The sequence below is a fragment of the Salminus brasiliensis genome, chromosome 21, assembly GCF_030463535.1.
Source record: "Salminus brasiliensis chromosome 21, fSalBra1.hap2, whole genome shotgun sequence".
NCBI classification, from domain to species: Eukaryota; Metazoa; Chordata; class Actinopteri; order Characiformes; family Bryconidae; genus Salminus; species Salminus brasiliensis.
The window spans coordinates 11,249,194-11,321,282 of NC_132898.1; the positions used below are offsets into that span (position 1 = coordinate 11,249,194).

General features: G+C 38.0%; 3 protein-coding genes across 4 annotated transcripts; 2 read left to right on the top strand and 1 right to left on the bottom strand.

Moving 5' to 3' along the window:
• The first annotated feature begins 1,894 nt into the window (after positions 1 to 1,894).
• Positions 1,895 to 9,735, top strand: fam83d (family with sequence similarity 83 member D). The gene is made up of 4 exons (XM_072665686.1): positions 1,895 to 2,436; positions 5,067 to 5,231; positions 5,504 to 5,628; positions 7,436 to 9,735. Exons 1-4 carry the CDS (start codon positions 1,966 to 1,968, stop codon positions 8,310 to 8,312), a joined length of 1,638 nt encoding a protein of 545 aa, XP_072521787.1. The 5' UTR covers positions 1,895 to 1,965; the 3' UTR covers positions 8,313 to 9,735.
• A 16,086-nt stretch (positions 9,736 to 25,821) lies between these two features.
• adnpa (activity-dependent neuroprotector homeobox a) lies at positions 25,822 to 32,101 on the top strand. 2 transcript variants are annotated; one of them, XM_072666295.1, is made up of 4 exons: positions 25,822 to 26,143; positions 26,759 to 26,871; positions 28,655 to 28,744; positions 28,855 to 32,101. In XM_072666295.1, the coding sequence occupies exons 2-4, from the start codon at positions 26,764 to 26,766 to the stop codon at positions 31,567 to 31,569; spliced, it is 2,913 nt and encodes a 970-aa protein (XP_072522396.1). In that variant the 5' UTR covers positions 25,822 to 26,143; positions 26,759 to 26,763; the 3' UTR covers positions 31,570 to 32,101. The 2 variants fall into 2 exon arrangements, with proteins under 2 accessions (XP_072522396.1, XP_072522397.1); XM_072666296.1 differs by having other exon boundaries at positions 25,822 to 26,027.
• Positions 32,102 to 38,198: 6,097 nt separating this feature from the next.
• Positions 38,199 to 44,401, bottom strand: gata1a (GATA binding protein 1a). The gene is made up of 6 exons (XM_072665842.1): positions 44,316 to 44,401; positions 41,722 to 41,936; positions 40,825 to 41,268; positions 40,317 to 40,462; positions 39,833 to 39,958; positions 38,199 to 39,557 (listed from the first exon to the last, which is right to left on the bottom strand). Exons 2-6 carry the CDS (start codon positions 41,924 to 41,926, stop codon positions 39,309 to 39,311), a joined length of 1,170 nt encoding a protein of 389 aa, XP_072521943.1. The 5' UTR covers positions 41,927 to 41,936; positions 44,316 to 44,401; the 3' UTR covers positions 38,199 to 39,308.
• Between the last annotated feature and the right edge of the window lie 27,688 nt (positions 44,402 to 72,089).

Consider the following 72,089-nt stretch of genomic DNA (forward strand, 5'->3'; position numbering starts at 1 on the left):
GAAGCGCCACACCAGTCTGAACTAGAAACGGCAAGCTCCGGTCATCTGATTGCTCTGACTACCTTCACCTAAAAAATATGGAATATGATTTACTTTAAAAAAAACTTATGAAAGTTTTTCCACATAGAAACTGCTAGTAAATGTATCAGACCATATTCAAGTAAAGGTTACTCACAATTCTTGCTGGATTAAATTGGAAATTCTTTAATAAACATTATTTTAACAAAATAAGCAATATATTTGAAATGCTTACTCGTCAAATATTTTTTTACATTATGGTATTCATTTTCATAAGTGTTAATACCAACGATTGCCATAAAACATACAAAAAAAAAAAATACGAACAAAGTGACAGCATTATAAATAGCTTTTTTTTAATGTATCCTCCCTCCAGTGGCAATTAACAGTTGAAAAGATAAAATGGTACAATTAGGATAAAAGAAAAAGAAGCAAGGACAAAAGCATTTATATACATTTTTAACAAACTGTCAGACAGTATTAATTTTTACAGTGCATAACTTTCATTCTTGCTTTTAACTAAGATATGAGATAATAGAGCACAAAATGTATGCCAATCTTTCAACAAGTGTTTTTTAAAGATTCACTTGCTGCACAGAAAAAAAAATCATCTTTCAATCAACTGTCAAACTTTTTTTAATGTGTTACTTGGTGCATGGAAGCTTTCCATGTTTTAAGCATTCCAGCTTAAAATGGTTTAAATGTGTAAAGGTGCATGCATTTGTCACTGTACTATGTACAGTGAAATGTGTCTTCCGCATTTGACCTGTGGTAGTGAACACACACAAGAGAACTAGGGGCAGTGAGCACACACACACAAACACCCAGAGTAGTGGGCAGCCCATTCCAGCACCCAGGGAGCAGAAAGGGGGAAAGGTCTTGCTCAAGGGACCAACCATGGCAGGTGCTGAGGCCAGGTATCAAACCCACAACCCTGTCATCAATAGCCCGGAGCTCTAACCGCTGAGTCACCACCACTGTGAGTCAAGAGAAGCATCAAATGGAACATATAAATTGTTGTCCAGCTCAAAACAAGGCACACAAATTGCAACAGTGCAACAAGTTTTGATTTTGTTTTGAGTTTACAAAGGGAGAGAGGCTGTTCAATAAATGGCGATGGTTGCACCTGCAAGAGTATGTGTGTGTATCTCCTAAGGTGAATTTCAGATAACGCAACAGTTTGTAGGTTTGTGTCTGTAGAAAGCTCACTGTTGAAAAAGTCTGCAGAAATTAATTACACATACTCAAAATATTTCTACAGCTGCTATTCTTTATTACACAACTTGAACTGAGAATGATTTCCACACATTCAGATACATGCATACAAGAATTTTTATCTGCATTACTGCAGGTTACTGCAATATTTCACAAGCTTAAAATATCATTGACCCTAATGTGACTCCATAACAACTTATCAGTGTTTTCTTTTCAGGGACTTAGGAGAATTGATTAAGCCCAAAGAAGAAAAATTGAAGAAGAAATTCTGAATGTGTGTTTGTCTTTATCTAAGATTCAATATGTTTGGGGTGCTTCTACTTAATAAATAAAAAGATCAAATAAATCAACTTGGTGCATGTTTTTCTTTAATGTGAAATTATTTTCGCATGTTAAACATTGTATTATTAACATATTTCAAAAACAGATTTGAGCCTGTTTTAGTGGTGCTCATTGTAACCCACAAAGAACGAATGTGTCAGCACGTAGTTTGTATTAACGTGTATGTAGAATTTAATGTTTTGAGTATGGAAAATGTTGCCGCCAGGTCAGATCATTAGCTGTTTGCATCCAAATTCAAACTGTTGGCCAATGAACGCGGAGCATCCTATCCAATGACGTTGTTACTCAACGGTCACGTGACGTATTGGTTTTGACGGACAGCACACCATAGTGCGTCGGTTGCCGGTTATTTCTTAAATGTTTTTGGCGCTGTAGAAAGTGGACTTTGGCATGGCACTGTCTCAGATCCTCGAAGACTCGCCGGCATGGAAGTCTCTTCGACCTCGATCAGACAACGAGCTCTCCGTAGTTTATAATGAGCAGCATCGGTTGGCGCTGGAGGTTTTGGTGTCAGGAGGCGTTGAATCCTTCTTGGACTTTTTGAGAAAGGAGCGGCTTCCTTGTTTTCTCTCCGACACGGAGCTTCTGGAGATCCTGGGATCTGCTGCTCCGTCTGCCTGCACCACGTCGTTAGACGACTCGGTCTGGGAGCAAAGCGCCACAGTGGACGGATCCTCTCTCACATACTTTCCTGAAGTGTCGGACGTGGAGCCCCCGCTGCTGGAACTCGGCTGGCCCGCCTTCACCGCAGGCTCGTTCCGCGGTGTTACCAGGGCCGTGGCGCACTTTCAGCCCGCTTACGGTGACTCCATATACTGCTGCAAGGAAGCTGCTCGGAGGATGATCCGCAGCGCCAAGGAGGTAAAATGGCAGATGACGTTGTCTTGATGAAGCAAAATGCTACAGAATGCTTCAGCTACATGTTACATTTAGATACGTTTAACTAGACGTTCAGTATTAACAATGCAGTTAAAAAAAATTCTTGACCTGGACAGTGGCAGATGATACACACACTGGTTCGGGGATGGCTAAGCATGGCGTGACCCCGGAACTTTTACCTCCATTAAAAAAAAAAGTTTAATTAGAAGTATGGAGAAATATAGAACAGGTGCTCGTGGACGGTTGGCCAATGTCCTCGATGTGTGGAGGGAAAATGCGTGGGCGTGTGTAGCCCACTGACCGTAGAAAACATGGAGGCCATGGATCCATTTGCTTCTGTTCTCTAGAAATGAAAAATGTCAAATTTGTAACCAGAGACCAGAGGTGAGGCCAGGCACGCCCTGTCCCCTTTCTCAGTTCTTTTTGCGTTGTGTGCTGCGGAGACGAACCAAATCTACTTCTATCCAGTTTAACTCCCGAGTTGCTGTTGCGAGATAAAAAAGAAAAAAATGTTTTAAACAGTATCTGGACGTGGCCTAGACCAGAAAATAATTCAGTAAGTCCTTGGTACACTACAGGACTTTTAAAGTCGTAGAAGATTATAAAACGACTAGGTATCTCATACTTCCCAACTGAGTTTTGCTAATTTTGACACAAATGTCCATCCCACACTAAATAACTAGGGATCATCCACTGCACGGCTCCAACCCTGCTGCCGAACCGAACCAAACGCGCATGCCTCAAGTTACCTAGGAGACGCAGATTCGGGCCACCGTTTGCGCTGCCCCAAAACAAAATAAACATTTTAAGGCATTTAGCTGACGCTCTTATCCAGAGCTATTAAAAAAAAACTTTTGTAAGTCGCTCTGGATAAGTCTGCTAAATGCCTTAAATGTAAATGTAAAAGTAATTATTTGAGAACGCGTTTAGGCGATGCCGTGGAAGTAGCACGGCGCGTATCGGAGGCTGCTACGTACAAGGCAGAGGTTTGTCTTATACGAATTTCTGTTCTGTTGATGAAAAATATCATCTCGTAGGCAAATCGATGTTCGCTCGGTACTCAAGCATCGACGCGGTGTGAATTGTTTAAAGAAATCTAGCTAGCTAACATGCTAAATATCTGGACCTGTCGGTGAGACTAAATCCTGTAGTGTGAAAAGTGTCACGACCACGTTATGACTGGCAGTGAGTGTAGTGACTCAAAGAGAGGAAAGCAGAGGAGGAAGCGAAAGGTCCAGTCTTATCATGCATCTACACGTGTGTGTATGTGTGTGTGCGTGGTATTATATATTTCATCAGAGCACATTGGCATACACGCAATCATGACACCTACGTTTCACTGCAAAAATTATATTAATTTACTTCCAGCTCCCTCTGTAGAACAGAACATCCCTGCTGACCTCGTATCCCGACCCACTCTTTCACCCATATTCGTTTCTCTTATTTATTTATAAGCGCTCAAACGAATTTAACCGTTTGCTTTTTATGGACACCCACATCCATGTTTTTCGGAATAAAAAAAAATCTCACGCACGGTGTTGCCCTGGCTGTTACTATATCTACATGCGTTGTGTACCTCTACTACTGCACTAATACAACAGTAGTCACACACATGCACACATCCTGAGCCATATCTAGCCTGAACAGTTTGCGTTTAGCAAAACTCTACTATGGGAGTCCTGCCCTTTTGGAGAGACTGGCAGGTAGAAACACGTGCACATCATTATGTTTAGCTAATTAGGGCCGTCTCAGTTACTTCCCATGCCCTAATTGTTAAAGGTAAACAAAATTGTTATGGGAACATCAACACCATTTGATTTGATTATTGCACGTTTTTTTTTGTTCAAGTTTATCCACACATTTTAGGCTAGTTTTTTCTTCTTGTTTAGCAAAACTCCAAATGGGCAGGACTCCCAGAATAAACAGTATGGCTGGCAAAAACACTTGCACAGAATTTATGTTTAGCCTAATTCATGTTGTGTTTTTATATAGGCTACGATCAATAGATTGAAAGCGAACACTACTTGTGAAAGACAAATACAGGAAGGGAAAATGTCCATTAGGGCTGCACATTAATTTCATTTTAGTCAGTATTTAATAAAATATATTTATTTAATTGTAGGCCTATATAGGAAGTAAAATTGTTTGTATGCTAATATAGCTGTTCAGGGAACTTATTAGTACTTTATTATTACTTTTATTTTACACTTTGCATAGTAATGAAGGTGACTTTTATTTATGGAAATTTATTTAGATTTTATTAGATTTAGTTAGATTAATCTAATCTAATTAGTTCTTATTAATCAAACAATGAATAAATTGGAATTGATACACACCCAGTTCAGATGCTAATTTAATAACAGATCATTTTATTTAAATGTATTTAATTGCTATCCAGAATCTGTCAAACATTGGGTTTAGATTCAAATTGTATATACAATCACTAGGTGATTAAAGATTCCTACCCTTAGATGGCATCCTGGTACAAGTCATAATGCACAGCTGTAAACCCAACCGAACATAACTCAGTCTGTTAATGCCAGGATTTTGTTGTTTTTGTTTGTTTGTAAAACAGTAATGGACATTGTTCTTCTTTACTACTTCTGCTGCAGGTGATTGCCATTGTAACAGACTCTTTGACAGACTTGGATATTTTCCGTGACCTGCAGGAGGCGTCCTCCCGCCGGGTGCCTGTTTACATTGTACTGGATCAGTCTTCTCTCCCAGAATTCTTGGGGATGTGCAAAACACTTCATGTGTGTCTGGATGATCTTCAGGTAAGATTTGTTGTTTTTGTGTCATTGGTTTGTTCTTTGTAGATAATCATACCTGCATAAAAGCTAAATAATAACTTGATGAAAGATTAATCTCTTCATTTCTTTATTCTTGCTGCTACATTACTTTTACATTAGTACTTGCATATTAGTTACTGAAATCTCATAATTAATGGTAGAATAAGATGTCTGCCGTTTAAGGGATGAAGACACATAGTAATATAATTGCCAAACCTGCTCTTCTCTTCTAACACTGCTTTGTTTGTGGTTTATAGTATATGAGAGTGCGAACCATTACTGGCTCAATTTACTACCTGAGATCAGGTGCTCGCATCACCGGGAAAGTTCACGAGCGCTTCATGCTGATTGATGGAAACCGAGTGGCTACAGGCTCCTACAGGTAAATACTCCTCTGCAGTTAATTAGACATCTCTTGGTGTATGTCCTCTTGCTTTAACATGAGTGCGTGGCCGTGTTGTGCAAAATGTGACTGAAGTCTGAGGCAGTACAGTTGTATCTCTAGCTAAGCAGCTTAATTCACAATGGCAAAAAATTTGATTTTAGATTTACGCTTACCAATGTGATATTGACAAAATTCTATCTTTATATTTTCTGGGATATATCTATTACATTATATTTATATTATGTTGTTTGTCACTTTCAAAGGTTTTAAGTTTTTATCATTTTACTTTATGTAGGTTTGTAAATATCCTTACATTCTCCCAACAATATCTATTTCACTTAAACTGTAAATTGACTGCACTGTTTCTTATACAAGTATACTTTTTTTGTCATCCCTCTATACTTCTAGAAGAAACAGAGCAGTCACATAATCTGATAATGTCTGTGACTGCACACAAGTAGAAACCCACTGAGGTCACAGAATTCGGCGGTCACAGATTACGGATTAAGTTTTTAATAATCTTCATATTCAGCAGGTTTGTTCGCAGGTCGTCTTCATTTGAAACTGGTTTTTGACATGGTTTGCAGAAGGCAGTCTTTTGAAAAAACCCTGTGTTTTCAAAGCAAAACCACCTCCAAGCTAGTGAGGTCTCCTAACGCAGTTTGTTCACTCTGTTTTAACTCCAGTCATTCCTATTTAGAACATTAGCTTGTGTTGCGGTGAACTTGTAGGCTATGCTAGCGTGCTGCATGCACTCTGTGCACATGCACAGTAGGCTATCCTATCAGGCTAACGGGCGCAGTGAATATGTGAACTTCTAAGACATGTGTTTGAATGGTTTTTACAAAGTGAGTGACATACTTATGTCTGCTCACACATCGTTAAAACAACAATTAAGATATTATCATAGACGATACGATACATATCGCACACCACTAATGCTTACTGTTTGTTTAAAGCAAGTTACATAGTGGTTTTACTTGGGGATGACCCGATGAAGTTATTTTGCTTCCTGATCCAATCAGTCTCTTAATACATGGAGCTGGGTACCCAGTGCTTTCCTCTAAATGTGTCTGCTGCCCAGCAATGCCGCATCAGGGGTAGTTCGAAAAAAGGTGGTGGCTGGCAACGAATGTGTCGGAGGAGATATGTATTAAGTCCTTATCCTCCTAGTGCAGGGGGAGTTATGAATGTGTGGGTTAATTGGCAGTACCAAAATGGGAAAATTTACTCCAAGAAAACACACCACTTTGTCACACTTTGGACTGATGTCTGGTGGTGTTGGTCAACTGCTGATATAAAGTAATTGTTTTATAGTGTATTAAATGTGCTATTTAAATGTGGCACTATTTTAAAATGAAAATTAACTGGCTTTCCAATGGTATACAATTTATTGTCAAGAAGCATTGTTGCAACAAAGAAATAATCTACCAAACACAAATATCCTTACTTGGGATATTTATAATAAGTTTAGTTTCTCTAGTCAGATGGTTTTCTGGTTGTAGTGTTTACATACGACCCACCACAGCTTTGCCTTTTAACAACAATCCTGCATCTAGATTTAGGAATTTATTACTTTAAAAAGTAATAGTACTGTAATGCTATATTCCAGACTATTGCGGTTAAACTGGCAATTAATTTACGGTTCACATGCAGAAGGAGATCCATATGGATCACAGATTGAGTATGGTCCGTTGCACCAATACTTCTCATTGATATTTGCACATCACAATTGCTAAGAAAGTTCATCCTTGAGGAGATATGCTGCTCTTTTGACAAGATGTTTGTTTTCTCTATTCCCCAGATTTAACTGGACTGATGGTAAACTTAACAGCAGTAATCTGATTGAGCTTTCTGGCCAGATTACAGAGAAATTTGATGAAGAATTTAGAATCCTGTATGCTCAGTCCTTCCCAGTCAATACCAGTGTACTCTCTAGTGTAAGGAACAGTGGAATGTATGACCTGCTTAAAACCCCACAACCCCAATTGGGCAGGGCAGCCAATTCAGAGCCAGCATGTCTGACCAGCACACCAAACACAGCTTACAATCTGCAAAAACAACAGATCAGAAAAAAAAAGGAGGAAGAGGAAAGAAAAGGCTCTCCAGTGTCAGACAGCTCTACTCTTGGAGAGGACTGGATGGAGAAAGAACTCCAACGGGACATTACCGCTGAAGAACCTCCATGTTTATCAGCTTTAAAGGCAGAACATCCTAAAAGCCCTAGCTTTCACTCAGTTGGCGTTATGACTGTTTCTGCTTCCCAAATCAGACACATCTCCACACAAACCAGCCCACCAGTGCACAGTGTGGTCCAGACAAAAATATTTTCAAATCCTTCGCCTCATAGCTACTCCACCAACCCCAGCTCTTCCTCTACCACAAGCTCTTCCCCATCTCTGGAGGACCCAGCCCCCCAGATGCTGGAGCTCCCCTCATTGATCCACCGCAGTAACTTAAGAGAATGCTTTTGTAGATTAGCGAAAGAGCGGCAGCTCCACTACACGACCATCCGCTCCAAACTGGACCACATGATGCTGCTGCTGACCCACAGGTGCGAGCAAGCAGACATTAGTTTGTCCCTAGGTGCTGGGCTGCAAAGAGCTCACAGAGACCCCACCCAAGCGGCAAGGGAGGCAGTGTTCATGGGGACGTGGCCAAGAAGACGAGATCTCCAGTAAAAGACAGCAAGAAAAGTAGAAGTCTTGGTAAAAAAAACAAACATGTTTTAATAGATTTATACAGGCAAGAGGGAACTTACGGTAATTGGGCTGCAATAATTATGTCAAAGCCAATAGGTACTGTCAGCGAATTCCGTGTGATGTGAAATATTGAATTATAGGTTAAGTTTATGCATCTGATCAATCTTTTGTCCTTTTTGTAATAAAGCAATTTCAAACACTGCTATTAAGAATGTAATTGTCACTATTGCAAACTATGGTGTTGCATAGTAGTGACGTAGATATCTTTAGTTTGTGGTGGAAAGTGAGCGCTTTTCCCAGCTGCTGTTACTGGAACAGGTTTTATGTTACTCCAACAGCACTGGAAGGGAAGTACTCACAAAATGGATGGAAACGTGTAGGGCTTTATACATCAAGAGAAGAATTTTATAATTAATATGAAATTTAATTAGAAGCTAGTGCAGTGCTGCTAGAACTGGGCTGATCAAAGTTTCTAGTTTTAGTACAGACCCATTGCAGTAGTCTAGCCTTGAGGTAATAAAAGTATGTACTCAAATTTTTTTTATGCAAGGTCATGTTTTGGTGCTGTCAGAGAATAGGACAGATACGGAAGCAGACGCCCCTGCTCCTTCCTCCACATCTCTCCCGTGTCATGCTGCACATAGCAGGTGCAGCAAGGGACAAGAACACACTCCCCTCTTCAACTGGCTGCATGTGGCCGTTTCCTGCCTCAGTCCACTTTTAATGAATAAATGCATTGATGTTGGAATAATTCAAAACACTACTATGTAAAAATTATATTTAAAATATAATAATAGTAATTTAGGTAGGTGCTTCCATTATGGCTTTTTAAAATGTATTTGGTCTGTTTTGTATGTCACTGTTTCTTACTAATCTTTTGAAATAGAGCTGTTGAGCTTAACGTTTTCTTTGTAATATATTATGTATGTATTTGATGCTTATTAAAGGAAGTTGCGACATGGTTTAACTTGCGCTAAACCAGGTCTTCTGCAGTTTTTTAAGCTGTTGTCAAATTAGATTACCTATACTGAGATAGGAGACTGCAGCTGAATGAGCCAAAGCACATTTTCAACACACTGTAAAAATAAATGTATAGGTATGTTTGCTTTGCCTTTTCATATACATTGCATTTTTCAGGTAAAGAGATTTTTGTTTCCCTAGTCATACCTTAATATTTTATGTACATTTCATATTTGTCTTGATACAATGTATATAATAATTTCTAATCATTATGTCACAGAAGATTATACACAATTACAGAAAATTAGTAATTGATTCAGGTATTTAGTATTTCATAAAAGAATCCTTTGATATTTTTACTGCTATGCAACCATTTTCACTGGAAAGCAAAGAATTTATGTTGATTGTAAGATTACTGGGTTCTAATAAAGTGCCTTTTTGAGCAAGGTAAACATGTTTGTTAACTACATTTATTAAATATATGTTAGATTCTACATTGTATTGTACAATGGTACATTTATTTTTGAGTAGGATATTTCCTACTGATCATGAACCTGTAAGGAATAATGGAGTTAAATCAGACCAAAACTTGAACCAGAAACCTGAAATTTGAGCAAACAAGTGCAGATGTAATTAAAATTGCACCTGGCCAATAACAAAACACCTCTAAGGGCATCTTCACTGTGTGTGTTTGTGTGTGTATATATATATATATATATATATATACACACACACATACAGGTGCTGGTCATGAAATTTGAATATCATGGAAAAGTTGATTTTATGTCAGTAATTCGATTCAAAAAGTGAAACTTGTATTTTATATTCATTCATTACACACAGACTGGTATAGTTCAAGTGTTTATTTCTTTTAATTTTGATGGTTATAAATGACAACTAATGAAGACTTCAAATTCAGTATTTCAGAAAATTTGAGTATTACTTAAGACCAATACAAAAAAAAAGATTTTTAGAAGTGTTAGCCAAATGAAAAGTATGAACATGAAAAGCATGAGCATGTACAGCACTCAATACTTAGTTGCAGCAATGCGGCGTGGCATGGAGTCGATCCGTCTGTGGCAGTGCTCAGGTGAGAGCCCAGGTTGCTCTGATTGTGGCCCTCAGCTCTTCTGCATTGTTGGGTCTGGTGTATCGCATCTTCCTCTTCACAATGCCCCATAGTTTTTTCTCTGGGGTTAAGGTCAGGCGAGTTTGCTGGCCAATTAAGAACAGGGATATCATGGTCCTTAAACCAGGTACTGGTAGCTTTGGCACTGTGTGCAGGTGCCAAGTCCTGTTGGAAAATGAATTCTGCATCTCCATAAAGTTGGTCAGCAACAGGAAGCATGAAGTGCTCTAAAACTTCCTTGTAGATGGCTGTGTTGACCTTGGACCTCAGCAAACACAGTGGACCAACACCAGCAGATGACATGGCGCCCCAAACCATCACTGACCGTGGAAATTTTACACTGGACCTTAAGCAATGTGGATTCTGTGCATCTCCTCTCTTCCTCCAGACTCTGGGACCTTGATTTTTAAAGGAAATGCAAAATTTACTTTCATCGGAGAACATAACTTTGGACTACTTAGCAGCAGTCCAGTCCTTTTTTAAGTATTTGACCCCCCACTGACTTTAAAAGTTTTAATACAAAAAAATAAATGAAACATCTCATAATTTTATGCCAGCTATTATTTTTAACAGTGACAAATAAAAAACTGAGAAAATTACATGAAATGAGAAATAAAAATTAACTTGAATTTCATTTAAGGAATTAAGTATTTGACCTCCTAGTAAAACATCATTTAATACTTGGTGGCAAAACCCATGTTGGCAAGCACAGCAGTCAGACGTTTCTTGCAGTTTTTTATAAGGTTACTTCAGGAGTAATTTGTTTAATTTTGTCCCACTCCTCTCTGCAGATCATCTCTAAATCCTTAAGGTTTTTAGGCATGCATTTGGAAATGCGAAGCTTCAGCTCTCCATAGATTTTCTATGGGATTCCATGACCTTGATATGCTTCTTATGGAGCCACTCCTTTGTTTCCTTGGCTGCATGTTTTGGGTCGTTGTCGTGCTGGAACAACCCATTTTCAGTGCCCTGGCAGAGGCAAGGAGGTTGTCACCCAGGATTTTGCGATACATGGCCCCGTTCATTTTCCCGTCAATGTGGTGAAGTTGGCCTGAGCCCTTAAAAGAAAAACACCCCTAAAACATAATAGTTCCACCACCATGCTTGATGGTGGGTGTGGTGTTCTTAGGGTCATATTCTGTATTTTTCTTCCTCCAAACATGTCGAGTTGAGTCAAGGCCAAAGAGCTCAATTTTCGTCTCATCTGACCACAGCACCTTCTCCTAGTCTCTCTCGGAGTCATTAATATGTTCATTGGCGAACTTGAGGCGGGCCTGGACATGAGCCTTCTTGAGCAGAGGAACCTTGCGTGCACTGCAGGGTTTTAAACCATTACGTCTCAGTGTATTACCAATGTTTTTCCAGCTCCAGGCCTAGGTCGATTGACAGTAATGTACTTCTTCCACTTCCGAATAATTGCACCAACATTGCACCTTCTCATCCAGCTTCTAACTTATGGCTTTGTAGCCCATTCCAGCCTTGTGTAGGTCAACAATTTTGTCCCTGACATCTTAAGACAGCTCTTTAGTCTTGCCCATGGTGGCGATGTTGGAGTCTCTTGGCAGGTGGCCTTTTACACAGGTGACAATTTGGGACAGGTGTCTCTCATGCAGGTAACGACTTCACTGAGATTAGGGTGTGTCAGTGGTCTGTGGGAGCCAACATTAGTCATTAGGTTTTTAGGGGATCAAATACTTAGTTCCCTCAATGAAATGCAAATTCTTTTTTATTTAAATATTATTTCATTTTCTAGATTTATTTTTGATATTCCATCTCTCACTGTTAAAGTGAAGCTACCATAAAAATCAGACTGTTTAATTATTTGTCAGAGTACAAACTTTCAAAATCAGTGGGGGATCAAATACTTATTTCCTCCACTGTAATTACACCCTTTGTAATTAAACATGCAATTGAGTGTTTTTTTTTATATACTGACTATATTCATATATACATATTGTGTCTATATTCATTATAGGATTTTGACATTACATATCGTCCAACAATATTAACAATGCAATGCAATTCCTGCAATTCAAGTAAAAAGAGAAAATAAAATGAATAAATAATAAAAAGAAAAATCAACAAAAATGATAAATCAGTAAAGCACTTAAAATAAATCAAACAAGAAAAAATATAAAAAATAAAACAATACAAACTACAAAAGACAGAACCAGATATTTTCAGATTTTAGACATACCTCCTTTTCCTCCCATACCTCACTATCTATCTCAAAAAGCAGTTCTCTCTCACATGCACTCAACAGGTGTTCTGTAAAATTCAATTGGTTTGAAATAACACAAACAAGGTCGGAGACAAATTTTCTTGCTTCTGTGGGTTCTACCAAAATCTGTCAAACCAGATCCTCAGATGGAAGAGGTAGATTCTGACTGATATAACTTCTTATTTTTAAAAACCTAAGTTTGGGAAAGAGAACTTTGCTTATAATTGTTGAAATGAGGCCAAACTAGCATTGCTATATAAATCTTTTAGCATCACATCACCTTTTTTTAAGAATATCTTTTCAGTGGACAACACTGACAAAATTACATTTTGACACAATGAAAAGTAGTCTGTGTGCAGCTTATATAACAGTGTAAATTTATTCTTCCCTCAAAATAACTCAATAAACAGCCATTAATGTCTAAACCACCGGAAACGAAAGTGAGTACACCCCTAACATGTGACTCATTAGTGTTACTAGGTCTCAGGTGTGCATAGGGAGCAGGTGTGTTTAATTTTGTAGTACAGCTCTCATACTGGTCACTGAAAGTTCCAACATGGCACCTCATGGCAAAGAACTCTCTGAGGATCTTAAAAGACGAATTGTTGTGCTACATGAAGATGGCCAAGGCTACAAGAAGATTGCCAACACCCTGAAACTGAGCTGCAGCACAGTGGCCAAGATCATCCAGCGCACGTGCTCAGCGTCACATCTAAATGCTGTCTTTGAAAGGTAGGCGCAGAAGTGCGGTCAGCATTGCTGCAGAGATTGAAGAGGTGGGGGGTCAGCATGTCAGTGCTCAGACCATACGCCGCACACTACATCAAATCAGGTCTGCATGGCTGTCACCCCAGAAGGAAGCCTTTTCTGAAGTCTGTACACAAGAAAGCCTGTTTGGTTTAGATGGTCTCAAGCATGTGTGTTGGCAATTAGGTGAGGAGTACAAAGTCAACAGTCAAGCATGGTGGTGGCAATGCCATGTTCTGGAGCAGGTTTTGGGGAGTTACATTTCACTGAGGGACACAAACTCCAATATGTACTGTGAAATACTGAAGCAGAGCATGATCCCCTCCCTCCGGAAACTGGGTCGCAGGGCAGTGTTCTAGCATGATAATGACCCCAAACACACCTCTAAGATGACCACTGATTTATTATAGAGGCTGAGGGTAAAAGTGATGGACTGGCCACGCATGTCTCCAGACCTAAATCCAATTTCTCGAATATCCGCCAGCTTCGTGATTTCGTCATGGAGGAGTGGAAAAGCATTCCAGTGGCAACCTGTGAAGCTCTGGTAAACTCCATGCCCAGGAGAGTTAAGGCAGTTCTGGAAAATAATGGTGGCCACACAAAATATTGACACTTCAGGAACTTTCACTAAAGGGTGTACTCACTTTGTTGCCGGTGGTTTAGGCATTAATGGCTGTATATTGAGTTATTTTGAGGGAAGAATAAATTTACATTGTTATATAAGCTGCACACAGACTACTTTTCATTGTGTCAAAGTGTCATTTTGTCAGTGTTGTCCCATGAAAAGATATACTTAAATATCTGCAGAAATATGAGGGGTGTACTCACTTTTGTGATACACTGTAAGTGAAGCCCATTCAATGCCTCCTTCGCTTTTTCTGGTAAGAAGTTAGAACCAGCTGCACTTATAAAGACTTTCTTGACTGACAACATAAAGCGTATAGTCAAAATCAAGAATGTTACTTGAAAGAGCATACAGAGTCTTGTGATGCAGTCCTGCCTAAACACTTAATGTAACATGAGACATTGACACCATTTTTTTTTTACAATGAAGGAGGATGCACACAATCAAATAGACTGGCTAAACCTATATATTCTACACACCCACATATGAGCTAATGTTAATCTACTGTTTAGTCCTTTGCCCTGGTGACCCACAGCAGGCTATGTTTCAGTAACGGATATGTCACATTTAATGCTAAAATGTTTCATAAGAAGCCTTATTTTTACCTAGTACAGTAATGCTCCTTTATACCATTATTGTTATGAGATGCTTGTCCAACTTTGGCTAGTCCAAAGTAGACTAGCTAGTCCAGCTTACTTGTAATATCATGCTCTACTTATTTACATATATTTAACAAGGCATTTTAACAAAGCAGGTTATGAAACAAGCTGGAACAAAAATAATGGCATACTTGGAAATGACCATAAAAAAACTGTGAAAAAATGATTTGCACTTAATATGAACTGCACTAAACACAATGAAAAAGGTTAATTACACGCTGTGTAATCAACCATGCAATGCAATACCAAATTGGAATTAAGGATCTGTGTAAAAAATATTTCGATAGTTGTTTTATTTTTTAAAGTATTTTTTCATGCCAATTGTTTTGTGTTTCATCTCATTTGTATTTAGACTGTGGAGCAGATTCTCAGACGGCAGGTGTGACTGTCCTCAAAGAATATGAAGAAAGATTCCAGCAGGCATTTAATGGTGAACATCATCGTGGCACACATTGGTGAAAAGGAAAGGTAAGAGGCTTGATGCTATTAATCACATGGAATTCATATTTGAAAATGAAGCAAAAAATATAATTACAAACAATACTTTTACAGAAGAGTAAGTAAAGCAACAAAGGAGTTTAATGCCACTGGAATTGTATCACTCTTCCCATCTTTGAAGCACCCATACTCGAAAAAGGGATATGTGAGTTTGCATTGTAGCCATTGTGTAAAATTGTGTTTTGTGAATTGTGAAAGTTTTGTTTGTCTTTTGTGTATAAGCAGCATATTAGATCCATTAAAAACCTGATACTGTCTGCACTCCTTTTGTTTTTTTAGGAACATTTCTACGACATTGAGAGCAACAAAGGCTTTCTTGAGTGCATGTCAAGACGATGCAACAGCAATCCAAAACAACATCTCCATCCCACAACAGAGTGGAGCTAAAAGGAGGTCCCACATAATCAAAGACATTTAGTTTCATAGATGGGCAGCAAACATGAGATGAGTGTATGGAGGCTGTGTCTCTTCTACACCACACTACTGACTGTGACTCCTATGAGTCTATCAGAAGATGAAAGAAACTATCCCCTGTCGTCAAAAGATATATATATAGTACAGTATTTAGTCAGTTACCAATTGTGCAAGTTCTCTCACTTAAAAAGATGAGAGAGGCCTGTAATTGACATCATAGGTAGACCTCAACTATGAGAGACAAAATGAGAAAACCTTGTCTGATTTTTAAAGAATTTATTTGCAAATAATGGTGGAAAATAAGTATTTGGTCAATGACAAAAGTTAATCTCAATACTTTGTTATATATCCTTTGTTGGCAATGACAGAGGTCAAACGTTTTCTGTAAGTCTTCACAAGGTTGGCACACACCGTTGCTGGTATGTTGGCCCATTCCTCCATGCAAATCTCCTCTAGAGCAGTGATGTTTTGGGACTGTCAGCGGGCAACACAGACTTTCAACTCCCTCCAAAAGTTTTCTATGGGGTTGACATCTGGAGACTGGCTAGGCCACTCCAGGACCTTGAAATGCTTCTTACGAAGTCACTCCTTTGTTGCCCTGGCAGTGTGCTTGGGATCATTGTCATGCTGAAAGATCCAGCCACATTTCATCTTCAATGCCCTTGATGATGGAAGGAGGTTTGCACTCAAAATCTCACAATACATGGCCCCATTCATTCTTTCATGTACACGGACCAGTCGTCCTAGTCCCTTTGCAGAGAAACAGCCCCAAAGCATGATGTTGCCACCCCCATGCTTCACAGTTGGTATGGTGTTCTTTGGATGCAACTCAGCATTCACTCTCCTCCAAACACAACTCATACCAAACAGTTCTACTTTGGTTTCATCTGACCATAAGACATTCTCCCAATACTCTTCCAGAACATCCAAATGCTCTCTAGCAAACTTCAGACGTGCCCGGATATGTACTGGCTTAAGCAGGGGAACACGTCTGGCACTGCAAGATCTGAGTCCCTGGCGGCGTAGTGTGTTACTGACGGTAGCCTTTGTAACGTTGGTCCCAGCTTTCTGCATTCACTAGGTCCCCCCGTGTGGTTCTGGGATTTTTGCTCACCGTTCTTGTGATCATTTTGACCCCACAGGCTGAGATCTTGCGTGGAGCCCCTGATCGAGGGAGATTAGCAGTGGTCTTGTAGGTCTCCCATTTTCTGATTATTGCTCCCACAGTAGATTTCTTCACACCAAGCTGCTTGCCTATTGCAGATTTAGTCTTCCCAGCCTGGTGCAGGTCTACAATTTTGTTTCTGGTGTCCTTCGACAGCTCTTTGGTCTTCACAATAGTGGAGTTTGGAGTGTGACTGTTTGAACTCGTTAACAGTATAAAAAACACCTGCCCACAACCTCAAACAGGTGCCATTAATAAAGGTAATGAGTGGAGGACAGAGAAGCCTCTTAAAGAAGAAGTTAGTTTTTTTATGTAGGCATGTCGTCCAACCCATGCAGGAGGGTGCTGCCCTACTTTAGTCGGCTGAAAATTGTAAAAGGCTGCTGACAATCCAGAGCCAGGACCAGGCCCCAGACAGACAGGCTAAACTGACCGTCTGCGAGCTGCTTTGAGGCGTCACACAGGTATTACCGTATTGAGACTGTCTGTGCCCCAAATTAAACCCAAACATAGAATATCTAAATCAGCTTGTTAATATAATGAAATAAATTTAATAATTGTTAAATTCTCGTATTCAAATGATAACAGCACCACCTCAGACCTAAAGCTCAGCCTACTTAATATTAGGTCATTAACCTCGAAAGCCGTCTGTAAATGAAATTATATGTAATCCGAAACTAAATGTTTTCTGCCTCACTGAAATCTGGATTAGACCTGACCAGTATTTAGCACTAAATGAAGCCACCCCCGCAGATTATAAATATTTACATAGCCCTAGATTATCATGCAGAGGAGGTGGAGCTATGCATAATCTACCAGAATACACTTTTTCTATTATTCAAAAACACAACAACACAAAAGAATCATTAATATATCAAATCTTGCCACAAATAAAAATGTATTCACATAAATTAATATCTATAGGCCTCCAGGGCCTCCAGAGCCTTAATTTTTTAAAAGAATTTAGTGATTTTGCTGCAGACTTGTAGCTTACATTCCGTCAGACTAAACAGAGCTAGTTAAATTAACAAACGTTCTAGAAAATACCCTTCGATCAACTTTAGACAAAGTGGCACCTCTTAAAAGTAAAATGACAAGGCAAAAAAGACTCGCACCATGGAACAGTGATCAAACTCGGACCTTAAAACAGAGTGTTCCACTCTGCCTGGAAGGACAGCCTTAGTCAATATTGAAAGGCACTCATTACAGCTCGCTCAGCGTATTTAGCCTTGGTGATCGAGAAAAACAAAAACAATCCTTTTACAAGTACTTTTTACACTTCCACAGCCAAAACTAGAAAAAAAAATCCTCAGACAATTGTACAACACAAATAATAAAAGAAATACTCCCAATTATAATAAGACCTCTTTTAACAATAAGTAAACTCATCCCTTAGCTAAGGACATGTACCCTAAACCCTTAAATTAGCAATCATAAAACCTTTAATCAAGAAACCAAACCAAAACCAAACCTGGTATATTGTTTAATTACAGACCATCTCTAACTTAATATTTATATCCAAGATATTAGAAAAAGCTGTGGCCCAACAACTCTGCTTATACCTGAGTAAAAATGGATTCAGACCCAATCATAGCACATAAGACAGCCCTAGTGAAGATTACAAATGATCTCCTTCTTGCCTCTGATCAAGGCCATGTATCTTTATTAGCCCTACTCGACCTCAGTGCAGCCTTTGATACTATAGATCATGCTATTCTACTAGAAAAATTTGAGAAAATGGTTGGAATCACAGGAACAGCCTTATCGTGGTTCAAATCATATCTAACTGAACGCTATCTGTTTGTAAAGATAAAGGATTTATCTTCAAATTACACAAACGTAAGATATGGAGTTCCGCAAGGCTCTTTTTTAGGACCGCTATTATTTACATTAAACATGTTACCACTGGGCTCAATTAAAGGCAAACATGACATTAATTTCCATTGTTATGCAGATGACACACAGCTCTACATATCAGCCAAACCTGCCGATAAGTTTAAAGTAAAGAAAATGGAGGACTGTGTAAAGGATATAAACCTCTGGATGCCACATAACTTCCTTCTTCTTAACAGTAACAAAACTGAGGTTCTCCTTTTAGGTTCAAAAGACACTAGAAATCAGACTAAATGTTACACTTGGCTGATGCTTCCATTATTCCTGGTCTAGCAGCTAAAAATCTTGGTGTCATATTTGATTCAGATCTATCATTTGAGCAACATATAGCTAATATTAGCAGGACAGCCTTTATGCATCATAGGAACATTGCCAAACTAAAACTCCTTATCTCTACAGATTGCAGAAAGGTAGTATTTAGATTATTAGACTAGATTATACAATCTAATACTGGAACAACCTGACAAAAGTGCAATACAATAATCTAGTCTTGAGGTTTTATTACCTCAAGACTAGATTATTGTATTGCACTTTTGTCAGGTTGTTCCAGCAGGAATCTCAATAAACTTTGTGCCGCTGGAATCTCAATAAACTTTAATTAGTTCAAAATGCTGCAGCCATGGTCCTTACTAAAACTAGAAAATTTGACCATATCAGTCCAGTTCTATCAGCACTTCATTGGCACCCAGTTAAATTCTGTATTGACTACAAAATTCTTCTATTAACATAGTCCAACATGGCCTCGCTCCTGAGTACATGCAAGATTTTATTACATATTATGAACCATCAAGAATACTTAGATCTCAGGGTGCTGGCTTCTTGGTAGTTCCCAAAATTCAGAAAACTTCAGCAGAGCCTTTTCTTATAAAGCCCCTCAACTCTGGAATAATCTTCCAGATAATGTTCGGGACTCAGACACAGTCTAAATCTTTTAAATCTAGGCTGAAAACTCATCTGTTCAGTTTAGCTTTTGGTAATTAATGTTTCCCCTTAGATAAAGGTTGTAGGTCCAGAGTTTCACGGATACTGGGAATTGTAGTATACCGAGATGCTGGAGCCGTCGTCTTGCTGCTTGCACGCAATTACTCAGGTTCGTGGACGGTGGAGCAGATGGACGCTAGCGTTTCATGGTGCCCCCATGTCTGTTACCTTCTGGCTCTCTCCTTTTAATTACGATGTTATACCTACCTGCCGGAGTCGTCAGACACACTGTTATTGCTCAACATTCTCTGATCTCCATAAATCCTTTCAGAACTAACTCTGTCTCTTTACCTTCTCAGAGTAAATGGTCACCCAGTCAGACCTGCTGGAAGACTGCCCGCTAAGGTCCCCTCTATCTGCACAGACCAGCTGCCACTTATCAGTGAGACCAGCAGGCCCCCCCCACCACCACCTATGCCAGACCAGCGGCACACCCTCCTGCCACTGCTACCTGTCTAATAACAATGTTTAAACCTAAATGGACTCCTAACTGCCACTATTAATATTACCACTATTAACTCACTCATCATTACTCTTACCAGCACTGCCATGACTATATGAATTTATACTACACCATGATTTTTATATTATGATCAGAGCAGTTCAACAGTATAGAGGGTTTGGTAACTTTATCAATGATGTTTAAATAGTTCTGACCAGAGAAGGATGGGTCCCCCTTGTGAGTCTTGGTTCCTCCTAAGGTTTCTTCCTCCAGGAGTTTTTCCTTGCCACTCTCGCAGTTGGCTTGCTCACTGGGGGTCTTGGATCCTTCATGTCTTATGTTATTTCTTTTTTTCTGTCTTTTACTACTTACTGATTATGTGAAGCTGCTTAGTGACAACAACAGTTGTAAAAAGCGCTTTTCAAATAAATTTGACTTGAGCAGTTTGCATTAGCTTATCATTGGGAGTGCATGATTTCAAAAGCAGTGGAGTCTGGTCTAGTCAAAATAAATTACTTGAAACACTTAAATGTAAGGAAGAAATATCTTCACATTGATTCACAGGTCACCATCAACCTCACAAATTGGGTTAAGTGTGGAGTTGAATATCATGTTCGCCTCTTTGTTTGCACAGGCACTGATGAAAACATTCCAGTGTTCAGCAAAATAATCGCTATCATTTTGCATAATGATACATTTGTTTTTGTTTTGGTTAAGCACAAACCTTGTTTTAGCAGAAACCTTGTTTTTTTGGGTTTGTTTTTTTTGTAAAACTGAATTTTTGATAAAGGTACACAAATGTCTGTACATGAACATATAACAAAAACCTAACAATTGTGTGCCATGTTGAGGAAATGTTAATCAACAAGATATTTATTTCAAGCAGGACTGTCAACATTTGCACAAGACTATAGAGATGTGGTATTGATAGTTACAGTACAGTTGAAACTTTTATTAAAAAATGTATTTTAATGCCATTTACATTTGGCCACAAAATTAATTTTAAATGCACATCTCTGCAGGTACAGTAGATTTGTTGGGTATACAATTGTTAAATAAAAAAAATAGTAAAATTCAGTAACGGTGTAATTTTCTCCTAAATGTTTCAGTGATTTGAGATTAATTTTTTTCATTTCAGTTCCATTTTTCCTCCTGAACAGATTAACTCCCAGAAGGGAATTACTTTAACTCTGCCATAGAGTGTATTCAATGGTCAACGCATGTACACTCAAAATAAGTTGATTTGAACTCACAGGAAGTTTATTCCAAAAAACAGAATTTACTGTGTAGACTAACAGTAAAGATATAAGCTAAAAAAACTACATTTAGCTTACAATCATACATGGTTAATGGACCAAGTCATTCCGAATTTCAAAATAAACTTGAACTTGCTAATTGTGAAAACATAATAAAATGCACCTGCATCCTAAGTAAAAGTAATGACATACGATTAAAAAACAAAGTATATTTTTTTGATGTACTGAAATAAAAAGTGTAAATACCAATATCTTCTAACCTGCTTCACTTCGCTAGAAGTGATGTTTAGTTTCAACATGTCTAGCTATAATCATGTCTAGTGTGGTTTGTGAAATTGAACTAAATTGACATTAGAATTTGGTTAACTGGTGGAATTGGTTGCAATATTTTTCCTTCAATAAATGAAATGATCATTTAAAATTTACTCATTGTCTTATCTTAATCAATTTGATGATTGGATACATTACCAGTTTGACAAGCATGCAAAATTTATTTAAATAGAGTTTGTGTATGTACATTGTTTCTTTGCCAAGTTTAATTACTTTTGTCTTCTTTAATTTGTAATCTCGATGATTTATCGATGCATTAACTGAGATTTAAAATTCCTGCCCCTTGGAAAAACCCCAGAGAGCCAGAAGGAGAAGAAAAAAAAACTGAACAAGATAAAGGCAAACTGGTACAAAGGCAGAGGAAGTCAAAAATCTACTGAAGATGGCTACTACATACAGCGTAAACCAGTTAACCAGGGTGAAAATATAGAGCATATCTATTGGAATAATTAGGTTGGAAGGTAATTTTGGTTTGAAGAACTTGGCATGGCAGTCCATTTCAAGGAACTCACAGGAATTGGGCTTAAAGAAGCTTTTACACTGAATGTTGATGTGAAGGGGAAACAGACCTATTATTTTGTCCAAAATAATTTTTTAAAATAAATTTTTACATTTATTCACTAAAAAATAACTACACAATTATCCTTAATACATTTAAGCTGAACACTTTGCCCATCTTGGGGAGTAAACTAGGTGCTGGGCAGACAAAGGACAGGGTGCCAATCCATCGCTGGGTAAACAAACACACACACACACACACACACACACACACACACACACACACTTGAACCCAAGACCTAGGAGCTAAGCTGAACTGTGCAGCCATAGTCACATGTTCTATTCTGTACTTCTGTAAAGTACAGATCATGTATGTATGTTGTGGAATAACAAATGTTTATGATCAATGCTTTGAGGTTAATACATTCTTGGAAAGGCAAGTTATTATTGGATTTGTTTTAGATTTCTTTACAGCAACTCTTAATGTATATCTAGCTTTGCTTGTCCATTTGAAAATGGTTCATTTGTGTACACTGGGTTACAATTTCTGGCAAAGACTGTGCATTAAATGCAATCTAACATAGAAGTGTACAATCTGCCCAAACTCCATTTCCAGTTTCTTTTACATTTGTTGGACAGCATTGTTTTTTTTTTTACATTGTGACGTGTTTTTTAATAAATTAACAAAACAATATACTCAGAAATACATATTCCATGGCCATTTATTTACATTGCCCTGCATTCTTTTTTTATTTTAAGTATTGTAGTTGAAATAAACATGATTGCATTTTTACCATCTTTTTGTGATATGTCAGGTCTTCATACAGTGGGGCCAAAAAGTATTTCATCAGCCACTGACGTGCAAGTTCTCCTACTTAGAAAGATGAGAGGTCTGTTATTTTCATCATAGGTACACTTCAACTATGAGAGCCCCCAAAAAAAAAAAATCTTGGAAATCACATTGTAGGATTTTTAAAGAATGCATTTGTAAATTATGGTGGAAAATAAGTATTTGGTCAATAACAAAAGTTCAACTCAATACTTTGTAACATAACCTTTGTTGGCAATGACACCTTCACCAGGTTTGCACACACTGTAGCTGGTATTTTGGTGATGTTTTGGGGCTGTCGCTGGGCAACACGGACTTTCATCTCCCTCCACAAATTTTCTATGGGGTTGAGGTCTGGAGGCTAAGCCACTCCAGGACCTTGAAATGCTTTTTACAGTGCCACTCCTTCGTTGCCCGAGCGGTGTGTTTGGATCATTTTCATGCTGGAAGACCCAGCCATGTTCCATCTTCTCACTGATTGAAGGAGGTTTTGGCTTAAAATCTCACAATACATGGCCTTGTTCATTCTTCCCTCAACACGGATCAGTTGTCCTGTCCCCTTTGCGGAAAAAAAAGCCCCAAAGCATGATGTTTCCACCCCCATGCTTCACAGTAAGTATGGTGTTCCTGGGATGCAATGTAGCATTCTTCTTCCTCCAAACACAACAAGTTGAGGTTTTTACCAAAAAGTTATGTTTTGGTTTCATCTTACCACACGATATTTTCCCAGTCCTCTTCTGGATCATCCATATGCTCTCTGGCCAACTTCAGACAGGCCTGGACACGCCTGGCACTGCATCCATCTCGGCATAGTGTTACTGATGGTAGCCTTTGTTACTTTGGTACCAACTCTTTGGTCCCTCTGTGTAGTTCTTGGATTTTGGTTTACCATTCTCATGATCATTTTGAACCCACTGGATGAGATCTTGCGAGGGGGCCCAGATCTAGGGAGATTATCAATGGTATTATAGGTCTTCCATTTTCTTATTATTGCTCCCACAGTTGATTTATTCACACTAACCTGCTTGTCTTTTGTAGATTCACTCTTCCCAGCCTGGAGCAGGGCCACAATTTTCTTTCTTATGTCCTTCAACAGCTCTTTGGTCTTAGCCATATTAAGTTTGGAGTCTGACTGTTTGAGGCTGTGGACAGGTGTCTTTTATACAGATAACGAGGTCAAACAGGTGCCATTAATACAGGTAACGAGTGGAGGATGGAAGAGCTTCTCAAAGAAGTTACAAGTCTGTGAGAGACAGAAATCTTGCTTGTTTGTGGGTCACCAAATGCTTATTTTCCACCATAATTTACAATGAAATTCTTTTAAAATCTTACAATGTGATTTCCTGGATTTTTTTCCTCATTTTGTCTCTCATAGTTGAAGTGTACCTATGATGAAAATGACAGACTTCTCTCATCTTTCTAAGTAGGAGAACTTGCACAATCATTGGCTGACTCAATACTTTTTTGCCCCACTGTATATATACTTTTTGTGCTCATTTGACAGCTTAGCTTTTATTTTTATACTTTATGTATTCTTTCAAAGCATGTATATGACACTAAGTGGCACTGAGTAATTGCAAAAAAAGTACATGCTGTTTTTCAGATTTGCTAATACTGATTTTAATACCATGAATGTGCAACATTGCAGAATTGAATGTGCAAATTGGTCATTAAAAAAGCACTGCGTTCCAATTTGAGTGTGTGGGTGTGCCTAGTCAGTGCTCCCCCCACCCCATTATCACAGAACCGCAAGGCTTCTTCATACATGCAGTATGAACTTGGTTAAGTAAGCTTTTAAACTTGTTTGTAGCTAGCTGATCTCAGCAATTCAACCAAATCTGATCATGCCTTTGTTTCTTGTAAAGTTTCTTAATTGACGTTTCATGTTTTGCAAGCTGTGTGTTTGACACAATTCGTTTTATTTTATTTAGTTAGCTAGGTAAATCTTCCATCGTGGCTAGGTGGCTCATTAAAAACACATGCCCCTTTAAACCCCAGTGCATGATGTCTTTACTGTTAAGCATAGCTGACCTACCAACACCAAGCAGAGCGTTTTTTGCTTGGTGTCAGGGAGCAAACGTCCGTCCTCCACACATTCCGTACACGCCATCCTCCAGCACTGCCGTGTCCATTACTGACTTAACTCTCCTATTATCTTTGGGGTCAATTTGACCCCGTTCAATGTTTAACGTATTAAAACTGGGTAAACACCTAATAAACATGATACTATTTGTTCTATGTCTATGTTCTTTCAGGCTGTTTTAGCTTTATAAAACACTAAAAAATATCAGCATATATCAAACACTTTATATGTTTTTGATGATATTGAGGTCACAATGACATACAATTTATAATCTTCGAAAAACGTTTGGGTCCTAACCAAACATAACCATAAATGTAGCTAGTAGTGCGAGAACCACTGATAGTTTATATGACTGGAACACATAATTATCGCGAGAACTTTGTAGGAGCCATATCTTCCCTCACAGCAAGGGAATATCAAAGATATTGATAGTTCACACAACACAGGGTTTGCACGGAAGCCATACGTAAATTGACGTGACATAAATCTTTTAACGAATGAATGAGTGATTAGTATGTGCCAGAAGCTGAAAATTGCGTACCAAACAATCAATTAATGAATAAGCACACATTCACACATGTCGTCTGACCTCCACGTCTTTGGACCTATGGTTTTGTTTTTCTTTTCTTTCTTTCTTTCTTTCTTTCTTTTTTCTTTAGGTGTTTTTCGTGTTATAAATTACTGTTTACTACCAAAGTGCGCGATTCTTTTTCAACTTCACATAAATATGTCACTTCCGCCTGGAGCCTAGCGCCATTTTGAGCTCGTCTGGATGTGGAAGGGTCTAGAAGCTAAGAAAGCTGCAAATTCCACAGAAAACTCAACAGAACGACACAGAAAGCTCGCTCCAGCATTGTCTCTCCTTTTGTATCAGGGTCCGAAAAGCCGGTTGTTTTTTTATTAGCCCTTGCTAGGAGCCCGTTAACCCGCGGGGAAGCGGCGTGATGAGAAGCGCATAGAGCTGGTACAGCAAACGCACACATACACACTCATATTATTCATACACACTCTCATCAGGCAGACCGCCGGGAAATCCTCCAGTCGGAGTTCCATGCAACTCGGATCCCGCCAGGCGGCTCGGTGGGTGTGTAATTGTAGCTGAAGCTAAGGCTAAGGCTAAGGCTAAAGCTAAAACGCAGTAATTCTGTAACTTGGTCTTGTAGCATATGCAGGCTAACGCACCAGAGCTCCCAAAGAAGAGCAGCGGCGAACAAATCATTTCCCCCCGCAGTTTTTAGCATTTCCCAAGTTCAACATTCAACGTAGACGATTTGTGATCGTTTAATGAGAAAATATAGTGTATGTGTTTTCGTATCGCGTCTTTGCGCGGCTGCTGTTGTCGGCCTGCATTGTCTAGCTTTAGCTTTATCGTCGGAGTTGACGTTAGCCTTAGCTACACTCATTGATGAGCGATATGGCCTGTAGCACTGCGGGGAAGTTCGCTACCGAGAAATTAATATATGCTTTGTAATATGTTGCGGTGTGTTGACTTATCTTAAACGTTCGTTTTAAAACTAAAATAGCTCTGTTGAAGTCTTCTCTGCTGAATCGTCTTCATTTCTGTTCTGTGTGAATTTAACGAGACCTACAAGTTTGCATTAACGTTGATTAAGAATTTTTATTTCGTTTGTTTTTGTTGAATAATCTTTATTTGACATTTGGAAAAAAACAATTATTTTTCTCCCTGTAAAATAGGAGAGATGTTTCAGCTTCCTGTAAACAACCTTACTCGGCTGAGAAAAGCCAGGAAAAAGGTCAAGAGGCTGTTAAGTGACATAGGTCTGGACTACTGCAAGGAACATATAGAGGTAAAAAAAAAGTGTGTGTGTGTGTGTATATAACTAATGTCAAAACATTGGAACGTTTAGGAGAAAATGACCTACAAAAGACACAATTAGTGTTATTTACTATTTTTATTCAACAATTTTATAAAAGTTAGCCTTCCTAGCTGCATTATCCAACTCAGCTGTTTGCTTGTTAGCTAAAGTAACGTTAGCTTTAGTAACTGCGACGACGTATCTCCACCATTTATTTGAAAAGTAATTCTATCCACCATGAGAGAGAGAAGTCGCGTTACTTATTCTGTAGGTTGTTACCAAGACTGGAGATAAATTCTACCTTATCGACATTAATTCAGTGCACAAATCATGTCTTGCCTGTCCCTGCCTAAACGTGCAACCGCTTACTCCAAAGGACCCAATGCATGTTTAATACGTGTTCATATGGCACTAACTAGAAATTTGTTAATAAACCCAAAAGCGTAAAAGTAATGTGGATAATGTATTAATTGAATGCATGAAGTGCAAAAAGGTAGTGGAGTGACTGGGTGTGGCACCAAGCAGTAAAGGTGAAACAACTCCAAGACAGTTCAGTAACTTGCTCAACACCCTTGTGAATAAACTCAGAAATAGCTCCCCTGAAGTCACGTTGTAAACTCAAACAATCTAACACCTTCACACATTTTTGTCTGACTCCAAATTTTCAAACTCCAGAAATGTGCTGTGTATATACATACATGCATGTATATATGTGTGTATGTATAGATTTATTTGTGAATGTGTGTAATTAAATACATATATAAAACGTGGCAGTGGCATATACCGATTGGAAGGTAATTTTTCACCTGGAAATTTAAGACTTACAAATTGTACTAGGCTACTAGGCTTTCAATACAACATATTTTTTGTAAGCTCTGCTGATGTGCTTATTTTTGCAGCACAGATTAAGTTTGCTTTTCAAGATCAAAATTTCTGACACTTGGTAATATCTGGAGCAGTTATGCCTGTAGTGCTTAGATGTTTGTGAGCCTTATCGAGTTTTCTATATTTTTGCATTAATTTAAAACTAAAACAGTCACATTTCACATGTGTAGATAATGATCTGTGACTGACTTGTATGTGAACCCTTGCTTTTGGTAACTCTAGTAACTTATGCAGCAATATCTGCAACTAGACATTTGAATGAACTACTTGCTTCAGGTCCTTCCACAACATTTCCATTAGATTAGGACTTTGACTTGGCCATTCCAGAACATTACCCTTTGCTTCTTTAACCATTTTTTGGTAGGATGATTTGTGTGCTTAGGGTCATTGCCACGCTGAATATGTAATAATGGGTAAATTATTTTGGCATGTTTTTGTTTCATTTCTCTTTTATTGAAACATGGCAGTTTGCTAAACTTGCAGCTAATGTGGGGTTATTTCCTGCAGCACTACATCAGGTGGTTTACCATATTACCGTAATACTGCCTCCACTAAGTCCTCCACTACATGCTGGTTTATTTGAAGCAGTTGTTTTCTCAAGCATGTCTTAATGTCTAAGTCCTTGATTGGTTTGAAGTGTTGATTTACACACTTTAACTATACTGTAAGAAACAAACGTAGTTGTATTTTATGGTTAACTGACACTATTTAATAATAATAATAATAACTTCTCTCATAAGTTACTCACATGTTGTGGTTTACCAGGTCACACTAATATTCTAGTGGATTTTCCTTGCGCCAGCGTTTTTCAAAGGGAAGCTAGTGTTGGCCATTTACTGGGTTCTGGAAATTCAGTGCTATTTTTTTAATTTATTTTTTATTTTTATAGGATTACAAAGAGTGTGGCTCTGATGATTTCTATTCAAAGCATTATTACCTCGACCTCTGTTTGTGGGATCCATCCTGGACAAAGTCACAGGTAATACATTTTCTGCAACCATATATTAAGAAAAATGTTTAGTCATATTCATGTCATTCCACAAAGATCACTTTTAATCAAATTAATTTTTGATCCCCAATGTTTTCCAGGACTATAGAACAAAGCAGTTTTGCTGCTCTGATTGTCCCTTTGCCTCCAAGTACTTCTCTGCATACAAGAACCACTTTCGCAATGTTCACAGAGATGACTTTGAGAACCGCATTTTGCTCAACTGCTCTTATTGTATGTACAGTGGAAACAAGAGGACACTGGAGACGCATGTCAGGCTTTTCCACATGCCCCAGAACGTAACGCGACAGGGTTTCCCCAGTCCACAGGGGTCTTTAGTGGGTGTTAGGGATGGTATACGAATAGACAAGCCTATGTTGACTGACCGAAAGGAGCTGCCAGTGTACTACTGCAAAAAGTGCACATATCGGGACAGACTGTACAATGTAGTGCGCAGGCACATTTACAGGGAACACTTCCAGCATGTTGCTACACCTTATGTTGCTAAAAACTCAGAGAAGCAGGAGCACAGTGAAGCAGCAACTGGAAATAGTCATGGTATTCATTGTAAAAGTTGTCTCTTTGTCCCTCGATCTTATGAGGCACTGGTGCAGCATGTCATTGAGTTCCATGAACGCATTGGCCATCAAGTGACTGCTATGATTGGCCACACCAATGTTATGGTGGCTCGGCCACAGGCCAACGTGATCCAGAGGGGTGCTACAATAACCCCTGGTTTACCTCCACACATGGCATCATCAGTAAACCATTTTAATATGCCCAAAGTGATGGGGATACCTGTGAGTAACCATTTCAAGCAGGGTGTCATAGGAAATTCTGTATCTGCTCCACCAGTGCGTATTACGCTATCTGACAAAGCTCTAATTTCCAGCACAGTCTCACAGCCACATGCCGGAAAACATCTGGGTGGCTTTGGGGTCACCCCCTCCCATGGTAATTCCTCATTCTCACCCTCAATGAAGTCCCTACCTCTCTCTTCAGCGCATGCTGCTACTGCCACTTTGACTTCATTACAGGCCAAGAAGGTTTCAGCTAATGCACTGAACACCTCTCAAACACAAAAGTGGAAGATTTGCACAATATGCAACGAACTCTTCCCTGAGAGTGCATACAGTGCTCACTTTGAAAAGGAACATCAGGCTGAAAAGGTGCGGGCAATGGCCAAGTACATAATGAAGATCCACAACTTCACAAGCAAGTGTCTGTATTGCAACCGGTACCTGCCAAGTGACTCCCTGTTGAACCACATGTTAGTACATGGACTGACATGTCCACAATGCCATTCTACGTTTTATGAGGTTGAAAACATAGTAGCACACAAGCGGCAGGCTCACCCAAATGAGCCAGGTGACTCTCCTGCTGGCTCTCCACTGACATTTGACCTCACGCTTCAGCAAGGCAGTCCTAAGAATGTGCAGCTCATCATTACCACCTACAATATGAAGGAAGCACCAGAGTCATCATCTATGTCTGGGCAACCACCAAACAGTGCTGTCACCAGGTCAACTATGATTGTAAAGGGGCCAGAAAAACACAATGAAACACTGATGAGGAATGCATCCCAGAATGCAGCATCCCAAAAGAAAGAAGTTGGCAAGACACTCTGTCCACTGTGTTTCACCATCCTTAAAGGCCCCATATCTGACGCCCTAGCGCACCACCTCAGAGATCGACACCAGGTGCTTCAAACGCTGCACCCTGTGGAGAAAAAGCTTACTTACAAGTGTATCCACTGTCTGGGTGTGTACACAAGTAACATGACTGCTTCCACCATCACGCTTCACCTGGTGCATTGCCGGGGGGTTGGACAAAGTCCTAAAGGTCACTGCAGCAGGTCCATCTCTACACTGCGCTCAGCTGGGGCAGGTTCTCTTAAGCGAGAACTGATTGCTTCAGATGCTGTTGATCCTAAGAGAAGGAAGATGGTGGACCAAAGCAGGTACTATCCCACAGTATTTGTGGAGAAGCCAGAAGAACCCGTTGTCCTTGCCTTGGATCCCAAAGCCCATGCAGATGAATCCTATGAGGCGCGCAAGGCTTTCCTCACTGCCTATTTTAACCGCCGTCCCTATCCATCGCAACGTGAGGTAGAGAAGCTAGCTGCTAGCCTCTGGCTTTGGAAGTCTGATGTCTCAAGTCATTTTGCCAACCGCAGACGCTCATGTGAACGGGACTTTGTTACTCGTAAACCAGTAGTATTACTAGGGTTTAACATGCAAGCAGTGAACCGGTTTGAGCATAACATGAATTTTGACCCTGAATGGCTGTTCACAGTCAACAATGAAGAGAAAAGTGGAATGTCAAGAACCTCAAAAATGAGACTGAAGGTTCCTATTGGTTTTTCTGCTGCAGAGGGCGCCAAAGTGCTCCAGTTTAGGGGCACGAGACAGGCTCTTAACACTGGACTAAGTAGTCGGAGAAATTGTGCCTTCAACCCTAGCCCTGGAACATCTTCAGAACCAATTTCCATTGATTCTGATAGTGAATCAGAGCCAGAGGAAATGGCTGTGGAGATCGTGAATCTCAAACCTCAGCAAGCAACTACATTTAGGCCTTCAGCAATGCAGAACCAGACAAGGGGGGTTGTGCTGAGGGAAAGTTTCCTTTGTGAAAGAGATGGCAGGGTGAGTAGAAATCCTGGCAGAGGAGAAGGAAAGATGCTGGATGGTTCTGTGTCCAGTTCCAGGTCAGAAGAAGTGATCTGGACGGGGAGTGTCTCCCCGAATCAGAGTCACTATAGACCAGCTGGACGGTTTGAAGAGAAAGGAAAGGAGGTGGAGTTGCTGGGTAGATGATGTCCTCTCCCCCAGCCCTAGTGTCAAACTCCTTCAGGCTTTTACCTCAGTTTGACCTCAAACTGCATGAATAAAACTGAAAACATTCAAAGTGGAACAGTGGTACAAGCTCACTACAAGGTTTACCTGCCATAAACAAGTGCAAAATAAAATAAGACACAAAGAAACAAACAAAAAAAAATACTGTAATATTCTTCTCCATACATAGTCTCATTGTTGTGTTTTTGTGTTATGTTTTTTGTTTTCCGGGGGGGGGGGGGGGGGTTTGTTTGTTTTTTTTAATATGTATAAACATTACACAGCCCTCTGTATTTAATCACATAGTTGATGGAATTGTAAGGATAGGTCTGTTTCTCTTTGAACAAATAAAATTGACATTGTATCTTACTAAAAATGTGCTTGGATATGATTTGAGATTCATTAAGCAGTGGTTTATATTTTTATTAAGGGGTATTGTTGTACTGAGACAGATGCTCAAGTATAGGGTGTAGCTTTAGTTTTTGTTTAAACATATTATTACAGTGTCACCTGACAGTTATGTCTTTTTATATTTTAATTTAATGTAAAATGTGTGGGTTTTATTTGTTTCAGAATCACAGTGCAGAATGCAGAACCCATGTCTTCTTTTCTGGACCTGAATAAAGGTTCCTCGGTTTATTAAGTGTTAATTTAGTTTTTCACTTAGTTCATGGTGTTTTAGAAACCACATCCATGGTTTCTAAAACTATATTGTAGGGTGAATTGGTAATAAACCATTTTTAACCTTTTTAATTCCCACTACTGAACATGTACATGAACATGTACATTCTGTTTACACTCATACTGTGACTTTAAGGTGAAATTTGCAACTTTAACATACCACATGATTTCTTTGATGTTTTTAGTGCACATGAAGCATGCATGATTTGTGACTAGTTGTCATAATAAGGGCAAAGAAAAAATACTAATTTGGTTACATTCCAAGGTTAATGAAAATAACGGTCAGCTTCTAAAAGATGACTGGGCTGATCCTGTGGTTGCTAATCTTTTGGTGTCATTTGGTGCAATTTCCCCAGTGTGGAGCCAGCTATGCTAGTTTGAAAAAAAAGAGAGAAAGGAAAAGAGGGGGGGGAGGGGAGAGAAGTTTTTTTTTAACCTTAAACATTAAAGTTTTAAGACACATGGGATGTAAACCTGGGGTACTTACTACTGGGGTTCTTAATGTGCATTGATAGATACTGTAGTAGTTATGTTCATAGCTAGATTTAAACTATTGATCACAAGCTTACACTATTTCTTACTTAACTGATTATAACATTCATTCCACACGTTTCTCGTGTATTTAATGGTTCATGGATCTGGATAGAAAAACTGAGTCACCGTATGTGATAGAGTTCTATTTTCTAAAAGGAAGTGAGGGAAAAGTTGCCCACTCATGCTTGAGGGTGATTTCATTATGAAAGCATTTTGATATGAGGGTTAGCTGTGAGTAATGTGTGTCTGCATGGTGTGTTCCCAGATGTTGTATATCTTAGTCTGTTAAGGTTCAGTGAATAAAACATGGTCTTTACTAAGCTGTCATCTCCAATCAAGTGAGGAGAGAATGGCTGGGCCTACACAACTATGCAAATGATCGTTTATTTCTGGATTTGGTCCATAATGTGTATAAGCTCATGCATGTGCTTCATGGCTAATTTAAGGTTGTGTTGCAGGTGTCTGATGAGGTCAAGTTTATTTTGGTGGGGCTATTTTAAAGGGTTAAAATCAGTCATCCTGAAAGACTGCCCTTATGGGCAATGCGGTTTAAACCCTTCATGGTAGGATAGTCTAGTCAAAACCATGACTACTTTATGTTGTTAGCATTAATCAGCAATTTACAAACATAAGGAGGTGGTCAAAATGAAGGAGGACTGTTGTAAAATGTGAACATAGTTGCTCAGGTTTTATTTCAACATATTACATTGGCTTTGTCCTTATATACATTAAATGCACTACCATTTAGTAAAAATTCTTGAACAGGCAAAAAATGAATTATTCTTTGTGGGCTTTGTACATTTCTGTGTTTGAAAAATATTGAAGCTACTTTGCATACAATTGTGGTTCTCATGGGGTTAAGTTTCATCAGGGATCAGCTGGTAACAAAGAGCTAATATGTTGAAGCATTTTTAAAATCACACTTTTATACATTCTTAAAAGTAAAGGTGGTTCAAATTTTCTTCAAACAAAGCCATTAAAGAACCACTTGTGGTTCCATATACAGTGCATCCGGAAAGTATTCACAGCGCTTCACTTTTTCCACATTTTGTTAGGTTACAGCCTTATTCCAAATTGTATTAAATTAATCTCTTTCCTCAAAATTCTACACAAAATACCCCATTATGACCATGTGAAAAAAGTTTTCTTGAGAGTTCTGAAAATTCATTAAAATTAAAAAACAAAGAAATCATATTTACATAAGTATTCACAGCCTTTGCTTAATACTTTGTAGAACCACCCTTGGCAGCAACTACAGCCTCAAGTCTTTTTGAATATGATGCCACAAGCTTGGCACACCTCTCTTTAGGCAGTTTTGCCCATTCTTCTTTGCAGTACCTCTGAAGCTCCATCAGGTTGGATGGGAGACGTCTGTGCACAGCCATTTTCAGATCTCTCCAGAGATGTTCAATCGGATTCAAGTCTGGGCTCTGGCTGGGCCACTCCAGGACATTCACAGAGTGGTCCTGAAGCCACTCCTTTGAGATCTTGGCTGTGTGCTTCGGATCGTTGTCCTGCTGAAAAATGAACCGTCGCCCCAGTCTGAGGTCAAGAGCGCTATGGAGTAGGTTTTCATCCAGGATGTCTCTGTACATTGCTGCATTCATCTTTCCCTCTATCCTGACTAGTCTGGCAGTTCCTGCTGCTGAAAAACATCCCCATAGCATGATGCTGCCACCACCATGCTTGACTGTAGGGATGGTATTGGCCTCGTGATGAGCAGTGCCTGGTTTCCTCCAAACATGACGCCTGGCATTCACACCAAAGAGTTCAATCTTTGTCTCATCAGACCAGAGAATTTTGTTTCTCATGGTCTGAGAGTCCTTCAGGTGCCTTTTGGCAAATTCCAGACGGGCTGCCTTGTGCCTTTTACTAAGGAGTGGCTTTCGCCTGGCCACTCTGCCATACAGGCCTGATTGGTGGATTGCTGCAGAGATGGTTGTCCTTCTGCAAGGTTCTCCTCTCTCCACGGAGGAACGCTGGAGCTCTGACAGAGTGACCATCGGGTTCTTGGTCACCTCCCTGACCAAGGCCCTTCTCCCCCGATCGCTCAATTTAGATGGCCGGCCAGCTCTAGGAAGAGTCCTGGTGGTTCCAAACTTCTTCCATTTACGGATGATGGAGGCCACTGTGCTCATTGGGACCTTCAAAGCAGCAGAAATTTTTCTGTATCCTTCCCCAGATTTGTGCCTCGAGACGTGTCTCGGAGGTCTACAGACAATTCCTTTGATTTCATGCTTGGTGTTTGCGCTCTGACATGCAGTCAACTGTGGGACCTTATATAGACAGGTGTGTGCCTTTCCAAATCATGTCCAATCAACTGGATTTACCACAGGGGGACTCCATTTAAGCTGTAGAAACATCTCAAGGATGATCAGTGGAAACAGGATGCACCTGAGCTCAATTTTGAGCTTCATGGCGAAGGCTGTGAATACTTACGTAAATGTGATTTCTTAGTTTTTTATTTTTAATAAATTTTCAGAACTCTCAAGAAAACTTTTTTCACATGGTCATAATGGGGTATTTTGTGTAGAATTTTGAGGAAAGAGATTAATTTAATACAATTTGGAATAAGGCTGTAACCTAACAAAATGTGGAAAAAGTGAAGCGCTGTGAATACTTTCCGGATGCACTGTATCTGTAATGAAGATGTGTCAGTGTAAAGAGCCTTTACAGACTTTACAGACTTGGGAGCACTGATTCATAATATTTATCTGATATCTTAGTATCACAGTCTCTTATATCCTGTTGTGCAAAGATATCCAATTGTTATTATAAACTGAAATAGAGAGTGCCTGAGTGCAAGTGTGTTCTGTACTAGGAAAAAAAAGTCATCTTGCACAGTGTGTAAACCAATGCTAAATGATAAAAATGTATAGTAATCTATTTATGGCCTTAACAGTGATTTATGTATGTTTGGTAATTCGAGGGAGATATTACTAACTAGAAGTGCACACAAAATAAATATGTAGAAGTCTGCTCTAGTTTGTTTGTTAAAGTTTTAAGGTTCAATGACTAGTAGATATTTGACTAGTAGATACCCTAAATGAACCTCATGTTCAGGTTCATCTATGTTATTCTTATTTTTAATCCAGACCTATATTTTGCACCTGCACCCTGGCTGTTGTGTGGGAATCTTATACATACAGACGAAACTATCATGGTTTATATTTAGGTCTTGGCACAAGTGGGTGTCCAGTGAAATGCTTTGTCACTGGCAGCTTTATGGAAAGTGGTTAGTTTGCATGTGGGACAGGACTAAATGGACAATGGTGGTATTATAACTCGACAGGTGACTAAACCACAAGAGCTAAAACAGTTCTGAACATTGTTAATTAATTGCAGTTGCATTTTTTATGCTTTGTCAAATTGCAAAAATCAGTAGGCACAGTTCACAAAAGATGTGGAAGTTCAAACTTTATTTATGCTTTACAAGTATACATGTATACAAGTATACAAAATAAAAATACTTTTTTTTTTTTTAATCATTTAGTAACGTTTCCTCTTCCAGAGTTAACTCAAATAAAACAAATTAGCATTAACAATGTTAAATGTAATGGTCTTAGAATTGCATTACACTGTTCTGTAATGTAGTTCAGTAATTAGATTAAAGTTTACTGTTCATTGTTTAGTAATGTAGACTAAGAATAAGCCTGTACAAAAAGGATGTCACTATTAATATTTCTAAACACCTAAACTACATACAATGGCATGCAAAGGTTTAAGCACCCCAGTTAGAATTTCTGTTACTGTGAATAGTTAAGTGAGGATAAGAGAACAGATCTCCAAAAGGCATGAAATTAGAGGCAAAAGAGGCAACATTTGTTTCAACATAAGAAGATTAGGGTACTCCTTTTGTTTTGTACAGTTTTAAAGTGGAAAAAAAATGCAAAAGTTTGGGCACATAAAGAGATTTATTCTCTCTGATGACTTACAAACCGGATTCCTAAAAAGTTGGGACACTAAACAAATTGTGAATAAAAACTGAATGCAATGATGTGGAGATGGCAAATGTCAATATTGTATTCGTAATAGAACATAGATGACAGATCAAAAGTTTAATCTGAGTAAATGTAACATTTTAAAGGAGAAATATGTTGATTCAAAATTTCATGGCGTCAACAAATCCCAAAAAAGTTGGGACAAGTAGCAATAAGTGGCTGGAAAAAGGAAATTGAGCATATAACGAACAGCTGGAAGACCAATTAACACTAATTAGGTCAATTGACAACATGATTGGGTATAAAAAGAGCTTCTCAGAGTGTCAGTGTCTCTCTAAAGCCAAGATGGTAAGAGGATCACCAATTCCACCATTGTTGCGCAGAAAGATAGTGCAGCAATACCAGAATGGTGTTACCCAGCGTAAAATAGCAAAGACTTTTAAGTTATCCTCATCAACCGTGCTTAACATCATCAAAAGATTCAGAGAATCTGGAACAATCGCTGTGCGTAAGGGTCAAGGCCGTAAAACTCTACTGGATGCTCGTGATCTCTGGGCCCTTAAACGTCACTGCACCTCAAACAGGAATGCCAGTGTCAAGGAAATAACAGAATGGGCTCAGGAATACTTCAAGAAATCATTGTCAGTGAACACAATCCACCGTGCCATCCGCCGTTGCCAGCTGAAACTCTACAGTGCAAAGAGGAAGCCATTTCTAAGCAAGCTCCACAAGCTCAGGCGCACTGGGCCAGGGGTCTTTTAAAATGGAGTGTGGCAAAATGGAAGACTGTTCTGTGGTCAGATGAGTCACGATTTGTGGAACGACACAAACAACTTTATGGAACACTGGGGCGCCATGTCATCCGGACCAGAGAGGACCCAAGTTGTTATCAACGCTCTGTTCAGAAGCCTGCATCACTGATGATATGGGGTTGCATGAGTGCTTGTGGCATGGGCAGCTTGCATGGCTGGAAAGGCACCATTAATGCAGAGAACTATGTTCAGGTTCTAGAACAACATATGCTCCCATCTAGACGTCATCTCTTTCAGGGAAGACCCTGCATTTTTCAACAAGATAATGCCAGACCACATTCTGCGACAAAGAAGGCCCAAGACGATTGAACAGTTAGAGACCTGTATTAGACATGAATGGGAGAGCATTCCTATTTCTAAACTTAAGAAACTGGTCTCCTCTGTACCCAGACGTCTGTTGAGTGTTGTAAGAAGAAGGGGGGATGCCACACAGTGGTAAAAATGGCCTTGTCCCAACTTTTTTGGGATTTGTTGACGCCATGAAATTTTGAATTAACATATTTCTCCTTTAAAATGTTACATTTACTCAGATTAAACTTTTAAACTTTTAGACATAGACTGTCATCTATGTTCTATTACGAATGAAATATTGACATTTGTCATCTCCACATCATTGCATTCAGTTTTTATTCACAATTTGTTTAGTGTCCCAACTTTTTTGGAATCCGGTTTGTACCTATGCCTTAGCTGGTTTTTAAAGGCCAGTTGATGCAAAGTTTAAAGCATTATAAATACTCTTACTCCTCAAATCTTGTCCCAATATTAAGAATTTACGCTAAGTAGCTTCCTAGCACTCTTAAAATCAAATACAGTAATTGATGCTCACAAAACAGGAGAAGGCTATAAGAAGATAGCAAGTGTTTTCAGGTAGCTGTTACCTCAGTTTGTAGTGTAATACAGAAATGGAAGCTAACAGGAATGGTGGACCTCAAGTTGAGATCTAGAAGACCAAGAAAACTTAATGACAGAACTGCAAAATAGGATTTCTAGAAAGGCAAATCAAAACATTTTGACTGCAAAAGAGCTCCAGGAAGATTCCACAGGTTCTGGAGTAGTGGTGCAATGAACAAATGGGCAAAGTTGTTTGCAGAAAAATGGTACAGAGTTTCATGAAAAGGACAATTCTCTAACTGTAAAGCATAGGGATGGATCGATCATGCTTTGGACTTGTGTGCCAGCCAGTTGCATAGAGAAAAAATCACTGACCTAAACATGATTAAAAATCTGTGGCTAGACCTCAAAAGAGCAGTGTATGAAAAACATGCTGGCTACTAAGAGCACTTACAAACAGTGGCACTTGCCAGTGTGGTGTTACTAAGTACTGACCATGCAGAGTACCATAAAAGATGGAAATAAAACAGTATCTTGTATCTTGTTTAAAATGCTGAAGAACTTTGCCATCTTTACGTATATTATAAATTAGGTAATCTTTTACTTGTTTATCTGTTCACAGTAACAGACTTTTTGACCAGGGGTGCCCATGCATGCCACTGTAGTGCCATAATGCATAGCAAATGACTAATAGTAGTTACTGAATAAAATGCATAATTTATGTGGTTCATCAACTTTTTCATAATATTTATATATCATTATACATTATACATAATATTTATATATCATTGAACATACAATTAAGAATATATATATATATATATATTCTTAATTGTATGTGTGTATATATATATATATATATATATATACACACACACACACACACACACACAAACACATTAAGTCCATTAAGCAGCTGTTTTTACACCAGTGTTGGCACTATGCTGCTGTTTGGGTGGTGTGTGTATGGTAGGTGTGTGTTGGTGTTAAATGATAGTAGGGGCCCTGGTGGTAGCGAAAAGGTCCCCACACACTCATCTTGTGTTACAGGAAGGCCCAGCTCGGGGTAAAGCTCTGTTCCCCCGCTTTTCTTCCCCTTTTTATTCCTGCTGGACACTTTGCGGTTTCGTGTCTGTATCCCATCCTTCTTCATGGTTAATGGCCTATTCACCTGTGGTTTCATTATAAGCATTTACAATAAATATCAACCTCCACATGATGTTTATGCCTCATTATATTGTGTTTACTTATTTCACCAATAACTCTTAAAAATATTTTAGTCCAGACCACATTATTTTTAACAATAACATTCTTTACATACTTACTATATTTGTCTTTTTTGCCTTTGCAACAAACTGGAAATTCATGTAATAATACAATGTGAAATGCAAAAATGAGAAAATCAGAAAAATGACAGTAATAACTTGATTTGTAAGACATACTTACATTGTGCAGTTTGAAGTAAAGTCCGCAAGCGTTACACACTGGCTCCCCATTAACATTACGTCTCCACAGTGTGGTGGTGCTGGTCTGGCAGTTGGCACACTGTGTCCCAGCGCGCTTACTCACAATCTAACACAACACACAGGCAGTCAGTTACTACTTCTGTTATTAATATTGGCCATAGTGTAATACATTTTACATGTTAATGTAATACATTTATGCTTCAAATGGCTGCTACATTTTTCTGTTATGCTATATACTTTTATCCATTTAACTCATGGCAGTATAACAAAAACATGAAAGCTGATTTATTTGAGGTTACATATTTCTATGCAGTTTTAAGCAACTGTGTTTCAGACACCAATCACATATATGCTAATATACTACATTTTGAATAAAAGGAAAATTGTTGTAACTTTTTTGCAACTGTTCGTTTTAGCTAAAACATATTAACTAATTTACTTAAATCTTAGAAACCTGAACACACCAGTCTTTTCTTGGGTCTGATAAGCGGTCTGTTTTGGCCATTCATTTTATGGTACAGGCCACAAGCATTACAGAGATAGTGTCCTGTCCCATCCCGCCTCCACAGAGGAGTGGCTGTAGCTCCACAGTTCACACACTCACGAGCATCTGTGGCACAAATATACAAAGTTATTCACGCAGAACCTCTGCATTTACCTGGTCTGTTTGCAGTATCCGTAGAGAAGATAAACTGTATTGTATTTGTAATGTATTTGAAATATTCAGAACTATCACGCAGAACAAAAGACAACTGGTGGAATGCTTTAGCTGAGGGTAATCTCAAAATTACACCTGTGGTTTCTGGCTTTTTACCCACTGGTACAACTCAGTTTGCATTTCTTTTCCTGAATTTACTGAATACTAATCCTTAAGATATAATAAAAGCCACAGATAAAATATTAAAACCACCAACTTAAAACCAGTGCATATTTTTTACAGTGTCTTTACTCAAATCAACTGTTCTGACTCACCTGGAGGAGAGAGTCTAATTTTATTCCTTAGTTTTGGTGAAAATGATGGAGGGTTGATCCAGGCCCCTGCGGTGGAGTAAAGCGCTGTGGGGCCATAATCTTGTGAAGGGGGCATATATGAGCTATAGGTGCCCAGCATGTGTGTATGAGGAGGAGAGTACACACCCCCATTGGAACCCAAATTCAGAAAGGTTCCTCCAGCTCCTCCCACTGGACTTAGACGCTCTGCCTTCAGGGAATCCTTGCCATCTTGTCCAGGGGAAGGGAAGGAAGAGGGGCTGGTGGGGTAAAGTGGTGGAGGGGTGTGAGGGTGTAGGGGTGGTTTCGTAAAGCAGCTGGATGCCCAGGCTGTGGAAGGACTGCTGTAGGTCAGAGAATGGCCTCCTGAACTGTCCAGCCATGGAAGATTACCAAGAAATGAGGGAGATGTGTAAACCTGTCGCACTGCAAAAAAACATACAAATCTTTTTATAGCTGTTGTTTCATTAACTTGTATCTCTAAAATGCAATTTAGAAAATAGGAAAAGGAAAAAGGTTGACTTGAATAAAAAATTCAGTTGATCCATTAAATGGACGATCCGTTAAATGATCCGTAAACAGCTGTAAGCACCTGTTTTTTAAATAGTATTTTTAAAAGCATTAGATTGATTAGATCATTGATAACAACATGGTGATGTTAGTGATATTCTGAAACAAAGGTAAATATTGATGTAAATAGGTGTTAATATGTTGTATTGGTTCAGATTAATTCCTGTTTTTTTAGTTAGAATATTATTTCAAATGAATTAACTAATGTAGCAATATTAATATTTTAGATTAAAATGGGAGTCTTATCAATCAGTTTCATCTTCAGATTGATGCTTGACTCCTGGCTTGACCTGGAGATTTTTACTTTACCTGGGCTTTGTCTAAATGCAGAGGGAGTCCTGTTCTGTCCACTGTTGAAGTATGATTGCAGACTGTAGTCTGTTTCTGAGGAGTAAAAAGTCTCCTCTTCCTGTCTGGGTGGCAGGAGTCCTGAATCACCTGAAAAACTGGCCAGCGAATCAGAACTGACCAAATTGGGGGAAACCCATTGTGATTCTGAGGGATTCTCCATCATCCTTCAGCTTCTGAAATACAATCATCCATGCTCATTACTGCTTTAGAATTCTTTAATTGCTATGCATTTCTTAAATATGTGTATTTCAGAAATCACATTTAACAACCTATTATGTGAGGGTTCTCAAGAACAATCAAAAACACTCCCCTAGATATTGTTGTCCAGTTATATGCTTTGGAATTGTAACTAGGGCTTAAGCCACTTACAGCCATGAGATATAGCAAAAGTAACCAGTAAGAGTTTAACAAGTTTTATATTGAATAGATCCTTTTAAGTTGGAAATGGTTAAATGATAAAAAAAAAAAATTAAAAGGATCATGAAAACATGTTTCATTCACAGCTCTTTACTTTGAAAGGGCATTATGTCTATTATTCATTTATTTACCTGTTTAAAAAGAGAGATCATGGATCAGTAGCGCAAAGTGCCACTTCCATTGCCAAATTGTAAATGAATCTTTCTGGTCATATGACTTCACCAATTACCACAAACTATTTCTATACCAGTATTGTGTATAATGAAATGCAATATGTTTTCAAATATATGCACAGAGCTGGATTTAAAGTGTATGTAAAACTGTCATGTTTAGATAGTCAAATAGTTTGATGGTACAGCTGAAGTGCTCCCTGCTGCAGTTGCTTTCAACTGTATTTCTTTAACTTTGGGGCACAACGAAATTTAATCAAGGCCACTACATGGAAACTTCCCTTTAAAAGATCCTCATTTGCTTGTGGCTGAAAGTGAACACTAAAAATACACAAGTCTATTACAGGCTTTAACGACAAGCACTATTAGAAACAACACTTGTTCTTTCAAGGGATTCACATACATTAATGAAAAGACTGATGCGCTGTACAATGTACAGCACATGTTGTTACATATTGTACAACAAAACAAGGCAGTTGTATTCAATTATAATGTAAAGTAGCCTGAATACTTTATACTATAATACTGCATTTTTATTTCTATATTTTTTAACTGTTCAATAAAAAGTCTTATGTAATGTAACTGATAGCTTTTCTTTATTATTGGGGACTGTACTAATATATTTATAAAGCCTTCATGTGCTAATCAGATATATTGGGTAATTAAATACATTTTTTACTTTTTAAGAATATTTAAACGTGTACATTAAGCTGAAACAAGCTGAAACATTAATATCACAGCATTCATAAATGCTTAAATATGGGTTTGCATTTAATGTTGAATGTAAATTACCATATGTATGTACAGGTCTCATACCGACTCATTATTTTTTCCCCATGTCTGTAAACTAAAAAGTTCAGGGAGCTTTCCAATAAAATAAAGTTTAATTATTTGTTACTCAAACATATTTAATATGTTAATATGTTCTACCTATATGTTATACCTACCTAACCTATTTAAATAAAATTATGTTAATAAAACAATGTATGGGAATAAAAGCAAAACAACATTGCCATAATTTAATCATTGTTTGAATAGCAATACTGTATGTGTTTTTTTTTTATCTATGAATAAGTATTATTGTAAAATCATGAACCAGGCCAAAGTAGGTAGGAATTGTTGCTAATTTGATGTGTATAGTTTTGGCTGATCTGTCAGAAAGAGTATCCTGGTTTTGTTTAATTATGATTATTTTCTGTATATAGAATGAATCATATGGAATCTCATTGTGGAGAATAAACTGTATGCTCCAAAAACCACAGAATCATTATGAAACATGCAACATATAACATGAAGTAATAAAATCACTGGAATTCAAAAGCACTGTTCAATTCATTTCATCTAAGTGTGTAGTTTTTTTTGTTTTTGTTTTTTTTCAGTTGAGCCTAATACATTTGTCTCTATGTGAAGTATAACAAATTTAATAAGTAAAAAATCTCCCTCTGGTCCAACTTCCACAGTTTCTTCACTGTGTTGGACATTTTTTCAATGGTCATCATCATTTACCACAAAAGTATCAGATTATACAGAATTACGTCTTCAGACATTGGTCTGTTGTCTAATTCATAAAATAACAGAACAGACATAGGCACAAAAGAAACATGTAAATGCTGCAACATGTTAAGTTTATGCCATTATCCTTACTATTAACATTTTACTATTTTGTTTCTTCTTTGTAGCGAGTTTGTTTCACCCCTGTGACAAATTAGACTGGAACACAATCCTTATACTTCAAGTGGCATACCCTGTTAATATTCAATTAGTTATTCAATATAGTATTACGTTTTCCAAAAATAAGAACTGATTTTGTATTTAAGAATTGTTTTTTCTTCTCTGTTTACATGGTTGACTTTATAAACATTTAAATGATATATTATTAAAATTGTTATCATTCTTTAAATTATCTATATATACATGCATTTGGAATAATAGTGTGTTCTATGGAGGTGTGTGTTTTGGTCTTACCTTCACAGGTGATGTCCTGAATCAGGTAAACTCTTAGGTGTCTCTGCAACAGAAAGGCACACACAGCTGAAGTCAGTTGACTGATCTGCTCTCGGTCTTATCTCTGTGTGGAGCAGTAGTAGCTGTGTGAATTTGGAGGGCCAGTGGGTGCGGCTGGGACAGTTTACAGTCTTCAGGATACGCCTACTCAGAAATTTGAATATCAAACGGTGAGCAGCTCTAGACCAGTAAGGAGTCCAACCACAGGACAGGGAACATTTTAAAGTGATACTTTGGACTTATTTGATGTCCGAAGTTTGTATCTTTACTTTTGCATTGAAGTTTAAAAAGCTAACAATCTTATGCCTCTGTAATTTACATTGTGCAAAATGTGCTGATTTTGTAAAGCTGCTTTGTGACAACACCAGTTGTAAAAGTGCTATATAAATACATTCGATTTGATTTTTAAGTATTTTAAGTATTTAAGTATTTTTAAATGCTTCCTATTACCACAATTGTTAAAAATTTTGATATAGTAAGTTTTTGCCAAATGATACATTTCATATCAAATCAAATTTACCCAAGTATGGAGTGCTTCATTGTACTGCACAGAAAGGTAAAAGTTACAAAGAGATTGAGAACATAACCATGGAGCTAATGCTGCACGCTTTAGACTGGCCTAGTCATTTGGTAGTCAAAGTGCTTCTTACTTTTATTGTTCATTGTTCAGTTTTCAGGAATATTTTTCTCAAACCAAAATGAATTTTTAATCATACACATAATGGTAATAGTATTGTTTTATTATGCTAAAGCCTTAACACTGCTTCAATAGTGTGTGTACTTTATGTGATGAAAGCACAACTAACCTTAAAAAGAGAAAGAGTGAATGTGTGTGTGTGTGTGTGTGTGTGTGTGTGTGTTTGTGTGAGTGTGTGTGTAGGGATGTGGCTCAGTCTGTACGAGCTGCTGTATTGTGATAAGAGAATATCAAGATCAATGTGGTAGTAGCGGCACATGGTCAACACATACACACACGCAAACATTGTGACTGTCCTTAGTCAGTTGCAGACCACTGTAAACATATGAACACTCAAAATTATTCAACCTCCACTGCAAACGAGGTTTAATATCAGCAAAATGTATAAATGTATATATGTTTGTAATAAGGTCATGACATCCAAGAGAGCATGATGTTTTCTTACATGTTTTCTAGTGCCAAAGGAAGCAAAGCAGCACCAGAACACAGAGCCACCACAATGCCTTACTGTGTATGTTTGATGGGTTTTGCTGCACACTACTATAAAAAGCCAATGTATAATGTATAGCAATTAACTTTATCTAACTTAAACCCTCCATTTTGATGCACTACTGAACAATATTGATGTCAGTTGATTTATCTCTAAACATTTCCTTATCATGTGTAGGTAAAAAAGACAAAACCCCTTAAAACAAATCTGCTGTCATGTTAATCTAAATGTTGGTGGTGTTGTTTTTATTTAATTCCTAAAATGTAAATGTTTTATATTAAAGTACAACATTTGCAAGGCCACACACAGCTCAGTGTCAAAACTATTAACAAGCAGCAAATCAATGCACATTTTATTGTGATGTCTAACAATAAATAACACTACAGAGCTATGATAAGACAAGTTAGCATTTTTACTTAGCTTGTCAATGCATGTAGCTTGATAAATTAATCTGATTAAATGGTACAGTGCTTATGGTTTTTTCACCCATATGCAAACATTTTGTAATTCAACCTATTATTTAAATTACTTTGAAGTTACACTTCATATTCAAGACCTAAGCATGGACCTAATCCATCATTTGAGAATGCAATATGCAATATTCATTGATTTAAAGTTGGCCATGAGATCATGTGCCAAACTCAAACATAAACTAAATATTAACTATTTTAAAGTGTTACCTGATTTCCATATTATGTTTTGGTGTTAAAATAACTAGTAATCATTGTAGAAATTAGCAATGTTAGCAAATGAAAACAAACTATATAACTGAGATGCAAAATGTAACTGCTTTTGTAATAAAAAAAGATGATTATCCACTAACTCTAACTGTCTATGAATTGATTGTGGATGATTGTGTATCAATTTGTGTGTCTGTGTGTGTGCTTGGGGGTGTGTATGTGTGTTATTGACAGGCAAAGCGCTAGTGGTGGCGGGGGAGGGGATTGGGTTTGGAGGGTGCAGTGGGCCTGCAGTTCCAGAGAAAGAGGTTTCTATGAACACTCAGCCTTATCTTTGAGCACACAGACAGCTGACACACTCACTCTCAGGAACCTCTACTCCTCACACACACTTCTCACATACTTCATTTAGCTCTTATTTAGTGTTTGACTGTCAAGTAAGATGTTAACCTATTTAGATTTATTTAGATATGATTAGAGTTGCAAATTATCTAAGTTTGTTCTACGTAATGCTCAGGCTAATGTAATATATAAGACATTTTTCTTTGACAATTTTGTTCCATAGAAAAGTAGATAATAGTGAATATTCAATGCACGATAAAAACTCAGCAGCATATATTTACCAAACAAAATGGGTCATTTTTTTTCAGTATGTCCTTTACACAATAGTTTGTAAAAGAAACCACCTATACTCTTTGTACCATGAAAAACACATTAATAAAAATAGAACAAAGTTTATGTAAGAACAAAAAACTTTGCAGAGATTAAGAGCAAAAAAAATACTTTCTTGAACTTTTATACTTTGTACACTGATATTAAACTGAACTTTAACACCACAGGTCCTTTGGGTAGGACTAAAAATCACCAGTTGAGGTTTAGAGCACTTTACAGTTCAGACTTCCACACCTTTTAACTGCCACAAAGCATGCATGCGTGCACATACACACACACACACACACACACACACACACACAACACACAAACACACAGGACAAAACAAATGCATTACTATATCCTGAGGAGAATTAAAGAAAGTATTGGGAATACAATACTTAACTGTAAAAAGCATACAAGTTTACAATTAATATAAATGTAGGATTGAAATTAAGTAGGAATTTGTTTCACTGAAAATGAGTTGACCTTTTGACTAAACTAACAGGTAATAAATGTTCTACTGTACTTCCACATTTATATTTTAAGCCGCATAGAATGCTTGATTATAAGATTACTGATGATGCAGTTGCTTAATCTACAAAACAGCAAAATCACTGGCTAAAGTAAGATACATCTTTTTTTATGTGCTTTTTATGTGCTACTGAAGAACAAAACAAAGAATTGTAGTCTATATGCAGAGCCTTGTTTTAGCCACACTTCTTTATTTTAGACCAGGAACTAAGACTATATCCCTCTCTCTCATGGGTATATAGTGTGTAGTTAGATCTGATTGTTTTGAAGTTAATTGTGTGTAAAATTAAATAAACCATGTTTTATAGAACAATTATGTAATTTAAAGTGTGTACTGGATAGCTTTTTTGAGTTACGTTCAAAATTGTTTCTCACTACTGAAACAGGGTATTCATATAAATCTTCATAATAAATTATGAAGAGAATAAATGTGCTAAAGATAAAGATATGCAGCTGTTAACAGTAGTAGAATATTATTATGCAGGTAAGGAAAAAACTAAACAATAACATTGCTATGCTATGCTGCTTGCTATGCTATTACAAACAGTACATTTAATATAATATTCTGAATTAGCTCAAATAACACTGGATATAAATGCAGCATAATCAGTGGGCAGAAAGATGTAGGTTTTGCTTATCAAGCGTGCTGCTTAAACGGCACTTAATAACTGGGGTTACACATCGGGCCCAGCCCATTTCCTTTACCCATACTCTATACTCTACCCATAATCACCCACTATATCTCAAGCTCTATCTTGTAGGCATGTCCATTCTGATGTTGTTGTGGTTGTTTGTGATCCAATAGCACTATTTTCTGTTGTTGAACATTTAGCTTCTTGAAGTGAAATATTACATTAAAATGACAAGATCCTAAACCTAACATAATACAAGGTTGCTGTGGCTCTGTATGTTCCAATCAGCAACACTTCCACTGACATAAAATCAAATCATGAAATCAAATTTATTTGTATAGCGACATTGTCACAATGCAGCTTCACAGGAATCAATAATAGGACAAGAGATCAACAAAACATAAAAACATAAAAACCCCCGCATACCAAAGGAGACAGTAACAAGGAAAAACTCCCTGGAGCTGGAAGAAGTAACCTCAGGAGGAACTAAGACTCACAATGGGGACCCATCCTCCTCTAGTTGAAAATTCTTTATAAATTATTGACAAAAAGTCACTGTACCACCACATAACACTCAAGTGTGCTGATATAATCATAATATAATACAACTTATATTATAGTAGAGATTGAAAGATGAAATTCATGAAAGTAATGACAGTGAATAGTGGTGGTAATAATAATGATAGTAGAAAATAGTTCAATATGGTAGATAGCAGTGGCAGGAGGGAGGGCAGCTGGTCTGACGTGGGTGGCAGGGAACCCTGCGGATTGTCTTACATCAGACCAGGATAAATGAGCAGTCAATAGCTTTAATTTCATTTTAACAAACCTGCTGTCTAATGAACTGATGTGCCATCCCATTTTGTTTCCCATTTCTTTAAATTTCACCCCATATGAGCACTTGATGCACCCCTTTGGTAAGTCCTAATTAAAACACACTTTTGTGAAAGCAATTAGCCATGTTCCACTGCAATCCAGTGACGTTCCTCGCATAAAACAATTTAATGGATAAATAAAAAGTGCAGATGGAACCAAGATAGAAATGGTTTTGTTTGTCATGTATGTGAAAATTCTAAAGTTAGAAGCACTGTTTAACATTTTTGCTGGTGATCCCTTAATTTTAGCAGCAGCACAGCGAAAATAGCAGCAACTGTTAAATCCAGCGTTGTGGCAACTGCGGTATTTAGCAATTAAGCAACAGTGTCATATACAGGTGAAGGGATGTAAGGCAAAACGTGTCCTGATTCTGCTCTCAGATGCCTTACATTCCTTTTACCTGCTTTTCTTCATAAAAGTTTCAGGAGTGGGCTGGGGCGATAATTGTGACAGGGCCATGGAGTGTTGTGTAACTAAAGCAGAGCAATGTTTGAACCCTTTATCCCCCTACAACAGGCACACTTATTTATATCATTATCTGTACTCCATAAATTCAAATACTAGAAGTAACTCTTTACCTTTTTTGTGTTAATGACTGCTCATCATTATTCTTACCGTACCATTAATTAAATAATATTATGATTCAGCACACCTAAGCAGAAGCTCAGTCTTATGTGGTGGGACTTTTTATCAATAATTTAGAAGGAGTTTTGACTAGAGGAGGATGGATCCCCCTTGTGAATCTTGGCTCCCCCCAAGGCTTCTTCCGCAAGTTTTTCCTTGGCACTGTTGCCTTTGGCTTGCTCACCAGGGTTTATTATGTTTATGTTTTGGTGATTTGTTGATCTCCTGTCCTATTACTGGATTCCTGTAAAGCTGCTTTGTGACAGTAGCAGGTGTTCAAAAGTGCAATACAAGTAAAATGTAACTGTCATCACTATGGGTTTACATACACAGCTATGCAGACAGCTATACACTATTTCGAAAACATAGGTGCCTTTAAGCACTGTAATGTATTGCATGTTTTGTAATGCCTTAACAAGATGAAAGATAAAACAGATGGAGAGCATTGGTTGCATTCCCCAAGGTCCTTGTTGGGAAGCTGCTTTGCTGCAGACAGGAAAGGTCTGCAGAGGGTGGTGAAGCCTTTCCACCACCAAGGACATCTATACCTCCAGATGCAGGAAGAGGGCCACCTGCATCATGAAGGACCCCACGTACCCAGCACATTCACTTTTTGTCCCACTCCCCTCAGACAAAACGTAAAACGAACACAATGAGAAACAGCTTAATTTCAGAAGCTGTAAGACTCCTAAACTCCATCTAGCCAAACACACTACACTGACACTTTTAAGGACTCTAAGACACTTTACCCACACTCTGCTACTTTTTTTCTCTGCTTTTCCCACGTTTTCTATTTCTATTTTCTACACTTCTTATATTCTAGAATTTTATTATTATTACTTTATTTATTCATAATTGCTCTTTGGGTGTAACTGGGACCATGTACCACATGTGATGCGAATGGCAATAAAGTCTCCTTGAATCCTTGAATCATTGTTCAAACAGTGGCTCTGCAGTGAAAAGAAGTGCACCACTAGGGGTCGCCAAAGGTAATTATAAGCATGGGCCAGAATATTCCCCACCTGCATCTGTTAAGATGTTAAACTATCATAATAAATAAATGTGGTATACTTGTAATTTGTCTGTGTCTTCATACAGAAGAATGATAACTTTAAGAAAGGTTTGTGTGTGCCACCTCTCTCTGCCACAGGGACAAACAGTGCAGCAGGCATACTTTGATGCTGTAATCAAATCAAATATTTTTTTTTTTGTATAGCGCATTTTTACAACTGGCGTTGTCAGAAAGCACAATGTTAAAGGAACCAGTAAGAGACCAAGAGATCAACAACTCATAAAAACCTAAAACCTCCAGCGAGCAAAAGGTGACAGTGGCAAGGAAAACCCTCAGACCACCCTCAGAACTGGAGGAAAAAAACTCAGTCCTCCTCTGGTCAGAACTATTTAAAAATGATTGATAAAAGTCACCATATCTTCACATAAGACTGTTCTACTGCTCAGGTGTGTTGAAACAATCATGATTTAATATAACTAATATAATCATAGTACAGGTGGTAAGAATAATGAAAGTAATGGTGGTTAATGGTGGCAGTTATAATTATTGCAGATCATTATTATAATTATTGCAGTTCATATAAATTTTAACAGTCATTATAGGAGGATAAAAGTGGCAGAAGGCAGCCTGGTGGTCAGTCTGGTGGGTGGTCTCATGCAGGTGCAGAGGACCCCAGTGGTCAGTCTTCCAATAGGTCAGGCCGGATAAGTGGGCAGTCATTAAGGTAAAGAGATTTCTTCTGATTGGATTAATGGAGTACAGTGTGGTAAACGACTCTGGCAGGTATGACTATAACAGCTTAATTAAAGGAACGGAGCCAGAAAGTGACACAGACATGTAGGAAACACTGGCATCCACCCACTCTGCCATATTCATATGAGTAACATTTAGTAAGATAGAACTTTTGAGTAAGTAATCAAAACTATTTAAGAACAGTATGTGTTCACTTGTTGGCACTTACAAAAATCAACAAGATACGACATTTTAACAGGGGCGCTCAAACGTTTACATAAGACTTTATATACAGCACCAGTAGTACAGTTTTTCCCCCAAAAGGTTCCTGCCTTGTCATTGTCTGGTGAAAAGCATTTTGTGGATAGTTTGACATTGCTTCTGTTCTATTAATTAGAACCAAATTATGTTAGAAAATAACAATATAGCAGATAGCTAATTATGTGTAATCTGCAGAAAATAAAGCAAATAAGGAAATGTATTGTGTATATATAAAGTAGTGCATAATTAGGGATGTCACAATACTAGAAATGTGCTAGTCAGTACCAGTACCACTACAAAGTTCTTTTATTCTCAATACCAATTGTGATACCACAACAAAAATAACACCAGTGAAACAAATCTTTCAATGTTCTCTTCAACTTCTCTTCAAATAAAAGTACCTGTTACTGGTAAAATGGCCAATGAGTTTAGAAACAAAAAAAACACCTAATTTTTTACACTTAGTCCATTATATCTATATATAATTACAGGCTGGTTTCCCTCTGTTTCTCTACATATATTGTTAGCCTCCTTTCACCCTGTTTCTCGCAAAGTATGGACAGGACCACCACAGAGCAGGTATTATTGGGTTAGTAGGTCATTCTCAGCACTGCAATAATACTGACATGTTGCACTGGTTAGAGTGGATTTGAGTGCTGCTGGAGTGCTGCTAGCGTTTCTAAACACTGTGTCCACTCACTGTCCACTCTATTAGTGCTTTTACATAGTTGGTCCAACTTGTAGATGTAAAATAAGAGACAGAGGATCTGTTGCTGCACAGCTTGTGTTGTTCATCCTTTAGTTCTTTATCAGCGTTCACAGGGTGCTGCCCACAGGATGCTGCCCACAGGACTGTTGGCTGGATATTTGTGGTTCCTTTAAGCATCACACAATCTTATTCTAGATTCTAATTTACTAAGTCCCATCTCTAGTTTGTTTGTTTTATTTACAGAAGAATTGGCAATGAATAGTAATTGCAGCCCCATATTGTGACAGTGTCGATTGCAAAATGATTAGCCTGCTTTTCTTGCCCTGTATGGCTTTAGCATACAAAAAGATTTGGCTTACATAGGTTTTTTGAGCATCTCTAAATACACTATAACTGATTTAAGCTTGTGATATGAGCTCATAATGAAAACCAAAACTGAATAGTCATTTACGTTTCAAGATCACAAAGTCACTGCAAACTTAATATCAAATTCAATTTAGTGCTTTTAATAAATTAAAAGGCATAATAAATAAAAATGTATGATGCATAAAAAAATTAAATTAAGACTTTTTTGTTAAAATAAAATAAATGTACAATATTATAATATTACTTTACTCTTTCCCAGAGCCTTGTCAATAGTGACAACATGAGACTGATGATCTAGAAAAGAAATATGGTTAATCATGGTTGTAACCAGAAATATACACCCCCTGGTTGTTGGTAGACCAACTACAGTGGGGAAAAAAAGTATTTAGTCAGTCAGCAATTGTGCAAGTTCTCCCACTTAAAAGAATTGACATCATAGGTAGACCTCAACTATGAGAGACAAAATGAGAATTTTTTTTTTTTTAAAAATCACATTGTCTGATTTTTAAAGAATTTATTTGCAAATAATGGTGGTCACCTACAAACAAGCAAGATTTCTGGCTGTCACAGACCTGTAACTTCTTCTTTAAGAGGCTTCTCTGTCCTCCACTCATTACCTGTATTAATGGCACCTGTTTGAACTCGTTAACAGTATAAAAGACACCTGCCCACAACCTCAAACAGTCACACTCCAAACTCCACTATGGTGAAGACCAAAGAGCTGTCGAAGGACACCAGAAACAAAATTGTAGACCTGCACCAGGCTGGGAAGACTGAATCTGCAATAGGCAAGCAGCTTGGTGTGAAGAAATCTACTGTGGGAGCAATAATCAGAAAATGGGAGACCTACAAGACCACTGCTAATCTCCATCGATCAGGGGCTCCACGCAAGATCTCAGCCCGTGGGGTCAAAATGATCACAAGAACGGTGAGCAAAAATCCCAGAACCACATGGGGGGACCTAGTGAATGACCTGCAGAAAGCTGGGACCAACGTTACAAAGGCTACCGTCAGTAACCCACTACACCGCCAGGGACTCAGATCTTGCAGTGCCAGACGTGTTCCCCTGCTTAAGCCAGTACATATCCGGGCGTGTCTGAAGTTTGCTAGAGAGCATTTGGATGTTCAGGAAGAGTATTGGGGAGAATGTCTTATGGTCAGATGAAACCAAAGTAGAACTGTTTAGTACAAACACAATTCGTTGTGTTTGGAGGAGAGTGAATGCTGAGTTGCATCCAAAGAACACCATGCCAACTGTGAAGCATGGGGGTGGCAAAATCATGCTTTGGGGCTGTTTCTCTGCAAAGCGACTGGTCCGTGTACATGAAAGAATGAATGGGGCCATGTATTGTGAGATTTTGAGTGCAAACCTCCTTCCATCAGCAAGGGCATTGAAGATAAAACGTGGCTGGGTCTTTCAGCATAACAGTGATCCCAAGCACACTGCCAGGGCAACAAAGGAGTGGCTTCGTAAGAAGCATTTCAAGGTCCTGGAGTGGCCTAGCCAGTCTCCAGATCTCAACCCCATAGAAAACCTTTGGAGGCAGTTGAAAGTCTGTGTTGCCCGCTGACAGCCCCAAAACATCACTGCTCTAGAGGAGATCTGCATGGAGGAATGGGCCAACATGCCAGCAACGGTGTGTGCCAACCTTGTGAAAATGTTTGACCTCTGTCATTGCCAACAAAGGATATATAACAAAGTATTGAGATTAACTTTTGCTATTGACAAAATACTTATTTTCCACCATTATTTGCAAATAAATTCTTTAAAAATCAGACAATGTGATTTTCTGATTTTTTTTTTCTCATTTTGTCTCTCATAGTTGAGGTCTACCTATGATGTCAATTACAGGCCTCTCTAATTTTTTTAAGTGGGAGAACTTGCACAATTGGTGACTGACTAAATACTTTTTTTCCCCACTGTAGGTGTATAATAAAGTGGACACAGTGTTTTAACATTTCAGTAGCATTGCTGTGTCCAAACCACTCATACCAGTGCAACACACACTAACACACGCCACCACATGTCCGTGTCACTGCAGTGTTGCGAATAATCCAAATACTACCTGCTCCGAGGTTGTCCTGTGGGGTCCTGACCACTGCAGAACAGGGTGAAAGGCAGGCTAACAAAGTATGCAGAGAAACAGTCTGGAACTATACTACTACTGTAACTACAAAGTGCTCCTATATGGGAAGTGGAGCTGATAAAATGCACAGTAAGTGTAGAAACAAGAAGCTTGTTTTAATGAAGTGAACTGTTAGTGTATATTTAAGGTTACAGAAAAGTTGCAAAATTAATAAAAAAAAAGACCATCATTTATTTTAGATTTAGTATGTTTTGTTATTTTGTATTATGGTATTAATGTTTTATTTGTTAATTTCATAATTTTGTGATATTTAAATTTTTTACACAAAAGGTGGTACATGTTTTAAAAAGACATCACAATAAATGCCATGGTATATAGAGAATATTCCTGTCTTTATTTGTTGTATAAACTATATTAAACATTGAATGTAGCAAACCAATTTTAGTTTCATCTAAAGTCTAAATTCATTGCATGTCAAAGCAAATGTAGCTTTTGTTTGTGGAAAACATTAAGTTGTAAAAAATAATTTTGTATTTAAGTTGTATGCTTGTTAACTGAAGAAAAGAAAGAAGAAGACTTATGGGATAAATAATTAAATTACCTATAACAAATTTAGTGTTTTAATTTTAAAAACTCGGATGTAATAGTAAATATTATTTTTTTCCAAACTAAAAAAATAAACAAGCTACAGTATATGGTTGACTTTGGTTAAATATGTTTGTTTTTTTTGTCTATGGCTAAAGTGAACATTTTATTAATTGTAAATCAAGATTCAACTTAATCATAAATACGCTTTGAGAAAAACAAATAAATTTAGGTGTAACAAATTAGAGTAATTTTAGTTTTGTCCAAAGTGTCATTTTTTTCATTGTAGGTAAAGTGAAGACACTATAGAAGACATACCAGATGTAAAAATCAATTTGAATATTTAAGGTTTACTACATCTAGGCCCATATTCATAAAACTTCAGTATATGTGATGATCTAAAATCAGATTTGTCTCATTTGCAGCGATCTTAGTGACTAACAGCTCCTAATTGGAGAAGCTTTATGAATAGAGTCTGATGAAAATATTTTAAATTATATTAAAATGATGATGATAAAAAAGACAAACGTAAAAAATTGGGCAATATGAGGCCCTGCAAAATATCTAGCATTCAACCGGCAAGGTATAATTTATTGATCGAATTCACTCCAGCATGCTCTAGACACTCTAGACACATTGCTTATACTTTGTTAAGACATTGTATGACAAAAAGAAAGTCATATAGGATTACATTCAATGGTATTTCATTTACTGCAACCATTTCTCCATTCAGGGGTATTGTGTCATGCCTGGTCAGGCATGGCAGTGAAAACAGGGAAACCCTTGCAGGTATGGACAATGGAAGACTTTAATGAAAACAGGGTAACGTAATTAGAAATAACTGAACTGAATACAAACAGGGGTGGATCAATCTAAGGGATGCAACTAGAAAGAAACTGTGTAATGTGGCAACACAAACTGGGCAAAACAACACTGAGCGAGAGTGTGGGTGTGGTAAGAAACAAAAACAAGAAGTGGCAAAAACAATGAACATAAACTCGAAACAGGGCTTTGGCAGGAACAAAACAGAACAGAGTACCAGGGCAGACAAGATAACAAGGATAGTAGATCAGACAGGCAATGACAAGATCAGAATACTTTCCCTTTGTGCAGACTGTAGAACGCAGTGGTACAGCGGTTGCAACAGAGTTAATTCACAGCAACGTGAGAAAGTAGCGAGGGCTTAAGAAGCCCTATTCGTGGTCCGACCATACAATACTAAAATAGTCTGAGTACTGTGTAAGAACCTATATAATCCCACCTTCCTTACTTGTAATCAATTGAAAGCTCAGATAGTGATAGTAATGTGCAGGTACCAGCTGAGTATATAGATTTAAATAAGTTTTGCAGACTTAAGTAAATGGCCACCCTGCCCGACCTGCTAGAAGATTGCCCGCTGAGGTCCCCTCTACCTGGAGGTACCCTCCTACCACTGCTACCTGTCTAATGACCATGTTAAAACCTAATTGAACTCCTAACTATCTGCCACTATTAATATCACTACTATTAACTATCCACACCATGATTAATATATTATGATTATGATCACCTTTGATCACTGGTTCCTCCCAAGGTTTCTTCCTTGGAGTTTTTCCTTGCCACTGTTGCCGTTGGCTTGCTCACTGGGGGGCTTGGATCCTTCATGTCTTCTTAAGTTATTTCTTTTTTGTCTCTGTCTTTTACTAATTACTAATTATGTAAAACTGCTTTGTGACGACAACAGTTGTAAAAAGCGTTATACAAATAAATCTGACTTGACTTGACTTCATAATGCTGACATCATTAACTTCTGATGATCAGCAGTTTATACAGTAAGCCATACAGTAAAAAATAATGAAAATAGTAATAAAATAAAATAATAACTGAAAAAATAATTTAGACACTGAAACAGTTGATTTGATGTGGTCAGTAATTAATGAGTTAATATGACAGAGACATAATAAGTAAGTAGTTCTCTAGGAGATGTGTAAGATTTATAAGTAATTCTTATTAGTTAATAGTGAACTACCATAGTTAATGGTTCACTACTGAGTAATTAATCAGTACTCCATGGTAGTTAATAGAAGTGATTCTGGTGTTAATGCAGCACTATTCATTAGTTCCTGCCTCCTAACTCTGAAACGTATTGTTATGTATTGTTAAGTGTTCCCTGCAACTGTAATGGAATAAAAGTGGGTTAATGCTATAGCAGTAATTATAAAATGAATGTACTAGAAATTTAATGTAAATTACTTTCCTGCTATTTTCCTGCTATCTGCCATTACATTGGCAATAGGGTTGAAGGTGATTTATCTAAACTTTAGATAAATTCATTCCTTTTAGTATTTTTCTTAACTGCAGCTTAAGAAATATATTTTATGACATTATAGTAAATTAACGAAAAAAAAAAAAAAATTTAAATACCATGCTGCAAAACAGAAGCATCGACCATCATGCCTTTTATGCTGGTCTATGTTGGTTTCTGCTAGTCTGGTGCTTTTTTAATTGGTCACCCCCAGGGTTCCAATGCCGGTTGTCCATTATAACAGCATCAAAAACATAATATTTGATGATTTTGCAGATGACCAGACAATTTTTTAAAATTTATCCAGCAGGGCAATTAATTTTTAAATCGTTTTATAAACCAATGTTGTGTTTGTTTTTGTTTGTTAATTGTTTTTTTTGTAATAAATAAACACACAGGGCATCATATTTTAGTGAGTGTCATGTATATGAGCCATCTTAACTCAATGATGGGTTTACATGAAAGCAGTCAAGCAAAACAAATTTATTTCATGCAGCCAAACAAAGTGTTTTCTGAAGTAGTGGTCAAATGCAGAACGTTTTTGCTTTACACAAGGAACACCTGCAAGGCCCTAGGTGAGTTTTGTCATGCATGTCCCTTTGTTTGGTCTCTCAAGCACATGGCTCTGTTTGTTTGTAATTCCTAGCCCCATCTGTTCATCAGTGTTCCCACCTGTGTCTCCTCTATAGCCACGCCCCCTTGTTAGTCCCAGGTGTTCCTCGTCTGTCTGTGTAAGTACCCCATTGTTTTAGCCTTCCCTTGTCTCGTGTTGTGCATGTTCATGTGTCTATGTCAGTTTGTGGTTTGTTAGCTTGGCCTGTTTGCTTGTTTCTTTAGTTAGTTGTACAGTGTTTGTTTCTTTAGTTAAGTTTCAGTGTTTGTTTTCTTTGTAACCTGTTCGCTCTGTTTGTTTTTGTACTTAATAAATCCTGCACGTACAAGCTCCATAACATGACAGAATCCACCCCCCTCAAATGCGCAACTCCCGGGGCGCAGAAAGTTAACCCTCCTGGAGCCAGCAAAAGAGGAAGGTCAGAAGTCCAGACAGGGGGCAAGACAAGAGACAAAACAGGAGACTGCACACAAGACTGGACAGGAGGCTGGATACGGACATTGGACAAAAGCAGATACCGGACATGAGGCTAAACATTGGACAGGAACGGTGTTCTATCACAGTATGGAGCTTCGAGGCAGAGGCACATGCAGGATTCATTAAACACAAAACCAAACAAAGTGAACAGGATACAAAGAAAACAAACACTGAAACTTAACTAAAGAAACAAACACTATACAACTAACTAAAGAAACAAGTAAACAGGCCAAGCTAACAAACCGCAAACTGACATGAACACACAAACACATGAACATGCACAACACCAGACAGAAAGATGAGGAACTTACAAGGGGTGTGGCTAAATAGGAGACACAGGTGGGAACACTGATGAACAGGTGGGGCAAGGAATGACAAACAAACAGAGCCATGTGCTTGTGAGTGCTATAAGCCATATGCTATGAGAATTTTTAACAGATTTTAGTTCTCTTGTTTAAAAAAAATGTATTGAGGGTTTGATGCTGCTCTGGTAATTGTGTGGATCCTTAGCAAGAACAAATGGTTATAGTGACATATGCTAACCCTGCCCCCAACCTCTGGCCAGGAGTACCTTGTTCCCTGCACATTTTTGTGTTTTCCTGCTATAACATGCACACAACTCAAGAATGTCTTGTTATTTGTCCTGGGGTAAATTTGAAAAAAAAAATCTGAAAGCTTAAATGTGTTGTTTGTAGTTGGCAGTCTTTCAGTCAAAGGCAATGTAAAAATCGTTTGACTGTAGACCATGACACCAGCAGCTTCTAGTTCATGACAGGACGGATTTGGGTTGTTCCTGACCTCTTAGATGAAACGTGGAGATGTTTGGCCATGATGCACAGTGCCACTTTTGGTGAAAAAAACAGCATATCAGCTCTGTCAAGCACAGTCGTGGAGGGGCTTTGATATTAGGCTTGTTTTGCAGCCTAGGGACCTAGGCATCTGGCAGTCATTGAATCAACTATGAACTCTGTATACTAATTTATTCTAGATGCAAATGTGAGACCTTTTATCCCACAGTTAAAGCTTGACCGAAATTGTGTCATGCATCAGGACAATTATCCCAAGCATACCAACAAATCTACAGAATGGCTGAAAAAAAAAAGAATCAAGGTGTTGCGGTGTCCAGACCTCAACCTGATAAAAATGCTGTTGCAGGACCTTAGAAGAAGGGTGCATAAACAAATGTCCACAAACATTAATGAACTAGAGCAACATTGTAAAGAAGAGTGGCCAAAATCTGTCCAGAACGATGTGAGAGACTGATAGTCATACAGAAATTAATAACTTCAAGTTGTTGCTTCTAAAGTGTGTGTACTTAATTTTTTCCAATTTGGCCTTGTTTGGTTAAATAATGACGTGTGTTTAGCGGAGGTTGCATTTACCTAATTTTAAGACTTTAAGTTGAGGTGTTATTTTATTACACCCCACCGTTTAGAACTTACGGTTTGGTTCAACTTGGGTAAAACAGAAATAAGCAACAAAAAATCCAAAAACATAAGACTAGTGTTCTTTTCTTTTCTTTTATATTATGTAATATTATATTGTTTTTCATTTCACACACCAGTCAGCATGCGCCAAGCTTTGCATGGATTGCTGCTAAGTTGATAACAGCTAATTTTTTAGTTTTAGGTAAATGTTCCCAAACTTTAGGGCTGCGTTTTGTTTTCAGCACAAATTAAAGATTGTTTTTAAATGCTAGGGCGAGCATCACATGAAACACACATGAATTTAATTCACGTGAATTAAAGCTCAAAGTCTACACGTCAGTCACAGCTTGATGACTTTATTTTAAATTTCATTGAGGTACTGCATATTTATATATTTTTATGTGCATATTATGTTATGTTGCAGGACTTTTGCTAAAATAAAAATGCAAGCTTTTTCCCTTCAATCTGCACTCAGTGTCTTGTAACGAGAAAGTGAAAATTTCAGATTTTTTTGCAAAGGAAAAACTAAAATATTGCATACCTTGTACTCAATACTTACTCAATAAAAAAGAATCTATGGCAGCGATTACAGCCTCCAGTCTTCTTGAGTATGATGCCACAAGGTTTGCACGCATGGATTTGGGAATTTTCTGCCATTCTTCTCTGCAGGTCTTCTCAAGCTCTGTCGGTGGGTTGGTGGGAAGTCATTTGTTGTTTGTGAAAAGTCAGCAGAGGTTGATTTAATATCCTGAATGTAGTAACTCTGTACTCATGGCAAAATCCATATTTTACATATTTCCCATTCCTGTCTATGGTTTCCCTGTTGCTCAAAAGTTATATTTTGGAAACAAAAATATGGTTAAAATAACCGTTTTGGTTCCTAAATTCTGCCACTGTTTGGCATTTGGATTTGTTCTGTTTGATCAGCAGCTCACTTGATTTCCTTGAATAAAGAATTAAGTAGATACTAGATACTAGATATCAGGAGAAATCACAATTATTGATAATTTTATTTATTCTATTGTTAGTGGTTTTGGATATGATCACTCACTGTCAATAGAGCATATTAGCACCCACTGCCTTGAAAGATACACAGTATTTCCATTGAATTTGTTGTTTTAACATTGACCAACATCAGACAATGAAACAGCCGGGTGCTCTGAGTAAGTCTGAATGATCTAACCTCATGAGTATTGAGGTCAGTCTTATTTCTCACCATTATAAATGGAAAGGTCCTGAGGTCAGCAGGGTTGCTTTGTAGTAGGAACTCTGTATGTCAGCCACCAGAAGGCAGCAGTAAGCTCCATGGTACAGAGAAGAGGCCAAGGAGTGAAATCGTTCTATACCAGCTGTGTCCCACAGCTTGAGAAAAAGACAAACACACAATATGTAGCACACATCAGATAAACACATAAAAATAGCAGTTCAATCCAGATTTGTTACAACTCATTTGTTTCAGATCGTTAACCAAAATCTAATGAGAGAGACATGTTTTCATTTAATACCAACTTTCGCATAAAAAAGTAACTAACTAACTAACTAACAAAATTACCTAATGTATTCACAAGGCAGAACAGACAACTGCCTAGCCTACAACTGAGTAATAATCTTGATGCAGGCTTCTTTAATTGGCTGTTAATTGAGCAACATTCTAATGTTTGTATTATGTCACTAGTCTAAGAAATGAATCCTTGAGAAATCATTTTTATTGAATCCTTATAGGGTAATTGACAGTAGTGTGCGTAGTGTTTTTTATGTGTATTTTTAACTACATTAAAACATGCTAACTAAACAAATAAGGAATAAGAATTAGGAGACTAATAGCCTAATATTACTGTGCGTGCTTTGGAAGTGTCAGCAGCAACATCTCATCTTATGATGTCGGGCTAATGTGTGCAATGGAAAAACACCAACAAGGTCTACAAAGTCTGGAGTCAGCTTTTGCTTAAACAAAATTTCATAGGACAAATTCAACATAATACAGAAGTTATTGCTCCTGTTTATTTTAACAATCAGCTGAAGAACATAAAATCTGCTAAAAATTGGCTATTTTTCTCTCAGTACAGTCTAATTTTACACATTTTAATGTGTGCAAATAAATGGATAAAAGAGAGAAATGCAAGTCTGATACAAGTATGATATGGCCTTTAGACCAATGTAATATATTGCCTGCTACTGCCATGTAAGCTGCTTAAACTGAACAAAAATAGGTCTACACCAAACAAACTAAAAATCAATAAGCTATATGCCTAAACAATTCCATCTGAATAATCTCAAGTTTACTTTTTTTCTGTCAATAGACATAGGCTGAGCAAGTGCAAATAAAGTAATAAAAAGAAGAAATACAATTTAGGCAAGTACGCAAGTAGGCAACATCAAACAAACTAACATAGCTTATCAGAAGACATGTCACCAAGCAAGCTAGACCTTAATTTATACAGGAACTTGGCCCAAAGATCTTTCATGTGTGCAAATTTCTCAATAACAAGTCTGTTGAAATCAGGTATGTGTCAGTCGCTTTTCGATGGACAGCATTGCTAATGCGTTCAGTCTGTCCTGGGCCATAGTATTTCTGAGGAATGTCTTAATTCATTTGTGCGTTGAAGAGCATCGCTCAGACTCAGCATGCTTTACAATGGCATTACGTTGCTGCATGCTCTGATGTCAGGGTTTTCATTAATAAGAGAAAGCTCTGTTTGCAGACGTGGTTTACTCAACATTGGATAAGCATCAACTGCCTTTCTGAGGGCTGCTGTGGGGAAATCTTCTGCGAATTCAAGAAAACGCTCTCTATCAAACAGTACAGCTACAGCCAAGTGTCCAATAAATGTACATCTTTGCATTGGCAATCACAGTGTCACACACTTCATATCCAATTCTCTGCAAGTTCAGAGCGCCACTGCGGTGAGCCGCGTCAGTAACGTATTGCACAAAAATAGAGGGCATTGAATAACTAACTTCTGAAATTAAGCTGACAAGTTGTCTATGTGGCAGTTCTCTTTTGGGATTGTGAGAAAAAGAAAGAAAAGCCACTAATGTCAGAGAAGAAGCCATGCACAGGCGCAATTGAGGAAACGGTCTGTTGCATAACCAAATTCAGTTGGTGTGCATAACAGTGTATAAAGTGGGCATTGGGATACATGTCTTGAACTTTCCTCCTCACTTCACTTTCTCGCATCACACTCGCTCCATCAAATGTTTGTGCTGCAAGCCTGTCTCTGTCCACCTCATTCTCTGCTGATCAAACCACACTCAACTGTTGCAGAAGAACTTTAGAGACGGCCTCTGTGGCCGTGCCTCCCAGGCTTAATGTACTTAGTAGCATCATTGGATTGGACCAATTTTATGTTTGAAATTAAAAAAAATCTCTCCTGCAATGTGTTGGCTTTGTCTATGTAACGTAACACAACAACGAATTGGCAATGGTTTGAAACATCATTCTTAATGCGGTTGGACGTACCTTTGAACACTGTTGCATTCTCCAGATGTTCTTGCATTGTGCTGTCCAATGATGCTACTCCATTAAGCCATTAAGTCCATTAAGCCCAGGAAGACACCAAGGTTATCTGATGATTCAGACTCGTCATGTCCTCTGAGAGCCAGTTTGAATGCTCCACAGAATTTTATACAGTCAATGAGCTTTTACAGAATGTGTCGGTTGTTGTCGTCCTCCCTGTTGTGATTCATCACACTGACATAATAGCCCTCATCCAGCTGCACTGCAAAGTTAACTTGACCTAGCATGGCTAGCTTCACTGCACAAAGTAAACGTGCTTTGCTTGACTTATGTTTCTTAGCTCTTTCTGAAAAGTGCTTCACATCACGCACACCCGTGGTGGTCCATATATCCCCTTGTCTTGTGCACACACTTACTCGAAAAAGTAGACATGGGAAACAAAAGACAGTGTTTCTCTGTGAGCAACCACATTTTTTCTTTTAATACCATGCTAGTGAGAAAGTTTTCTTGTAAGTTTCCCCCCTATCCTTTGTTTGTTCAACAATGTTTATGTCCGGTCTTTCTGGTTTAAGTTGTTTGATGGCTAACTTCGCTTCCAATTGTAACCTCTTAAAATGTTTTTTTATTTTTTTTTATCAGAAACTCAACACTGTTAATCAAAGTTGCAACACCACTCGCCATATCAGATACAAGCCGTGCAAGAAACCCTTTTAACATCACATAGCTGAAATAATTCATAAATGTGTGGGAAAAACACAATACCATCTACATCAATCAACTCAATCTTTACTGAACATAATCTATAAATTAAAAATATGTGACAGACCTGACAGCTTTGAAGGTTAATATACAACAATATCATCATATTGACCTATTAAATAAAAAATATACAAAATAATTATATTTTATAACAATAACAACTCACAGCAAATACAGTAATATACAACCCATGAAACACATTGAGTGTTTGTAAGTGTTGTATTTTAGTTCAAAATAAAGGGAGGCTCAAATTCATAGCATCAAGTTCTGAGGAACTACATAAATCCAACACCTCCCACAGGTAAACAATGAATGGACACCCAGCCATCCAAGCAATGTAAAACAAAACAGGACTAATCACATCAGACTACCTTCTAATATGATGAGGTGTAGCCAAAGGAGGAGTGATTAGTACCAAAGAGACAGGGACCACATAAATTGTACTTTTTATGCAAGTTTTAGATTTACTGAAAGATTCTTAATTAGGACACTGCATACATTAAATAATAATACAAGATTAGTTATAGATACAGTGCCAGTGGCAATGCATAATCCATAGTGTCCTAAAGTCTTTAAGATAAACAAACAAATATGATCTGTTGCCTACATTCCTACTTTACCTCATATGTCTATCTTTTAGCTGGGGAACAGTTTGTGAAGAGTTAATATTTACTGAAGGTTTTGCCATGGCCCTCACAGTCCCCTGACCTAAACATTATTGAAAATCTGTGGATAGACCTCAGAGGAGCAGGGCAGAAAGACAATAGTTTTAAGTTTATAAAAAAAAAATTGTAGTTTATAAGCCTTTTGCAGGAATGAATAGGCAAAATTCATCAAATGAGAGCAGAGTAGAACTGAAACTGTTTGCTGCTGCAAAAAGTGTTTAAAAACTGTGATACTTTTTACAAATATTTAAAAATAATATTTTTAAAATGTGAATGTAGAAAAAATTATTTTGAACTAAAAACTAAGAGACAAAATGAGAAAAAAATACTTCAGAAAATCACATTGTCTGATCGTTTTCTGTAAGTCTTCACAAGGTTGGCACACACCGTTGCTGGTATGTTGGCCCATTCCTCCATGCAGATCTCCTCTAGAGCAGTGATGTTTTGGGGCTGTCGGCGGGCAACACAGACTTTCAACTCCCTCCAAAGGTTTCCTGTGGGGTTGAGATCTGGAGACTGGCTAGGCCACTCCAGGACCTTGAAATGCTTCTTACGAAGCCACTCCTTTGTTGCCCTGGCAGTGTGCTTGGGATCATTGTCATGCTGAAAAACCCAGCCACGTTTCATCTTCAATGCCCTTGCTGATGGAAGGAGGTTTGCACTCAAAATCTCACAATACATGGCCCCATTCATTCTTTCATATACACGGACCAGTCGTCCTAGTCCCTTTGCAGAGAAACAGCCCCAAAGCATGATGTTGCCACCCCCATGCTTCACAGTTGGTATGGTGTTCTTTGAATGCAACTCAGCATTCACTCTCCTCCAAACACAACTCGTACCAAACAGTTCTACTTTGGTTTCATCTGACCATAAGACATTCTCCCAATACTCTTGCGGAACATCCAAATGCTCTCTAGCAAACTTCAGACGCGTCCAGATATGTACTGGCTTAAGCAGGGGAACACGTCTGGCACTGCAAGATCTCTGGCGGCCCTGGTCCCTGGCGGTGTAGTGTGTTACTGACGGTAGCCTTTGTAACGTTGGTCCCAGCTTTCTGCAGGTCATTCACTAGGTCCCCCCGTGTGGTTCTGGGATTTTTGTTCACCGTTCTTGTGATTTTTTTTTTTTTTTTTTTTGACCCCACGGGCTGAGATCTTGCATGGAGCCCCTGATCAAGGGAGATTAGCAGTGGTCTTGTAGGTCTCCCATTTTCTGATTATTGCTCACACAGTAGATTTCTTCACACCAAGCTGCTTGCCTATTGCAGATTCAGTCTTCCCAGCCTGGTGCAGGTCTACAATTTTGTTTCTGGTGTCCTTCGACAGCTCTTTGGTCTTCACCATAGTGGAGTTTGTAGTGTGACTGTTTGAGGTTGTGGGCAGGTGTCTTTTATACTGTTAACAAGTTCAAACAGGTGCCATTAATACAGGTAATGAGTGGAGGACAGAGAAGCCTCTTAAAGAAGAAGTTACAGGTGTGTGACAGACAGAAATCTTACTTGTTTGTAGGCGACCAAATACTTATTTTCCACCATTATTTGCAAATAAATTCTTTAAAAATCAGACAATGTGATTTTCAGATTGTGTCTTGCACAATTGGTGACTGACTAAATACTCTTTTCCCCACTGTATATTTTTACACTTAAATTAGGATACTGAACTACAAATGTGTACTTCAAAAATTGTTTCAAACATCTGCTTTTGCTTTTGTATTTTTGCTTGTACATTAAATTAAAATGTTTGTACATTATTAATATATTAGAGAACATCTAATTGCAACTACATACATTTGTTTTTTCTATGGTACATTTCTATGTAAAATATCTCCCCATACACTTTCACTTTCACTTTGTATTAAAATATTTCTGGTATTCTGAAATACACTTAAGTGTTTAAATGTATTTTGGCAATGTTTTAAATGTGCATAATAAATAAGATATAATAATAATATATAATAAATAATAATAACAATAATACAAATGTATATATATGGTTTGTGGATATTTTAGTTCAGTTTTGAATAACATATCTATTATGCTCTGGTCAATTTCAACAGCAAAAATAAAAAGCCTTTGAGAAGCAACAAACATTACAGTTTTGACCATTTGAACATTCTTGGAGTACAATGTGACTCAAAGTGATGTAATTGTTACACATTTTACTATCATGCCTAGTGAAATTGTAAACTTTAAGGATTGAAATTTCGAATAGTCATAGTCTTTCATTAGGCTTAAACTCCATCTTGGAAACTGACAAAATTAATAAACTTGAAATAGGTACATATACATCACTACAGTAGCAAGAACAAGTATGTGAACCCCTTTGAGTTTTATATTTTTCTGCATTAATTTGTCATAAAATGTGATCTGGTCCTCTGATGTGTGTGTGTATATATGTATGTGTATACACGTGTGTGTGTGTGTGTTTCTAAAATTCAACACAAAATTCTGGCACCTGTCATGTGGCTTGTAGAGGCAGGAATCAGAAGCGGACGTACTTTACAGACACGTGAACTAAGGCAAGACAAGAAACAACAAAACATGGGGACTTCTAAACACTACCCAGACAAACCGAAGAACATAAACCTAGCGAGGTAACAAAGAGACACTGACTGTCCTTCATGTCTTACGTTAATATCCTTCATGTCTTACGTTATTTCTTTTTTTGTCTCTGTTTTTTACTAATTACTGATTATGTAAAACTGCTTTGTGATGACAACAGTTGTAAAAAGCGCTATACACATAAATTTGACTTGACTTGACTTGACTTGATAAACAGACATAAACTGGGCGAGGTAAGCAGGAGACACTGACTAGATACAGGCATGAACTTGATTAAACAAGGTAAACACCGAACACTGAATTCACAAACCGCTAACCGATAGAAACACATCAAGTACAGGGAAGACAAACACGTGCACTATGTGCAAGGACAGACAAAGGCAAGTGTGAAACACTGGGGTAGATATACACAAGAAAGGACGAGAGACACCTGCAGGGAACGGGAGGGCGTGGCAAGAAACAGTGGGCAATCTTCCAGCAGGTCAGGCTGGGTGGCCATTTACTAAAAAGAGAGAGTTAGTTCTGAGAGGAATTTTATGGAGGGCAAAGAATGTTGGGCAGTATCAGAATGTGTCTGACGACTCCGGCAGGTCTGACTATAACAGCCTAATTAAAAGGAGAGAGCCAAAAGGTAACACAGACACGGGAGCACCCTGAAAACGCCAGCATCTATCTGCTCCACCGTCCACAAACCTGAGTGATCGCGTGTAAGCAGTGAGACGACAGCTCCAGCATCTCAGTGTACTACAATTCCCTGTGTCTGTGAACCCCTGGTGTTAATAAAAATCTTCTATTAACATATAAAGCCCTACATGGCTCTTACTCGTTCCCAAAATTCACAAAACCTCAGCAGGGGGAAGAGCCTTTTCTTATAAAGCCCCCCAACTCTTGAATAACCTTCCAGATAATGTTCGGGACTCAAACACAGTCTCAATCTTTAAATCCAAGCTGAAAACTCATCTGTTTAGTTAACTGTTTAGCTTTTGGTAATTAATGTTTCTTAGATAAAGGTTGCAGAACATTAAAAAAAAGGCTCTCCCCCCTGCTAAGGTTTTGTGAATTTTGGGAACGAGTAAGAGTCCAGCACCCTGAGATCTAAGTAGTCTTGATGGTTCATAATATGTAATAAGATCCCGCAGGTACTCAGGAGCGAGGCCATGTAGGGATTTATATGTTAATAGAAGAATTTTGTAGTCAATCCGGAATTTAACTGGGAGCCAGTGAAGTGCTGATAGAACTGGACTGATATGGTCAAATTTTCTAGTTTTAGTAAGGACCCTGGCTGCAGCATTTTGAACCAGCTGAAGTTTATTGAGGTTCCTGCTGGAACAGCCTGACAATAGTGCATTACAGTAATCTAGCCTTGAGGTAATAAAAGCATGTACTAGCTTTTCTGCATCTTGTAGAGATAAGGAGTTTCTTAGTTTGGAGATGTTCCTAAGCTGCATAAAGGCTGTCCTACTAATATTGTCTATAGCTGCATAAAGGCTGTCCTACTAATATTGGATATCTACTGTAAAGAACAATTCTTATGCATTAAGAGCACAATTTTACTTGAGCTAAGCTCTCTCTGATTAAACTAATGAGCTTTGTGGTACATTGTTGGAACTAGAACATGGTCGACTGTTCCTGGAGTTCACTTCAGCCTTGGTTAAATAGATTCAGATGTTTGCAGAAAGGTAGATCTCCAGGAGGAGGGATGGGCCATATGGCAGTGTTTCTCAGCCTATGTTTTTATTCTCAGCCTATGTTTGTATTCTGTGCTAATACACCTGGGCAACATTTAGCCCCTCAAAGCATTGCAAAACATTTGAAAAGAAACAGTCAAATACTCAAAGTTTGCAAAGTTTGTTTTTGCTGCTGATTGGGTAACTACGGTGGCCGAGGAGACCAAACGCACTACAGATATAGAAAACCCTTTACTTCAAAATGACAACATGGGCACTACATTTAAGAAACGTGCCTGCAAAACCGTTCACAACCCAATGAAAGTGTTTCCAAAGCATATACGGCGACGCCATATGTAAACAGAACCTTGCCGAGCCACGTTTGGTTATATTGCAAGCTAAGTATCACGGTTTTATAATAGGCCAAGTCAGCCATGTCTAGCCAAAATATATTCATTTCATTAAACAGAGCAAATGTTTCAGCATGAAGCTGCTTTTTTCTAGGCTTTCAGCAAGGCAATATTAAAAAATATATATATACTTTTTTTTTTGAGCACCTGCAGTTATAAGATAAGAAATTGTTAGCTAATGTTTTTTGGCTACACAAGCAGACAAACTGTAGACCTCACATGTTATATCACAGTAGCTATATTTAGAGTGAATTATCTAAATTATTAACCTAATGTGTTACTGTAAAATTTAGAAATAATTGGCTAGTGTGCTGCATCTGACCTGATGGCTAGATAGCTAAGTTTATTACATAATAACCCAAAGCAAAAGACATTTCACTGCTTTTAAAGTCATGAGATAAATGTGAAGCAACCAAAACCCAAACTATTATTGCATTCTTTCTTAACTTATGATAACTATTGTGGTAAATATTCTTCATTACTTACTGTTCTCTCTGTTGGGTTTCTACATTATCGCTTGTGTGTTAAAGAATACAGAAGTTACGGTACTGTACATCTATTTACTTTCCAGTAAATAGATTAAGCAACTTAAGTGAGATAGATTAAGCATCTCTTTAATGGTAGACTTTAACATATGGGTTTGTTGCGATACGGCCTCTTGGACATTCTGCTAAAAGAACTTCATGACTACAAACAGTTGTGGAACACTCATACTATTTAAACTGTCTATTGTCTGGTAAACCAGAAGCTATGTATCACCTGCCTCAGAGGTAATGTTGCATTACCATGTTCATACTAAAGAATGTCCTTTACATTTAAAGAGTACAATTTCTCAATTGACTTCTAGGTTCAATTGAAGAAATTGTGGAATCACTGTCTCCATGAACCCTAAATCAGTTTAACACCCTTGTACCAGCTCATTGCAGTCCTTGTGGAGATGACAACCTTCAAAGGCATTTTGAGGACCTACAGCGACAAAGTGGGCTACCTCCACCAGTCAACTGGACCATACGCGTGTAAACTTACATCACATTGGAAAGTCTGCCTGAACTTTAAAGTACTGAACTTGAACAGTAACACGTATGTTCACTTCTCAAAATACAAATTTATTTTTAGATCTTGAGGATGCAATACTTTAAAAACATAACACTGCAATGTTATCCAGTTTATCAGCTCTGTTTGCCATTTAGGAGCAATTGATAGGTTCATAATTAGACTGTAGTCCATATGTTTCTTTGCATACTCTTTCACCAGAGTATGGTTAACAGAGTATGCAAAGAAACAGATGGACTGCAGTTTATTTATAAAACTACCAATTACTCCTACATAACAAAAGGGGCTGGGTGGTTATTGCTACTATTAGGTAGGTGGTCATAATATTCTGCTAGGGTCATGTATAAAATGAAAATGCACACATCCTAGTGCTGAATATAACCAAAAAAAATCTGCACATTAGGCGAAATATTCTGTAATGCTCCAGACAAAGTCCTAAACGCTCACATATGTACAAGGCAAAAGAGGCTTTACTAACAGAGTCAAAATCCAAGTAATTGCTGTAATCACACAAGCAAAGCAAAACGACACTCCCAAAAAAAAGTCAAGTCACTATACCATATTGCCTCAATAAACAATGACAGCAACAGCAGTAATTACTATAAAATATTTAAATACTTTTATTATTGCTCCTTGTGGTACTTTCAGTGTATTCTGCAACAAAATATACCTCAGTGTTACTGATAAACATTTTATGTCATAGAATCCCTTTACCAAATACCTAAAACAGAGTAATAATATTTCTATCTAAATACGAGACTTCCAACTTGAAATGGTTATAACTTGGAATTATTTCATAATTGGGGTAATATGTAGGTGTCAAATGTATTGTTGCATCAATGTAGTGCAAGGAAAAAGTGGAAGTTATATTTGCTTCTCTGCGGAATCAACTTAGTCAGCCTTAAGAATGTAGAAAACCACACTTCAGAATCAGACAAAACTTCGCTGTGCGGTGTAATTGTTATATTTTTATACTCCACAAATACATAATGAGCATGTATTATGTGGCATCCAATTGCTAATTATGATGGTTTTCACCGCCTTTGATGTCCATTTGCCGATCATGCTGGTTTCCATGTGGCTTCCTGAGCCCCCCTGTGGTGGGAAGTTGGTAGACCACATTGTGTAAGGCAACAAACCCACCATTTGTCTGTTCCTGTTCCCCACACAGTTCCATATGTAATAACGTGTTAAAAATACATACACAGCATTTTATATGCCTAAAAAGAAAATTCCCTGACATTAGTTTAAGCTATTTTAGACAAGGCATGGTTTACTATAATAGCAGCGGTGCCAAAATCACTTGTGTTGCTGTCAACCACAAAACCACAAATTCATATTGTAAATAGGCATCTCACCAGTTGTTAGCACAAACATGGTTGCATAAATGTTTCTTGATATGTCTGTCTCTACTCTTTACCACTTTG

Coding starts and splice junctions, on each gene's coding strand:
- adnpa (XM_072666295.1), top strand. CDS start 26,764: ATGTTTCAGCTTCCTGTAAACAACCTTACTCGGCTGAGAAAAGCCAGG. Junction 26,872..28,654: donor ACTGCAAGGAACATATAGAG/GTAAAAAAAAAG, acceptor TTATTTTTATAG/GATTACAAAGAGTGTGGCTC. Junction 28,745..28,854: donor CATCCTGGACAAAGTCACAG/GTAATACATTTT, acceptor AATGTTTTCCAG/GACTATAGAACAAAGCAGTT.
- fam83d (XM_072665686.1), top strand. CDS start 1,966: ATGGCACTGTCTCAGATCCTCGAAGACTCGCCGGCATGGAAGTCTCTT. Junction 2,437..5,066: donor TGATCCGCAGCGCCAAGGAG/GTAAAATGGCAG, acceptor CTTCTGCTGCAG/GTGATTGCCATTGTAACAGA. Junction 5,629..7,435: donor GTGGCTACAGGCTCCTACAG/GTAAATACTCCT, acceptor TCTATTCCCCAG/ATTTAACTGGACTGATGGTA.
- gata1a (XM_072665842.1), bottom strand. CDS start 41,926: ATGATGGAGAATCCCTCAGAATCACAATGGGTTTCCCCCAATTTGGTC. Junction 41,269..41,721: donor TGCATTTAGACAAAGCCCAG/GTAAAGTAAAAA, acceptor GTTTTTTTGCAG/TGCGACAGGTTTACACATCT. Junction 39,558..39,832: donor TTTACTTCAAACTGCACAAT/GTAAGTATGTCT, acceptor ATGAAACCACAG/GTGAATAGGCCATTAACCAT.